Source organism: Copadichromis virginalis, linkage group LG23 (genome assembly GCF_057382275.1).
Source record: "Copadichromis virginalis isolate Kocher_CV1m ecotype Utaka linkage group LG23, C_Virginalis_male_GT1.1, whole genome shotgun sequence".
Classification (NCBI taxonomy): domain Eukaryota; kingdom Metazoa; phylum Chordata; class Actinopteri; order Cichliformes; family Cichlidae; genus Copadichromis; species Copadichromis virginalis.
In genome coordinates, this window is record NC_140639.1 from 427,715 (window position 1) to 490,113 (window position 62,399).

A 62,399-nucleotide genomic window follows, 5' to 3' on the forward strand; every position below is an offset into this window, starting at 1 on the left:
CTCGTGCAGGGAGGAGTTTCATTCCCCTTACCTAACCGGCCAGTGCCTGCCATGTACCCGCTGGTTTACCAGATTGACCGAGGCCTACTGCCGAAACCACCTACGGGCCCTGCCTGGTTGCCCCCCACCCCCTATTACCTCTGACCCCAAATCTGGACCCCAAATTTATCCCCTATGCCAATTTGGACCTAACAACACTATCCCCATCCCAAATTCTGATCCTAACCCTAACCACAGCCACAATCCTGGCCCTAACCCTAGCCCCATCCATGGCAAACCCCTATCCTTAACCTCAATAAAAAACTCTAAGGGCCACACAAAAGGAAAAATATATATAAACAAAACGGACAAACAAAAATGAAGGCCGTATATGTAATTAGGAAAGGAGGGTGTATAAGCCAAAGGAAAGGACGCAGGAATTAGGAGAAAAAAGGAAACACAAGGCAAAGGAAGGGTAGGAGAGGAGAAATGGAAAGGAAAAAGATAGTGTTAAGCAAAAGAAAGCAGTGGAAAAAAGGAAAAAGAAAGTCACGTATATCCGGCACTTTGGCTGCTATGCAGTGGGGAGGAGCCAAAAGCTATAAAAGGAGGGGGCAGAGAGGAGTCTCCTTTATTTTGATCTGGCCACCGATGCATGAGCACAGCCTGAAGAAGGCACAACACCGCCGAAAGCTAGCGCAGGCCATGCATCACTAAAAATGTTTTGTTTGTTGTTTTAGTTTGTTATTTTAGTTTGTTATTTTTGGGGGAAGTTTATTTAAATTTTATTCATTTTCATGTTTATTGAGGGCCTAAATAACTAATTTAAAAACCTAAGATTGGGAATTCATAAAAACAACACGGAGACAAGAATAATTGGGAAAATAGAAAATTTATTACAAACACAGTAAAAACAGTTAAAAACAATTGAAAACCTGAAAGAAAAATGTAAATTAGAACAATTTGGTTAAAAAACAATTAAAAATATGGTACTTACCTGGGAAGCCTAATTAAGGAAGGTACTTACCTGAATTTGGACCTGGAGAGTGACGGACACGGAAGACGGGGTGGCGATAACGTGGTGGGCCGCGGGAAGGGTCACGGTATGGCCCGTGCACCACTCCTGCCCTCCTCGTGCAGGGAGGAGTTTCATTCCCCTTACCTAACCGGCCAGTGCCTGCCATGTACCCGCTGGTTTACCAGATTGACCGAGGCCTACTGCCGAAACCACCTACGGGCCCTGCCTGGTTGCCCCCCACCCCCTATTACCTCTGACCCCAAATCTGGACCCCAAATTTATCCCCTATGCCAATTTGGACCTAACAACACTATCCCCATCCCAAATTCTGATCCTAACCCTAACCACAGCCACAATCCTGGCCCTAACCCTAGCCCCATCCATGGCAAACCCCTATCCTTAACCTCAATAAAAAACTCTAAGGGCCACACAAAAGGAAAAATATATATAAACAAAACGGACAAACAAAAATGAAGGCCGTATATGTAATTAGGAAAGGAGGGTGTATAAGCCAAAGGAAAGGACGCAGGAATTAGGAGAAAAAAGGAAACACAAGGCAAAGGAAGGGTAGGAGAGGAGAAATGGAAAGGAAAAAGATAGTGTTAAGCAAAAGAAAGCAGTGGAAAAAAGGAAAAAGAAAGTCACGTATATCCGGCACTTTGGCTGCTATGCAGTGGGGAGGAGCCAAAAGCTATAAAAGGAGGGGGCAGAGAGGAGTCTCCTTTATTTTGATCTGGCCACCGATGCATGAGCACAGCCTGAAGAAGGCACAACACCGCCGAAAGCTAGCGCAGGCCATGCATCACTAAAAATGTTTTGTTTGTTGTTTTAGTTTGTTATTTTAGTTTGTTATTTTTGGGGGAAGTTTATTTAAATTTTATTCATTTTCATGTTTATTGAGGGCCTAAATAACTAATTTAAAAACCTAAGATTGGGAATTCATAAAAACAACACGGAGACAAGAATAATTGGGAAAATAGAAAATTTATTACAAACACAGTAAAAACAGTTAAAAACAATTGAAAACCTGAAAGAAAAATGTAAATTAGAACAATTTGGTTAAAAAACAATTAAAAATATGGTACTTACCTGGGAAGCCTAATTAAGGAAGGTACTTACCTGAATTTGGACCTGGAGAGTGACGGACACGGAAGACGGGGTGGCGATAACGTGGTGGGCCGCGGGAAGGGTCACGGTATGGCCCGTGCACCACTCCTGCCCTCCTCGTGCAGGGAGGAGTTTCATTCCCCTTACCTAACCGGCCAGTGCCTGCCATGTACCCGCTGGTTTACCAGATTGACCGAGGCCTACTGCCGAAACCACCTACGGGCCCTGCCTGGTTGCCCCCCACCCCCTATTACCTCTGACCCCAAATCTGGACCCCAAATTTATCCCCTATGCCAATTTGGACCTAACAACACTATCCCCATCCCAAATTCTGATCCTAACCCTAACCACAGCCACAATCCTGGCCCTAACCCTAGCCCCATCCATGGCAAACCCCTATCCTTAACCTCAATAAAAAACTCTAAGGGCCACACAAAAGGAAAAATATATATAAACAAAACGGACAAACAAAAATGAAGGCCGTATATGTAATTAGGAAAGGAGGGTGTATAAGCCAAAGGAAAGGACGCAGGAATTAGGAGAAAAAAGGAAACACAAGGCAAAGGAAGGGTAGGAGAGGAGAAATGGAAAGGAAAAAGATAGTGTTAAGCAAAAGAAAGCAGTGGAAAAAAGGAAAAAGAAAGTCACGTATATCCGGCACTTTGGCTGCTATGCAGTGGGGAGGAGCCAAAAGCTATAAAAGGAGGGGGCAGAGAGGAGTCTCCTTTATTTTGATCTGGCCACCGATGCATGAGCACAGCCTGAAGAAGGCACAACACCGCCGAAAGCTAGCGCAGGCCATGCATCACTAAAAATGTTTTGTTTGTTGTTTTAGTTTGTTATTTTAGTTTGTTATTTTTGGGGGAAGTTTATTTAAATTTTATTCATTTTCATGTTTATTGAGGGCCTAAATAACTAATTTAAAAACCTAAGATTGGGAATTCATAAAAACAACACGGAGACAAGAATAATTGGGAAAATAGAAAATTTATTACAAACACAGTAAAAACAGTTAAAAACAATTGAAAACCTGAAAGAAAAATGTAAATTAGAACAATTTGGTTAAAAAACAATTAAAAATATGGTACTTACCTGGGAAGCCTAATTAAGGAAGGTACTTACCTGAATTTGGACCTGGAGAGTGACGGACACGGAAGACGGGGTGGCGATAACGTGGTGGGCCGCGGGAAGGGTCACGGTATGGCCCGTGCACCACTCCTGCCCTCCTCGTGCAGGGAGGAGTTTCATTCCCCTTACCTAACCGGCCAGTGCCTGCCATGTACCCGCTGGTTTACCAGATTGACCGAGGCCTACTGCCGAAACCACCTACGGGCCCTGCCTGGTTGCCCCCCACCCCCTATTACCTCTGACCCCAAATCTGGACCCCAAATTTATCCCCTATGCCAATTTGGACCTAACAACACTATCCCCATCCCAAATTCTGATCCTAACCCTAACCACAGCCACAATCCTGGCCCTAACCCTAGCCCCATCCATGGCAAACCCCTATCCTTAACCTCAATAAAAAACTCTAAGGGCCACACAAAAGGAAAAATATATATAAACAAAACGGACAAACAAAAATGAAGGCCGTATATGTAATTAGGAAAGGAGGGTGTATAAGCCAAAGGAAAGGACGCAGGAATTAGGAGAAAAAAGGAAACACAAGGCAAAGGAAGGGTAGGAGAGGAGAAATGGAAAGGAAAAAGATAGTGTTAAGCAAAAGAAAGCAGTGGAAAAAAGGAAAAAGAAAGTCACGTATATCCGGCACTTTGGCTGCTATGCAGTGGGGAGGAGCCAAAAGCTATAAAAGGAGGGGGCAGAGAGGAGTCTCCTTTATTTTGATCTGGCCACCGATGCATGAGCACAGCCTGAAGAAGGCACAACACCGCCGAAAGCTAGCGCAGGCCATGCATCACTAAAAATGTTTTGTTTGTTGTTTTAGTTTGTTATTTTAGTTTGTTATTTTTGGGGGAAGTTTATTTAAATTTTATTCATTTTCATGTTTATTGAGGGCCTAAATAACTAATTTAAAAACCTAAGATTGGGAATTCATAAAAACAACACGGAGACAAGAATAATTGGGAAAATAGAAAATTTATTACAAACACAGTAAAAACAGTTAAAAACAATTGAAAACCTGAAAGAAAAATGTAAATTAGAACAATTTGGTTAAAAAACAATTAAAAATATGGTACTTACCTGGGAAGCCTAATTAAGGAAGGTACTTACCTGAATTTGGACCTGGAGAGTGACGGACACGGAAGACGGGGTGGCGATAACGTGGTGGGCCGCGGGAAGGGTCACGGTATGGCCCGTGCACCACTCCTGCCCTCCTCGTGCAGGGAGGAGTTTCATTCCCCCTAGCCTAAATAGAGTGGTTACTAAAGATGGGGGTGCCAGAAATATAAAGATGAAAGAAAGAGTGGACTAAGGAATAGGGGGTGCCATGAATAAAAACAAGGAAAAATGGAAATAGATGACAAGAGAGTCACAAAGGGTACACAGAGAAGAAAAATAGAGAAAAACTAAGAAAAAAGTACAGAGAAAGCTAAGAAGAAAGCACATGAAAGAAAAGCTCCCCAAGTAGGGTTGAGACAAACAGAAACATAGAACTCCCCAAGCAGGGTTGAGAAAAACAGAAAAAAGCACAGAAAAAGCTAAGAAAATGCAGAAAAAAACCTAAGTAAGAAGAAACAAAGAAATAGAAGACAAGAAAGTCACAAAGAAAACCTAAGTTGAGGGAAACATATAAATAGAGGACAAGACAGTCCCTACATCATTGAGCCCAGCCTGATGAAGGCGAAACAACGCCGAAACGTCGCGACGGGCTCAATCATAAACAGCTAGCAACTATAACCCAAGATGGGTAATTTTTTGATCAGGGGGCATCAATGCCCACTCCAGTCGAGTGAGCGTGCACCAACAGGGGACCAGCAATTGCTGGGACCCTGTTTCCTTTTCCACACCCCACACCCTAACCCTAACCCTAACTAAGGGAGCCCTAAAAACCTAAGCTAAGAGAAAAAAAGACAAGAAAGGTCAGAAAAAAAGACAAAATACAAAAGGAAAGGATTTACAGGAAGGGGGTGCCATATAAAGAAAAATACAGAACAGGACGGGATGTCTAAAAAGAAGGGGGTGCCATTTAAAGAAATATGAGAAGGAATAAAGAAAAGAACACAAGAGAAATAAAGTGAAATGATAAAGAACAACAGAGAGAATAAAGAACAACAGAAATATAAAGAGAAAGATAAAGAAACACAGAAAGAATAAAGAACAAGAATAAAGAAAAACAGAAATACAAAGAGAAAGATAAAGAAAAACAGAAAGAACAAAGAACAACAGAAAAAGATAGAAAAAGGGAGAGCTAAAGCAGAAAAAACTGAGAACAAGAAAAAATAAGAAACAGAAAAAGTTAAGAAAAACAGAAATGAAAAGCAAGAGTATAAAAGGCCCAGAGTGGCGAAATTGAACACAAGAAGCGGGTGGGCCAAGCCTGAAGAAGGCTCAGAGAAGCCGAAACGTCGCGAATGGCCCAACCCCAGTGCACTACACCCGCTTAGGGTAATTTTTTGATCAGGGGGCACCAATACCAGTCCCATGGATGGACCGTGCACCTAGGTTCCGGCATAGCCGGGCCTATTCTTTCCCCACACCCTAACCAGCCTGTGCCTCCTGGGATTGGTGGTGCCCCTGCCCATTGCCTCTCTCCCTCATTGTGGGGAGCCCCCCACCCACTACCCTGTCCTTACCCTAACCCCATTGCCCCCCTCCCCCCTCCCCCTCTAGCCCTAACTAAGGGAGCCCTAAAAACCTAAGCTAAGAGAAAAAAAGACAAGAAAGGTCAGAAAAAAAGACAAAATACAAAAGGAAAGGATTTACAGGAAGGGGGTGCCATATAAAGAAAAATACAGAACAGGACGGGATGTCTAAAAAGAAGGGGGTGCCATTTAAAGAAATATGAGAAGGAATAAAGAAAAGAACACAAGAGAAATAAAGTGAAATGATAAAGAACAACAGAGAGAATAAAGAACAACAGAAATATAAAGAGAAAGATAAAGAAACACAGAAAGAATAAAGAACAAGAATAAAGAAAAACAGAAATACAAAGAGAAAGATAAAGAAAAACAGAAAGAACAAAGAACAACAGAAAAAGATAGAAAAAGGGAGAGCTAAAGCAGAAAAAACTGAGAACAAGAAAAAATAAGAAACAGAAAAAGTTAAGAAAAACAGAAATGAAAAGCAAGAGTATAAAAGGCCCAGAGTGGCGAAATTGAACACAAGAAGCGGGTGGGCCAAGCCTGAAGAAGGCTCAGAGAAGCCGAAACGTCGCGAATGGCCCAACCCCAGTGCACTACACCCGCTTAGGGTAATTTTTTGATCAGGGGGCACCAATACCAGTCCCATGGATGGACCGTGCACCTAGGTTCCGGCATAGCCGGGCCTATTCTTTCCCCACACCCTAACCAGCCTGTGCCTCCTGGGATTGGTGGTGCCCCTGCCCATTGCCTCTCTCCCTCATTGTGGGGAGCCCCCCACCCACTACCCTGTCCTTACCCTAACCCCATTGCCCCCCTCCCCCCTCCCCCTCTAGCCCTAACTAAGGGAGCCCTAAAAACCTAAGCTAAGAGAAAAAAAGACAAGAAAGGTCAGAAAAAAAGACAAAATACAAAAGGAAAGGATTTACAGGAAGGGGGTGCCATATAAAGAAAAATACAGAACAGGACGGGATGTCTAAAAAGAAGGGGGTGCCATTTAAAGAAATATGAGAAGGAATAAAGAAAAGAACACAAGAGAAATAAAGTGAAATGATAAAGAACAACAGAGAGAATAAAGAACAACAGAAATATAAAGAGAAAGATAAAGAAACACAGAAAGAATAAAGAACAAGAATAAAGAAAAACAGAAATACAAAGAGAAAGATAAAGAAAAACAGAAAGAACAAAGAACAACAGAAAAAGATAGAAAAAGGGAGAGCTAAAGCAGAAAAAACTGAGAACAAGAAAAAATAAGAAACAGAAAAAGTTAAGAAAAACAGAAATGAAAAGCAAGAGTATAAAAGGCCCAGAGTGGCGAAATTGAACACAAGAAGCGGGTGGGCCAAGCCTGAAGAAGGCTCAGAGAAGCCGAAACGTCGCGAATGGCCCAACCCCAGTGCACTACACCCGCTTAGGGTAATTTTTTGATCAGGGGGCACCAATACCAGTCCCATGGATGGACCGTGCACCTAGGTTCCGGCATAGCCGGGCCTATTCTTTCCCCACACCCTAACCAGCCTGTGCCTCCTGGGATTGGTGGTGCCCCTGCCCATTGCCTCTCTCCCTCATTGTGGGGAGCCCCCCACCCACTACCCTGTCCTTACCCTAACCCCATTGCCCCCCTCCCCCCTCCCCCTCTAGCCCTAACTAAGGGAGCCCTAAAAACCTAAGCTAAGAGAAAAAAAGACAAGAAAGGTCAGAAAAAAAGACAAAATACAAAAGGAAAGGATTTACAGGAAGGGGGTGCCATATAAAGAAAAATACAGAACAGGACGGGATGTCTAAAAAGAAGGGGGTGCCATTTAAAGAAATATGAGAAGGAATAAAGAAAAGAACACAAGAGAAATAAAGTGAAATGATAAAGAACAACAGAGAGAATAAAGAACAACAGAAATATAAAGAGAAAGATAAAGAAACACAGAAAGAATAAAGAACAAGAATAAAGAAAAACAGAAATACAAAGAGAAAGATAAAGAAAAACAGAAAGAACAAAGAACAACAGAAAAAGATAGAAAAAGGGAGAGCTAAAGCAGAAAAAACTGAGAACAAGAAAAAATAAGAAACAGAAAAAGTTAAGAAAAACAGAAATGAAAAGCAAGAGTATAAAAGGCCCAGAGTGGCGAAATTGAACACAAGAAGCGGGTGGGCCAAGCCTGAAGAAGGCTCAGAGAAGCCGAAACGTCGCGAATGGCCCAACCCCAGTGCACTACACCCGCTTAGGGTAATTTTTTGATCAGGGGGCACCAATACCAGTCCCATGGATGGACCGTGCACCTAGGTTCCGGCATAGCCGGGCCTATTCTTTCCCCACACCCTAACCAGCCTGTGCCTCCTGGGATTGGTGGTGCCCCTGCCCATTGCCTCTCTCCCTCATTGTGGGGAGCCCCCCACCCACTACCCTGTCCTTACCCTAACCCCATTGCCCCCCTCCCCCCTCCCCCTCTAGCCCTAACTAAGGGAGCCCTAAAAACCTAAGCTAAGAGAAAAAAAGACAAGAAAGGTCAGAAAAAAAGACAAAATACAAAAGGAAAGGATTTACAGGAAGGGGGTGCCATATAAAGAAAAATACAGAACAGGACGGGATGTCTAAAAAGAAGGGGGTGCCATTTAAAGAAATATGAGAAGGAATAAAGAAAAGAACACAAGAGAAATAAAGTGAAATGATAAAGAACAACAGAGAGAATAAAGAACAACAGAAATATAAAGAGAAAGATAAAGAAACACAGAAAGAATAAAGAACAAGAATAAAGAAAAACAGAAATACAAAGAGAAAGATAAAGAAAAACAGAAAGAACAAAGAACAACAGAAAAAGATAGAAAAAGGGAGAGCTAAAGCAGAAAAAACTGAGAACAAGAAAAAATAAGAAACAGAAAAAGTTAAGAAAAACAGAAATGAAAAGCAAGAGTATAAAAGGCCCAGAGTGGCGAAATTGAACACAAGAAGCGGGTGGGCCAAGCCTGAAGAAGGCTCAGAGAAGCCGAAACGTCGCGAATGGCCCAACCCCAGTGCACTACACCCGCTTAGGGTAATTTTTTGATCAGGGGGCACCAATACCAGTCCCATGGATGGACCGTGCACCTAGGTTCCGGCATAGCCGGGCCTATTCTTTCCCCACACCCTAACCAGCCTGTGCCTCCTGGGATTGGTGGTGCCCCTGCCCATTGCCTCTCTCCCTCATTGTGGGGAGCCCCCCACCCACTACCCTGTCCTTACCCTAACCCCATTGCCCCCCTCCCCCCTCCCCCTCTAGCCCTAACTAAGGGAGCCCTAAAAACCTAAGCTAAGAGAAAAAAAGACAAGAAAGGTCAGAAAAAAAGACAAAATACAAAAGGAAAGGATTTACAGGAAGGGGGTGCCATATAAAGAAAAATACAGAACAGGACGGGATGTCTAAAAAGAAGGGGGTGCCATTTAAAGAAATATGAGAAGGAATAAAGAAAAGAACACAAGAGAAATAAAGTGAAATGATAAAGAACAACAGAGAGAATAAAGAACAACAGAAATATAAAGAGAAAGATAAAGAAACACAGAAAGAATAAAGAACAAGAATAAAGAAAAACAGAAATACAAAGAGAAAGATAAAGAAAAACAGAAAGAACAAAGAACAACAGAAAAAGATAGAAAAAGGGAGAGCTAAAGCAGAAAAAACTGAGAACAAGAAAAAATAAGAAACAGAAAAAGTTAAGAAAAACAGAAATGAAAAGCAAGAGTATAAAAGGCCCAGAGTGGCGAAATTGAACACAAGAAGCGGGTGGGCCAAGCCTGAAGAAGGCTCAGAGAAGCCGAAACGTCGCGAATGGCCCAACCCCAGTGCACTACACCCGCTTAGGGTAATTTTTTGATCAGGGGGCACCAATACCAGTCCCATGGATGGACCGTGCACCTAGGTTCCGGCATAGCCGGGCCTATTCTTTCCCCACACCCTAACCAGCCTGTGCCTCCTGGGATTGGTGGTGCCCCTGCCCATTGCCTCTCTCCCTCATTGTGGGGAGCCCCCCACCCACTACCCTGTCCTTACCCTAACCCCATTGCCCCCCTCCCCCCTCCCCCTCTAGCCCTAACTAAGGGAGCCCTAAAAACCTAAGCTAAGAGAAAAAAAGACAAGAAAGGTCAGAAAAAAAGACAAAATACAAAAGGAAAGGATTTACAGGAAGGGGGTGCCATATAAAGAAAAATACAGAACAGGACGGGATGTCTAAAAAGAAGGGGGTGCCATTTAAAGAAATATGAGAAGGAATAAAGAAAAGAACACAAGAGAAATAAAGTGAAATGATAAAGAACAACAGAGAGAATAAAGAACAACAGAAATATAAAGAGAAAGATAAAGAAACACAGAAAGAATAAAGAACAAGAATAAAGAAAAACAGAAATACAAAGAGAAAGATAAAGAAAAACAGAAAGAACAAAGAACAACAGAAAAAGATAGAAAAAGGGAGAGCTAAAGCAGAAAAAACTGAGAACAAGAAAAAATAAGAAACAGAAAAAGTTAAGAAAAACAGAAATGAAAAGCAAGAGTATAAAAGGCCCAGAGTGGCGAAATTGAACACAAGAAGCGGGTGGGCCAAGCCTGAAGAAGGCTCAGAGAAGCCGAAACGTCGCGAATGGCCCAACCCCAGTGCACTACACCCGCTTAGGGTAATTTTTTGATCAGGGGGCACCAATACCAGTCCCATGGATGGACCGTGCACCTAGGTTCCGGCATAGCCGGGCCTATTCTTTCCCCACACCCTAACCAGCCTGTGCCTCCTGGGATTGGTGGTGCCCCTGCCCATTGCCTCTCTCCCTCATTGTGGGGAGCCCCCCACCCACTACCCTGTCCTTACCCTAACCCCATTGCCCCCCTCCCCCCTCCCCCTCTAGCCCTAACTAAGGGAGCCCTAAAAACCTAAGCTAAGAGAAAAAAAGACAAGAAAGGTCAGAAAAAAAGACAAAATACAAAAGGAAAGGATTTACAGGAAGGGGGTGCCATATAAAGAAAAATACAGAACAGGACGGGATGTCTAAAAAGAAGGGGGTGCCATTTAAAGAAATATGAGAAGGAATAAAGAAAAGAACACAAGAGAAATAAAGTGAAATGATAAAGAACAACAGAGAGAATAAAGAACAACAGAAATATAAAGAGAAAGATAAAGAAACACAGAAAGAATAAAGAACAAGAATAAAGAAAAACAGAAATACAAAGAGAAAGATAAAGAAAAACAGAAAGAACAAAGAACAACAGAAAAAGATAGAAAAAGGGAGAGCTAAAGCAGAAAAAACTGAGAACAAGAAAAAATAAGAAACAGAAAAAGTTAAGAAAAACAGAAATGAAAAGCAAGAGTATAAAAGGCCCAGAGTGGCGAAATTGAACACAAGAAGCGGGTGGGCCAAGCCTGAAGAAGGCTCAGAGAAGCCGAAACGTCGCGAATGGCCCAACCCCAGTGCACTACACCCGCTTAGGGTAATTTTTTGATCAGGGGGCACCAATACCAGTCCCATGGATGGACCGTGCACCTAGGTTCCGGCATAGCCGGGCCTATTCTTTCCCCACACCCTAACCAGCCTGTGCCTCCTGGGATTGGTGGTGCCCCTGCCCATTGCCTCTCTCCCTCATTGTGGGGAGCCCCCCACCCACTACCCTGTCCTTACCCTAACCCCATTGCCCCCCTCCCCCCTCCCCCTCTAGCCCTAACTAAGGGAGCCCTAAAAACCTAAGCTAAGAGAAAAAAAGACAAGAAAGGTCAGAAAAAAAGACAAAATACAAAAGGAAAGGATTTACAGGAAGGGGGTGCCATATAAAGAAAAATACAGAACAGGACGGGATGTCTAAAAAGAAGGGGGTGCCATTTAAAGAAATATGAGAAGGAATAAAGAAAAGAACACAAGAGAAATAAAGTGAAATGATAAAGAACAACAGAGAGAATAAAGAACAACAGAAATATAAAGAGAAAGATAAAGAAACACAGAAAGAATAAAGAACAAGAATAAAGAAAAACAGAAATACAAAGAGAAAGATAAAGAAAAACAGAAAGAACAAAGAACAACAGAAAAAGATAGAAAAAGGGAGAGCTAAAGCAGAAAAAACTGAGAACAAGAAAAAATAAGAAACAGAAAAAGTTAAGAAAAACAGAAATGAAAAGCAAGAGTATAAAAGGCCCAGAGTGGCGAAATTGAACACAAGAAGCGGGTGGGCCAAGCCTGAAGAAGGCTCAGAGAAGCCGAAACGTCGCGAATGGCCCAACCCCAGTGCACTACACCCGCTTAGGGTAATTTTTTGATCAGGGGGCACCAATACCAGTCCCATGGATGGACCGTGCACCTAGGTTCCGGCATAGCCGGGCCTATTCTTTCCCCACACCCTAACCCCCTAACCCCTAACCCTAACCCTAACCACAGTAATTGGAGTGATTATTATAACCCTATCCCCATCCGATCCCTAACCATAACCATACCCCTATCCCCATCCTAATCCTAACCTTAACCCGACCCCCATCTAACCCCCTAACCCTAACCATACCCTGTATCCCCTCCCCTATCTTAATTCTAACCCTAACCATGATTTCTACATTAAAAACCGTGGAATCACGTAAAATGTTAAAAACAGCGAATTAAAAACAACAGCAATTTTTACAATACGATTTCATGGTGTAGAACATTAACATATTTATATCTAAAAAGGCATATAATAGGGCAAAATTTAAAAACCAGTTTATTTAAACAAATAACATTTACACAAAACAAATACGGTTAAAAGCATTAAATATTTAAAACAAGGGATTCCATAATATTCAAATTCATATATACACTCGAATCTTAAAAATGGTTTATATACACAGGATAATATGGGCTTCAATACAACACAACTGGAAAGATTTGGTTAAAAAACTAAAAAAACACACACAGAGGGGAGGGTATAAAGGGAGGTGGAGTCAGCTTGGAGCTCATTTCGACTCTGGACTCTGAGGAGTGAACATCTATAGCCACAGCCTTGTGCATTACAGCCTCATTTCTGTAGCTTTTTGTGTGCCAAGCGCCTGAGGAAGACCCCTACAGGGTCGAAACGTTGCGCGTACGGCACACCAGTTTTTTGATCTAATTAGTTAAATTTTCTTTCAATTTTTTTCATTTTTTTAAAATTGATTTTTTTCTGTTTCAATTTATATATTGCTTTCTCGCCTCATAAAAACTCACATTGGAGTTATAATTATTTAGATACCAAAGGCGAACCCAAAACACAGAAACAACAACAGTATAAAACACAACACGAAAGGACAAGCACACACAGTGACTTAAAACTGAGGACCGGATGGCCTCAGGTGATTGGACCGTTGTCCGATATGGGAAAAGGCGGAGGCTTTCCCGTAATCGGGACACCCAGCGGGGTGGGTTTCCTTCGGGAGGGATGGCCCGTGCGTTTCCTGCCTCACAGAGGTGGCAGGCTCAGTCCCCTTCCCCTAACCCTAACCCCCTAACCCTAACCCCTAATTCGGCCCTAGTTAAACTATCCCCACCCCAGGATCCTATCCTAACCCTAACCAGCCACAATCCTGACCCTGATTCCTAGCCCCATCCATGGTGCACCCCTACCTTAACCTCAATAAACGGAACCCCAAGTAAAATTAAGGCCACAATACAAAGAAATAAACAAAAATGACGGCCATGTATGGAATTAGGAAAGGAGGGTATGTAAACCAAAGGAAGGGAAGCAGGAATTAAGAGTAAAAGGAAATAGAAGGCAAAGCAAGGGTAGGAAAGGAGAAAGGAAAGGAAATGGATAGTGTTAAGCAAAAGAAAGCAGTGGAAAAAAGGAAAAACGGCAAGTCACGTATATCCGGCACTTTGGATGCTCTGCAGTGGGGAGGAGCCAAAAACTATAAAAGGAGGGGGCAGAGAGGAGTCTCCTTCATTTGAAATTGGCCACCGATGCATGAGCACAGCCTGAAGAAGGCACAACACCGCCGAAAGCTAGCGCAGGCCATGCATCACTATAAAAAATGTTTTGTTTATTGTTTTAGTTTGTTATTTTAGTTTGTTGTTTTTGGGGGAGGTTTATTTATATTTTATTCATTTTCATGTTTCTTAATGGCCTAAAAAACTAATTTAAAAACCTAAGATTGGGAATTCATAAAAACAACACGGAGACAAAAATAATTGGGCAAATGGAAAATTTATTACAAACACAGCAAAAACAGTTAATAACAATTGAAAACCTGAAAGAAAAATGAAAATTAGAACAATTTGATTAAAAAACAATTAAAATGTGGTACTTACCTGGAAGCCTAAATAAGGAAGGTACTTACCTGATAATTAGAACAATTTGATTAAAAAACAATTAAAATGTGGTACTTACCTGGAAGCCTAAATAAGGAAGGTACTTACCTGATTCGGAACCGGAGAGTAACGGACACGGAAGACGGAGTGGCAGACGTAGTGGGTCTTGGGAAGGGTCAGTAAAGTATGGCCCGTGCACTGCTCCCGCCCTCCTCGTGCAGGGGGGAGCTTCATTTTCCCCAACCCTAACCAGCCAGTGCCTGCTGTGAACCCGCTGGTTTACCAGATTGACCAAGGCCTACTGCCAAAGCCACTTACGGGCCCTGTTTGGTTGCCCCCCACCCTCAATTACCTCTGACCCCAAATCTGGACCCAAAATTTAACCCCTATGCCAATTCGGCCCTAGTTAAACTATCCCCACCCCAGGATCCTATCCTAACCCTAACCAGCCACAATCCTGACCCTGATTCCTAGCCCCATCCATGGTGCACCCCTACCTTAACCTCAATAAACGGAACCCCAAGTAAAATTAAGGCCACAATACAAAGAAATAAACAAAAATGACGGCCATGTATGGAATTAGGAAAGGAGGGTATGTAAACCAAAGGAAGGGAAGCAGGAATTAAGAGTAAAAGGAAATAGAAGGCAAAGCAAGGGTAGGAAAGGAGAAAGGAAAGGAAATGGATAGTGTTAAGCAAAAGAAAGCAGTGGAAAAAAGGAAAAACGGCAAGTCACGTATATCCGGCACTTTGGATGCTCTGCAGTGGGGAGGAGCCAAAAACTATAAAAGGAGGGGGCAGAGAGGAGTCTCCTTCATTTGAAATTGGCCACCGATGCATGAGCACAGCCTGAAGAAGGCACAACACCGCCGAAAGCTAGCGCAGGCCATGCATCACTATAAAAAATGTTTTGTTTATTGTTTTAGTTTGTTATTTTAGTTTGTTGTTTTTGGGGGAGGTTTATTTATATTTTATTCATTTTCATGTTTCTTAATGGCCTAAAAAACTAATTTAAAAACCTAAGATTGGGAATTCATAAAAACAACACGGAGACAAAAATAATTGGGCAAATGGAAAATTTATTACAAACACAGCAAAAACAGTTAATAACAATTGAAAACCTGAAAGAAAAATGAAAATTAGAACAATTTGATTAAAAAACAATTAAAATGTGGTACTTACCTGGAAGCCTAAATAAGGAAGGTACTTACCTGATAATTAGAACAATTTGATTAAAAAACAATTAAAATGTGGTACTTACCTGGAAGCCTAAATAAGGAAGGTACTTACCTGATTCGGAACCGGAGAGTAACGGACACGGAAGACGGAGTGGCAGACGTAGTGGGTCTTGGGAAGGGTCAGTAAAGTATGGCCCGTGCACTGCTCCCGCCCTCCTCGTGCAGGGGGGAGCTTCATTTTCCCCAACCCTAACCAGCCAGTGCCTGCTGTGAACCCGCTGGTTTACCAGATTGACCAAGGCCTACTGCCAAAGCCACTTACGGGCCCTGTTTGGTTGCCCCCCACCCTCAATTACCTCTGACCCCAAATCTGGACCCAAAATTTAACCCCTATGCCAATTCGGCCCTAGTTAAACTATCCCCACCCCAGGATCCTATCCTAACCCTAACCAGCCACAATCCTGACCCTGATTCCTAGCCCCATCCATGGTGCACCCCTACCTTAACCTCAATAAACGGAACCCCAAGTAAAATTAAGGCCACAATACAAAGAAATAAACAAAAATGACGGCCATGTATGGAATTAGGAAAGGAGGGTATGTAAACCAAAGGAAGGGAAGCAGGAATTAAGAGTAAAAGGAAATAGAAGGCAAAGCAAGGGTAGGAAAGGAGAAAGGAAAGGAAATGGATAGTGTTAAGCAAAAGAAAGCAGTGGAAAAAAGGAAAAACGGCAAGTCACGTATATCCGGCACTTTGGATGCTCTGCAGTGGGGAGGAGCCAAAAACTATAAAAGGAGGGGGCAGAGAGGAGTCTCCTTCATTTGAAATTGGCCACCGATGCATGAGCACAGCCTGAAGAAGGCACAACACCGCCGAAAGCTAGCGCAGGCCATGCATCACTATAAAAAATGTTTTGTTTATTGTTTTAGTTTGTTATTTTAGTTTGTTGTTTTTGGGGGAGGTTTATTTATATTTTATTCATTTTCATGTTTCTTAATGGCCTAAAAAACTAATTTAAAAACCTAAGATTGGGAATTCATAAAAACAACACGGAGACAAAAATAATTGGGCAAATGGAAAATTTATTACAAACACAGCAAAAACAGTTAATAACAATTGAAAACCTGAAAGAAAAATGAAAATTAGAACAATTTGATTAAAAAACAATTAAAATGTGGTACTTACCTGGAAGCCTAAATAAGGAAGGTACTTACCTGATAATTAGAACAATTTGATTAAAAAACAATTAAAATGTGGTACTTACCTGGAAGCCTAAATAAGGAAGGTACTTACCTGATTCGGAACCGGAGAGTAACGGACACGGAAGACGGAGTGGCAGACGTAGTGGGTCTTGGGAAGGGTCAGTAAAGTATGGCCCGTGCACTGCTCCCGCCCTCCTCGTGCAGGGGGGAGCTTCATTTTCCCCAACCCTAACCCTAACCCTAACCCCCTAACCCCCTAACCCCTAACCCTAACCCTACTGCCAAAGCCACTTACGGGCCCTGTTTGGTTGCCCCCCACCCTCAATTACCTCTGACCCCAAATCTGGACCCAAAATTTAACCCCTATGCCAATTCGGCCCTAATTAAACTATCCCCACCCCAGGATCCTATCCTAACCCTAACCAGCCACAATCCTGGCCCTAATCCTAGCCCCATCCATGGTGCAGCCCTAACCTTAACCTCAATGGACAGAACCCCAAGTAAAATTAAGGCCAAGACACAAAGAAATAAACACAAATGACGGCCAGGTAGGAAATTAGGAAAGGAGGGTATGTAAACCAAAGGAAAGGAAGCAGGAATTAGGAGCAAAAGGAAACAGAAGGCAAAGCAAGGGTAGGAAAGGAGAAAGGAAAGGAAAAGGATAGGGTTAAGCCAAAGAAAGTAGAGTAAAAAAACTAAAAAGAAAACCCAAAAAGGAAAAACACAAAGCACCGTAGGGAGGAGTCAAAAAAGCCTATAAAAGGAGGGGCAGAGAGGAGTCTCCTTTATTTGAATTTGGCCACCGATGCATGAGCATAGCCTGAAGAAGGCACAATCCAGCCGAAAGCTAGCGCAAGCCATGCATCACTAATAACAATGTTTTGTTTGTTATTTTAGTTTGTTATTTTAGTTTGTTATTTTTGGGGGAGGTTTATTTAAATTTTATTCATTTTCATGCTTATTTATGGCCTAAAAAACAAATTTAAAACCTAAAATTCGGATTTCATGAAAAACAATACGGAGACGAAATTCATTGGAAAAATATAAAGTTTATTAAAAGCACAATTAAAAAACAGTTGATTAAAAACTTCAAACGCGATTTAAAAACAATTTCAAAATACCTGTAAGAAAAGCAAAATTAATACAATTTGATTAAAAACAACAATAATAAAAATACGGTACTTACCTGGAAGCCTAAATTAGGAAGGTACTTACCTGATTCGGAACCGGAGAGTAACGGACACGGAAGACGGAGTGGCAGACGTAGTGGGTCTTGGGAAGGGACAGTAAAGTATGGCCCGTGCACTGCTCCCGCCCTCCTCGTGCAGGGGGGAGCTTCATTTTCCCTAACCCTAACCCTTGGGGGATTTTATTTCATGTTTTAATTCATGTTTTATTGATTTTCCTTAACAACTCAAATTAGAGAGTACTAAAAACAAAATTAAAAACCACACAGAAAACAAATTGGGATTGAAAACACTTTATTGGAAACAAGCCAAAGTAACGGAAAAATTGGGAACCTGCAAAAAAAGAATACCTACCTTTGCAAACCTGTAAAAAAAGAAATATTGGAAACAAGCCAAAGTAACGGAAAAATTGGGAACCTGCAAAAAAAGAATACCTACCTTTGCAAACCTGTAAAAAAAGAAATACTTACCTTTCAAATTAAAAATCAATTATGGAGGTAGAGGGATGTGAGGCTGCGGACCATCGGGGTTGATGGCCCGTGCACGCCCTGTTCCTCCTTCGGGAGGGACAGGTTCTTTTCTTCAACCCTAACCAGCCAGTGCCTCGCTCCGGTTGGTCTTTGGGTCTCACTCCTAGTTAAAGCTCAATCTAGCATCTATGCCCTACCCCAGTCATTTGCCCTAACCCTAACCAATTTGTTTATCTCAAATTACCCACCCTAAATTTGGATTTTAGCCCTATTGTATATACCCCCTGATCTAATCTGGCCCTAAACAATTTGAAATTTTGATCCTTAACTCTACTTCTTTCCTGGAAATTAAATCTTAAACCTTACCCAAGTACTGGATCTGAAGCCCAAGTAATCCTAATCCCAGCTGAAACCTAAAGCCTAACCCAAAGTCACATCTCCTTTCTAAATTTACTCCCCAAGTCGGGTTGAGTCCTCCCCAAGCAGGGTTGAGAGTGTAGTATTAAAGCCAAGTCGGCATTGTAGTAGCCCAAAAATTCGGAAGAGAAAGAGGTCAGATGTAGGCCAAAAGGAAGGGTAAAGGGCAGAGGTCAAGAGAAGGGAAGAAAAGGATGATGAAAAAGGAAAAGTCAAAAGGGGAAAGAGGAGAAGACTGGAAAGGAAGAAAGAAAGAAAAAAGGAAAAATGAGAGCCAAAAAGTCTGGCAGAATTGGAAAAAAGCAAACAGCTAAAAAAACATATTACAAGAAAGCCAAAGAAAGCCAAGGAGGCGGGATCAGAGGGGAGAGTATAAATAGGAGCCTCAAACCCAGTGCTCTTCAGTATGCCCTCGCCTGAGGAAGAAGAAACAACTTCGAAACGTCGCGACAAGGGCATACTCATTTAATTTTTTCAATTTTACGTTGGTTTGTTATTTTAGTTTGTTATTTTTGGGGGATTTTATTTCATGTTTTAATTCATGTTTTATTGATTTTCCTTAACAACTCAAATTAGAGAGTACTAAAAACAAAATTAAAAACCACACAGAAAACAAATTGGGATTGAAAACACTTTATTGGAAACAAGCCAAAGTAACGGAAAAATTGGGAACCTGCAAAAAAAGAATACCTACCTTTGCAAACCTGTAAAAAAAGAAATATTGGAAACAAGCCAAAGTAACGGAAAAATTGGGAACCTGCAAAAAAAGAATACCTACCTTTGCAAACCTGTAAAAAAAGAAATACTTACCTTTCAAATTAAAAATCAATTATGGAGGTAGAGGGATGTGAGGCTGCGGACCATCGGGGTTGATGGCCCGTGCACGCCCTGTTCCTCCTTCGGGAGGGACAGGTTCTTTTCTTCAACCCTAACCCTCAATGACCCCTATAATAATTTGGCCTCCTGCCCTAAACCTAACCACTTGCCACCCTGATTGGACACGAGGGTGGTCATCCCCCACCCCTTGAGTGGACCCTAAACCTATCCTCTACACCCCTCCTCCCCCCACCTCTCGAACCGCATCTATGACATTCCATTTGGAGCTCCACCCTGGGGGGGTCCTGGATGCCTGAGATGGGAGCAGGTATGGTCTGTGCATTGGAGCGCGGCCCCCTTCGGGGACCGTGCTCCCAACTTTGATTTCCCCTAACCCCCCCTAACCCCTAACCCCCACCCCCCGTGAAGACTCTCCGGAACCAGAACCCGAGCCAACGTCACCAAAAGCCCAGAGGGGGAGAAGAATCCTGCCCGCGCTTCGCCTGACCTCCACTGAGGTGGAGCCACCTCCGCCCGCTCAACCTCCACAGCCTTCGACAGCCACGGATATCAAGGTACTGGACCTCACGCAGGGGGAATCCACCCCCACCAGATCCCAGAAGGGCGGAGGAACAGCGCCCGAACCTCCAACGGCTTCACACTCCAGCCAGCCACGCACTATTCCGGACAGGCTGAAATCCAGCGTGCAGACCCGCCTACAGACGAGGAGAATTGAGGAATCCTCTTTATCTCCCCCCTCCTCACCAACTTCACCGGGACAACAGGTGCATGCTCCAACGAGACACCACAACACGCAGAGAAAACTGCAAGAGTGGAGTCTTCACATCAGGGAAATGACCCTGATCATGGGAGATTCGAATGTGGCCACATTCCCATCCTTTTCAACAGAACACATACAAATTGACAGTTTTCCTGGGGCAAAATGGTACCATGCACAGGCTATACTGGAAAAAGCAACCTGTGAGGTAGACGTGGAAACCCTGGTGTTATCCTTTGGCTTAAACAATAGGTCACAAAGGGACAAGAACACGCCAATCACAGAACTGAAAAAAGCATTGAAGACAGCCGAGGAGAAATTTCCTGAGGCGGACATTTACATCCCAGTTGTTAACTTTTCCCCAGCTCTGCCCCAGAATGAACAGGAAACACTGCTGTGCTTAAACACTTTCATTGCAGGCCTGGACAATCACATCCCTGCTCTTTCTGCCTCAATGTTTGACACAGAAAGGGACAATATCCATTGGACTGATAAAACAGCAATGTGTATGTTGAACCACTGGAGTGACTATGTAAATGTGGCGTCCCCATAAGCCCAGCGAAAAGGGAGGGGGTGAGTAATGGTGTCGTTAATTTGTCCAAACACTTTCAGCCTTCCACTGCTCAGCGGACCCTGTTAAACAGAGGCCTAAATTTTATTCCCACAAAAGGTTACAATAAAAACTTCTTGTTGCAATGTAAATATGACATACAACAATACCACAGAAGGGTAAAATTGGCCATATATTATGGGGAGAAGTCTGATACAGAACCCCAGCCTTTCACTCCCAAATCTGACTGGTCTCCTTCCATGGGCCAGCTTCCACCTGAGGTATCCACCTTGGTGAAGGCTGACTATGAATACTTTCAAAATCATTTTCGTATTGATCGTATAAAACCCAATTTAATGGGGGAAGAAACCAAAGCCCTAAAAGAACTGAGAGAAAACAAACAAATAATTATAAAGCCAGCGGATAAAGGGAGTGCTGTAGTCATCCTGGACAGAGATCAGTATTTACAGGAGGGCTACAGACAACTAAATGACACAACATACTATTCAAAATTTTAAAAACCCATCTATTTGGAAACATTGCCCATTGTGGAGAAGATAATTCATAGTCTATATCAAAAGAAATTTATTAACATGAAACAAAAAAACTATTTATTGGGCTCCTCTGAACCAAGAGGAAGGCTGTTTTATCTGTTGCCCAAAATCCATAAAGACCCAGAAAAGTGGTCCGTACCATTTGAGGTACCCCCCGGTCGTCCCATCGTGTCTGACTGTGAAAGTGAAACCTACCGTACAGCAGAATATTTGGATTTCTTCTTAAACCCCTTATCCACAAAACATGACAGCTACATTAAAGATACTTATGACTTTGTGGAAAAAGTGAAGCAGATTGAGGTACCCGCTGAATCATTTCTCTTCTCCCTTGATATTGACAGCCTTTACACCAACATAGATATTAAGGAAGGAATTAACTCAATTAGGAATATTTTCCATAAATATCCGGATAAGAAAAGACCTGAAAAAGAACTATTACAATTATTGGACATTAATCTCACGAGAAATGATTTTGAATTCAACGGGGACTTCTTTTTGCAGATAAAAGGGACAGCCATGGGCAAGAAATTTGCCCCAGCATATGCCAATATATTTATGGCTGAATGGGAAACTGTAGCCCTGGCAAAATGTGTTAAAAGACCACTTTATTACTATCGGTTTCTTGATGACATCTGGGGAGTATGGCAGCACTCTGAACAAGATTTTGAAACATTTCTAACCACCCTGAACGATCATAATGACTCAATTAAACTAAAATCCACAATTAGTAAAACCACAATTGATTTCTTGGACACAACCACTTTCAAAGGCCCAAATTTTTCACAGACCCACAAGTTGGACATTAAAGTATTTTTCAAACCTACGGACACACATGCTTTGTTGTTTAAGACAAGCTTCCATCCAAAACATACGTTTGCTGGTTTAATTAAATCCCAATTATTAAGATTTCATAGAATCTGCACCCAGCAGACTGACTTCAAAGCAGCGACCAAAATCCTATTCTCAGCTCTAACCACTAGAGGGTATTCTCGCTCTTTCCTCAGAAAATGCTTGAAATCATTCCTAGAAATCAAACCCATTGATCTAACCCCTATTCTGCCGGTGGTTGTGACATATGCCCCGTCAACATGCAAATTGATCAGAGTGGTTAAGAACAATTTTCAAAATCTTGTCCAGAAAACCCAATTACTGGGAGATTACAAGGTGATTGCTGCCTTTCGGAGGAATAGAAACTTAAGAGATTTCCTCATTAGGGCAAAAGTTTCACCTCTCTCTGACCCCAAACTCAGAGACCAAGGACAATTTTTTAAGCACCTAAAATGGTTGCGTGGTTTTTCCAATGGAAATGTATTTCACTCACAGTGTAAGGGTACTCCACGTTCCAAGAACTGTGTGTATTTGATTACCTGTAGCAAATGTGGAATTCAATATGTTGGTGAGACAGGTAACACACTCCTGACCAGATTCACCCAGCACAGATACAATGTGTTAAGGAAAAAGAACACACACACGTATTTGGTACAACATTTCTTGTCACATGGCTGGGAATCTGTCAGGGCCACAGTGACAGAGGCAAATCCCAGATGGACAGCTCAGCAGAGGAGGAAGGCTGAGAGACTCTGGATTGCCAAATTAGACACTGTACACCCTAAAGGGTTAAATGAAAAACGTTTTTAATGGACATAAAGTCCATATAATGTACATAGTTGTCTCTTCTCACTATTTCATTGTTACTGTGGAGGTCATTATTGTTATCATCATCGTTGTCACCGTGATTCTGCCTGTCTGTATATATTTGAAGTAGCATCCTGTCCCTGAGATTCATCCTTAACCTAACCACTTTTAACCCTGGGCTGGGCTTAGCCTCATTCATGAAGCCCAACCCTGAATTAAATCCTAAGCCTAACCGCCTGTAACCCTATGCTGGGGTGACCCTAGGCCCCAAACTCAACACCCTCTCTTTCTTCCCCTCTCTCTCTCTCTCTCTCTCTCGCTCTCTCTCTCTCTCTCTTCTTTGCTCTCTCGCTCTCCCTCTCGCTCCCTCTCTCTTTTGCTGGTCCTCTTTCCATCCCCCCTCCTCTCCTTCCCCCTCCCTCTCTTCCCCATCTCCCCCTCCCTCCCTCATCTGGAGGCCTCACACTCAGGATGCTATAATATCCCCCCTTTCCGGGGCTTCACGTGAAGGACATGGTTCCTTGAGCCAGGAGCAAGGATGGCCAGTGCATTGGTGCCCGATTGCCAAAGGCAATCGGGCCCCCATTTTGCTTTTTCCCCACCTCTCTAACCGCATCTATGACATTCCGTTTGGAACTCCACTGGGGGGGTCCTGGACGCCTGAGATGGGAGCAGGTATGGTCTGTGCATTGGAGCACCCTTCGGGGACCGTGCTCCCAACTTTGATTTCCCCTAACCTTTTTGGGGGGGTTCATTAATCTAAATCCATAAATAAATAAATAAATAAATAAATAAATAAATAACCTGATAATGATAAATAACACGGTATTATTACACACTACAAATTGGGTACAATGAACAACCAGTGGGGAAACGGGACATATTGGGCGTTAGAACTTTATTAAAACCGTTAACACAACAAATTTTTATTCATACCCCTTTTAATCACTTTACAATTCACACTAAAACAGTTGTTAAAATCACAAATTTTATTAAAACCCCTAAAAATACATGTTGATTTAATACACAACTCCAAGAAGCATAAAAACACAATTTGGCTAAAAACACAAATGCAATTTTCAAATCATAAACTCATTTCTCTATAAACTCACAAGAATTCATAAAAACATGATTGGATTTAAAACATAAACATGCAAATTTAAAATCTCATATACATCACTTAAAAATACAGTTTTTTGAAAATTCACATAATATACAAAATAAAAATACATTTCATGCAATTTTATTACAAAGGTTAAAAAACACACATTCATTTTAGTCTAAAACCATCGCAGACATTTCAAAATACATTGCCTAACCTAAATTTCAAAAAACTCATGTAGGAAACCAAGCCTATAAAAGGCTGCACAGCAGAGAGGAGCTCATTTGGGAGCTGACCGTTGAAGAGGCAACATCTCTCTCTCTCTGTGCATTCCCAGCTTTACATTCATTGTGCCCCAGCCTGAGGAAGACCTATCTTGGGTCGAAACGTCGCGGCAGTGGGCACATTAATTCGTTGATTTTCACTTATTAAAAATTAAACAATTTCATTAATTTAATTTTTTTTGTTTAAAAACAAATTTCATTTACATTTTTTTTCTTCTCAATTTTTTCCTTGCCTTTGTGATTGTAATTTCATATACACTTATTTTACATATCTACTTGAAATAAATAGCACATTAAAACAATTATTAAATAAAGATAACAAAGGCGACATCAAGAGATACAAAAAAATAAAGAATTTGACCATGAGGTCCCGGATGGACTCAGAAGGCTGGACGGTGGTGCGTCGCGGGAGAGGGCGGCGGCCTTCCCGTGGACGTGTCCAGCAGGGGACAAGTGGTAGGGGCAGAGGGATAGGCCGAGCACCGTCTGGACCCTTTGGGGACCGGACTCAATCCCGCACCCTTAACCCTAACCCTTCCCGTGGACTTGTCCAGCAGGGGACAAGTGGCAGGGGCAGAGGGATGGACCGAGCACCGTCTGGACCCTTTAGGGGCCGGACTCAATCCCATATCCCTTCCCGTGGACGTGTCCAGCAGGGGACAAGTGGCAGGGGCGGAGGGATGGACCGAGCACCGTCTGGACCCTTTAGGGGCCGGACTCAATCCCACATCCCTAACCCTCATTTACACAAACCTAACCCCCCTAACCCTAACCCACACACACTTTTAAATATACTAAATTCTTTGCATTTGTCAGCATTCACATCACAGTCTTCAGCGTGCTCAGCAGAGCTCTTTCAGACATCAGGAATCGTCTCACACACACCGCCTTTTTCTCTCACACTTCCACTTCTGCACTCACTCTACTATCAACTTTCATAGTGTTATTATTATTTATTATTTTGTAGAAATCACACCCAATCACTCAAAACCTACTACTCACAGCATTCACACACTTAAACTGTGACAAGAGTTGAGGAATATACTCAAAACACGCTTTCCTAAGAGTATTTTAGACATGCCTTTCATAATCAGAAAGAGCAAGTCAAAAAGAAAAACAATTGAAACCTCTATTATTCTCACCGCACACACAAGAAATTGAAAAAATAAAACACACCAGCAATTATTGCTGGAGAGAGGTTGTTAGATTTGTATTGTTGATTGTCATTTATGCTTAGAAATATTTACTCATATATGCTTAGAAGTGTATAATCGATTGTAGATTGAAAGAATGTCTCATCCTAGGAGGTCTGTAACGGCTCTGTGTAGCATGAAGGGGGAGTGCGTTCACTCCCTCTACAGAGTGTTCTGGCGTAGATCACACCTCCTAGGAGAGGTCGTATCTTCTCTTGCTGATATATGGTATAGCAAACACACGTATATCTGTTTAAGTATAAGAGCCCTTTGTTCAGATAGATCTGCTAGACGCCTGGCACCAGCTAGCACCAGAGTCTTCACAGGGTCACACCTTGACCTCACACACACACACACACACACACACACACACACACACACACACAGTATTCTTTGTTCACATGTATACCTATGTAGACGTCATATGTTAATGAACCTATGCATATTCATGTAACCTCAATAAAAGAACAGTGGTACGGGAGAACGGACGAGAGCAACTGGGGTCAAGCGAAGGAACGGCGCCTGTCCGGTTCTCTCCCGTGCACGAGAAACATGAAGACCTTTGCCTACTTGTGTCTTGCTTTGCAGTGTAATTATATTGTCCTCAACGTTCCAGCGGATAGGTTCAAGCTACAAACCTATCATTAATTGGTCCTTCGAGGCGGAGCCCTGGAATCGCATTCACCGAGGGGAGGAGAGGCACGCTGAAAGACTGACGTCAGCCAGGAAGTTCCTGTGGATTCGCTGTCTGTCTTTTCTCCTCGATGAATGGCGATCGGCGGGATTCGAGGCTGATATTACACGCTAAGCAACGCCAAGTAAGTTTAAGTCTTTGCCACTGTGTGCGGCAGAGCACGCGGTCACTGTGTGAGACTGCGTTGTAAGTCTTTGCCACTGTGTGCGGCGGAGCATGCGGTCACTGTGTGAGACTGCGTTGTAAGTCTTTGCCACTGTGTGCGGCAGAGCACGCGGTCAATGTGTGAGACTGCGTTGAGACAATAGGCCTAATTTTTGTTGGTTGTGAGTGAGGATATTTGTTGTTGTTGTTGTTGTGTGAGTGTGTGCGGAGTAGAACACGTGGTCTGTGACACCGACTGCTGTTGTTATCATGGTTTCCGAAGCAGCCAGGAGTGTGTAGAGAGGGCCAGCCCACATCAGCAGCACTTGAGATATGCTCTGGTGGATGGCTTTCCCCCCACCCCTTGCTGACACAAAATGTTAACTCTTTAGCTTGCCCTGATCGACAGCAGCCTGTGTGCCAGACCATAGACGTAATTGAGGTGGATAGTTGCTAAAAGTAATCTACATTAAGCTTGTGGTTGCTCAAATTTTGTAAAATGACATATGAGGTGAAGTGATATAGATAAATATTTAAACTAATGAAGTGCATAGAGGCACTTGACCTGTGTGAAAGACTGTCGTCTTATTATGAGCCATTGTTGAGATATACAGCACACCTGTGAAAACAACTAATATGCTGAACCCTGTATGGCACATCTAAAAGTACATGATGGAGAAGCTGTATTGAATATGAAAGTGTAAGACTTTGCCGCTGTGGGCAGAGCATGCAACTACTGTGTGATGTTGCGTTGCGTTTTTTTTTCTTTTTTCTTCTGAGCTGATGAGCAAGCTACACATTATCAGATCAAGAGCTGTCTGAGAACTACTCAAAGAGAGGGAAACAGAGCTCTGATAACTGTGATGACTGGAGTGTGCAGCGTTCCCGTGAGCAGTTTTCCTGCACCTTGACTCGTGTGTGTGTGTGTAGCATCAGCATCATGTTTTTGTTTATTTGTTTTGTTGGGTTAAAAATAATTAAATAAACTGGTGATCATATTTATGGATCACCATGGTATCATCAGCCATGTGATTTACTTATGCAGATGAAAAAGAGAAAGAATTTATATTGTAGATGAAAAATAAATCATAGGGAAAAGGTTTTGTGTTGATCAGCCAAAAAACAACTACAATTTCATTTTATGCTTTTAAGAAAGGATTGTTCACAAAAACACACACAGAGAGAGAGAGAGAGAGAGAGAGATGTGTGTTGATTAAGCAGCAATGATAATAATGAAAATGTCTTAGTTAGTCACTTTCAGGTGAAAAGCAGACCTGAATCAATTTTCCACATGCAGCAGTTGGAAGAAAGTTATAGTTTAACATCATTGGAAACATGCAGGCCAAGTTTCTGGCTCACTTATTTACAGCGCCATGTGTCTCTCAACCTCACAAGCAAGTGCTCACTCCTCCCTGAAGAATGCAGCTCCAAAGAGCAATAACATGGCAGATAAAGAGACAGCAGCAAGTCCTGAGCAAAGAGTCCCAGCAAAGCAGCAGCAATGTGGACAAACAGCATCAGAGAAGAAGAGCAAACCCATCATCCTGACTGATCGGATGAATGGCACTGTGTCTACAACAAGCTGAAACTTCACTGTGCATGTGAAGAAAACGTTTGAGGAGAACTGAACAGTTGGAGTTTGACATTTGCCACCTGTGGAGTAAAATGGCAAGAAGAGACAGTGGAACACAGGACAAAGCTGAAGGAGAACTGCCAGGACTGTTGAAGTGGGAGAGGAGGACAAAAGAGTGAGAGGACAACAGAGTGAGAAGACTAGGTGAGAACACATAGGAATTATTTAATGTGGGAAATCAAAATTTGGGTTAGCAAACCTGGGGAAAAGAAAACTGACTGCTTAAGTTGGAAAATTGTGAAGGAGTCTGAAACACTGCGAAAATAGAAACATACAAAATCACACAAACAAGCAGAACATGAATTAACCCTACTAACAATTCCAAACACAAAATGACTCATGAAGACTCATAGCACATTAGTTAAGAAATGATTAAATAATAGCAGAGAAGTGTGTAGAAAAGGCAGCTTTTAAGAACATGCTCTGCTGGATATGCAGCTCCACAGACATGCATTAGACCTGCCTAATAACACAAACACCCATGCAATGAAAATTAGCTTGTTATCTTTCATCAGTGTTAAAATAGTGTCAATTTAGCAGACACTTGTTATTAAATACTGAATTTATCCAACGCAAAAAATTGACTCTCTAGGTTGCAAGACAACAATTTAAACTTTTGTGAAAAAAGATTCTGGTTTGACCAACCAGTGATCAGACAATAAATTTAGTTGTTGATATGGTAAATTGGGAGAAGCTTCCTGCTTGATTGAGGCAGCACATGTAATTTACTGTATGAGGGAAATTGTCTTTTGTGATACTATTTTGAACATGCTTTTCTGTCGTCCTGTCAACTTAGTGGGTTAATAGCTGATATGCAAATTAGTTGATCGGTTTTAGATTAATGAAAGGTGATTGAATACTAGCACGAGTGAATGGGATGTGTTGGAGTTTGTTGTGTGTTGAGTGGAGACTCTAAAACACTGAGTTTCCTGCTTTGATGTGCGAGTGAATCCTGTATTTAGATACACAACTCTGAATACGTCAGAACAAACTTCTTTTGTGAAGTGCATGACAGCATGTCACATGTTTTATGATGAAGGGAAAAAAGGAAAATTGAATAAAATAGATCTGTGGCCTAAATGAGTGAAGAGCACAGACCTGGTGATTAAACTCATAAGTTAAAGAAGACATTAGGCTTATGTTGTGTGTTGTGCAGCTGATGGTTGGTTTGGAGTGAATCTAGCTGATGATTCTTCTCCTGTTGTGAAGTTGATGAGGAGTTTGTGTCATGACTTAACAAGGCCTTTTTATTTTGATACTTTCACAGTGCACTGAGAGTTTGGTTTGATAATCTCTGTTATTTTTTGAAAATGGGTTCAGGAGAAAGCTACTTATTTGGGACAATATTAAATGAAAGTCCCGGCCTAAAAAGAATTCAGCAATGTAATCCAAACTAAAGTTCTTTTTCTTTTTGAAATGACGTCATTTTGCTGGAAGTGGAAACTAAATGCGACAATGGGTTCCACTATCAGCAAAGAATGAATGAATTAATGAATGAATGGAAATAAAAAACAAACTGACTGACTGGTAAAAGCTGACAGGACTTGACCACGACTCAAGGCTAACCCCCACCTAGACAGGACACAAGGGTGGATGAATTTATGTGTTTTTTGTTACAGGAGCAGAAAGATGACAGCAACATTCGAGGTTGCATGACGATTTAATCTTTTAAATGCCATTTTCTCTGTCTGTGAATTTACTATGTGTGTGTCATTCACTAACTAGTGTTGCTCACAGACATTACTGTGAGAAAGTGTACACACCAGCGCAGCGCTAACATTTACATTTCTTTTTACAGCAGATGATTAATCATGTGTTTGATCATGTGGTTTATAAGAGGATTAGTTAATGTTTTCCTACTACAGGATTTCTGGGTTTATATGTGAAGACATTCTTTCCACGGCTGGGGATGGCTAACTTTATGGTGTTTTTATGGCACCTCTGGAATGTGCATGGCCGACGCCTGCCCACCAGGATAATCAATGTGTGTTGCTAATGTTTGTTTTTCTGAGACTGCATGTAGAGGAGTCAGCGGAAGCAGACAAGTGACATGTGAAAAATATATAAGGGATTGTTTATGGAATAGTTGAAGATGGGCTATTGAGCTCATAGTGATTGATGAGTTGAGTGACTTTACTTAAGAGAAGTCACTGATTACATTAATGTTAGCTGAGCACATGGGATGATCCATGTCTGAGGCAAATTAGGGAAATAATTGTAGTTTACTGATTTGAGAAAACCTGCACATGACACTTGTCTTGCCCGTGCTGAATGCTTATTACTCTTATGATATAATTGTTTATAAGTGTGAAGTTTGATTTTATTTCCAGATCTTGTTTTCCAGGCCATGATGGTGTGTATGCAGGCTCCTGGTGGAGCCAGTTTTTAAGACAGGGATCCAGGTTTGGTGAGTTGACGCATGAGAGTGTCCATGCGTCAAGAGGTGGGGTCCAGAATTAACATTAAACAATGTTTTCTATTATTGTTGCAGTGATTTGTGTGATTAGCCGTTTATTTACAGGTATTAAACCTATGCAAGTGGTGCATCCATGTTCAGATGAGGCTTTGATGGCCTATAAGTGAAGTTCACTGAACTAAAGAATGTTGTTTGATGATTGTTGACATGCTCTCCAAATAGAAGTTTTCCCTCCTAGCAAGGAAATACAGGTGCAGCAGTAATCTCCTGAGAAATCTTAAGAGGCCCAGTGAGAAGCAAGAACCATTCCAGGCATAGCTGACAGCCCAGGCAGTGGTTGGGGTCAAAGGTCAAGCTGGTTGGGGCCCATCATGAGATCAGACTTTGGAGCCACAGCAAGGACCATGAAACTGCGTTGGAATGAGAGCTGTGCCACGGGGGGTTTCCAGAGGCCAACAGAGGAGATTGTGGACAACGGACGGGCACCTGAAGGATGAGGGGAGCGTGCCAAGCTCCATCGACAACGCAGAGGGAGTCTAAGGATGACATCATGATTCTGTGAAAAGCACAGGAACAAGAAGCTATGGTGGTGATAACAGCAGTTTCCTATGAGGTCTGCAGCTTTGGAAATAGCTGAGACCCATGTTGACAAACAACAAAACTAACTGGTATGTTTGAATGTTTATTCTATATACATTTGGACTCTGGTCCTATGGACAGTGATGGAAACAACTGGAAGAGGCATTAATGGCGCCCTGCAGAGCTTAAACCACTCTGCAGAGAGACATGTGATGTGCACACCCGGAGGAAGCACCACCAAGCTGAGATGTTTTTGAAAATGTTACTTTCTTATTTCAACTATTACATTAACAATTTCTTTGTTTGCTCGTAGGATGCAGTTTGCCATTGGATGAGATCAATGAGGAATGGGATAACTGCTGATACATTTGTTAAACTGTGTACTTTTTCAGTAATTTAGGGTGATTTGACATATGCTGAGTATAAAAATGTTTGCATTGAAACTGTCAGACATGAAGTATTCATAACTGGGAACTTTCCAAGCATAAAGGTCAAAAAGGGGGGAAATGTTAGATTTGTATTGTTGATTGTCATTTATGCTTAGAAATATTTACTCACATATGCTTAGAAGTGTATAATCGATTGTAGATTGAAAGAATGTCTCATCCTAGGAGGTCTGTAACGGCTCTGTGTAGCATGAAGGGGGAGTGCGTTCACTCCCTCTACAGAGTGTTCTGGCGTAGATCACACCTCCTAGGAGAGGTCGTATCTTCTCTTGCTGATATATGGTATAGCAAACACACGTATATCTGTTTAAGTATAAGAGCCCTTTGTTCAGATAGATCTGCTAGACGCCTGGCACCAGCTAGCACCAGAGTCTTCACAGGGTCACACCTTGACCTCACACACACACACACATACACACACACACACACACACACACATACACACGCATACACACACACACACACACACACACAGTATTCTTTGTTCACATGTATACCTATGTAGACGTCATATGTTAATGAACCTATGCATATTCATGTAACCTCAATAAAAGAACAGTGGTACAGGAGAACGGACGAGAGCAACTGGGGTCAAGCGAAGGAACGGCGCCTGTCCGGTTCTCTCCCGTGCACGAGAAACATGAAGAACTTTGCCTACTTGTGTCTTGCTTTGCAGTGTAATTATATTGTCCTCAACGTTCCAGCAGATAGGTTCAAGCTACAAACCTATCAGAGGTTACTACTAAAAGTAATATGTTAGTCTTAAATATATACAGTGCACTCACTATATATTTATATATATATATATATATATATATATATATATATATAAAAACACCCAGCACGCCCCTGCGGGCGGGTTTATCCTTCAAGTTCGGGTCCTCTACCAGATGCCTGGGAGCTTGAGGGTCCTGCGCAGTATCTTAGCTGCTCCCAGGACTGCGCTCTTCTGGACAGAGATCTCCGATGTTGTTCCCGGGATCTGCTGGCGCCACTCGCCTAGCTTGGGAGTCACCGCACCTAGTGCTCCGATTACCACGGGGACCACTGTTACCATCACCCTCCACATCCTCTCGAGCTCTTCTCTGAGTCCTTGGTATTTCTCCAGCTTCTCGTGTTCTTTCTTCCTGATATTGCTGTCATTCGGAACCGCTAGATCGATCACTACGGCCGTCTTCTTCTGTTTGTCTGCCACTACTATGTCCGGTTGGTTAGCCACCACCATTTTGTCCGTCTGTATCCGGAAGTCCCACAGGATCTTAGCTCGGTCATTCTCCACCACCCTTGGGGGCATCTCCCATTTTGACCTCGGGACTTCCAGGTTATACTCGGCACTAGGGATGGGTATCGTTTAGGTTTTATCCGATACCGGTGCCAAATCGGTACTTTTGAAACGGTGCCGGTGCTCAAACGGTGCTCAAACCGGTGCTTAAAGAATGGAGAACACAAAATTGGTCCAAAAACCTCTCATGCTCAGCTGTTTTTTGTAAAAAGATAACAATGTTAGCCTTTTCTGCAGCTATGGGGCATATATGGTATCACTCTTGGCTGGAAGCAGTGCTTAAACAATGGAAAAAACACAAACTTTGTCCAAAAACCTCTCATGTTTAACTGTTTTCCACTTTTTCTTTGGTCATTTTAGCCTTTTTGGCCAGGGTGAAGGGAGTATCTGCCATCAAACAAGAAGACAGCCGCATGTAGCTATGATGATGTTTGCTAGTTCACCTTACATGCATTCATGTAATAACGTGGTTAGCCTACTCAATGTAAATTACACACGAACAACATTTAGCTACTCACGCAGAGAAGAACGGCTGCTGCTGCCATCATCATCCGTCATCATTTCTGCTACACTGGCAGGGCTAGGGGCCAGGACTCTCCTCTTCGTGTTTTTGGGGGATGTTGCATAACAGGCAACCCACCCGCAGTAGATGCGCTCGGTGTGAGGTCTCGCAGCAAGCTATCAAATACGGCGCATTTCTGGGCTTTTAAAAAAAATGCCTGGTGTGATAGACCCCAGCCTCTATGGATCTTCTACAGCTTGATGTCATCCATGTACAGGAAGTGGCTGACAACTGCTCCGTTCCGTAGTCGGTATCCGTAGCCAGTCTTGTTAATGATCTCACTGAGGGGGTTCAGGCCTATGCAGAACAGCAGTGGGGACAGAGCATCTCCTTGGTAGATCCCGCACTTGATGGTGACTTGTGCTATGGGCTTGGAGTTGGCCTCTAGTGTTGTACGCCACATCCCCATTGAGTTCCTGATGAAGGCTCTTAGGGTCCTGTTGATCTTGTACAATTCTAAGCATTCCAGTATCCAGCTGTGGGGCATTGAGTCATAGGCCTTCTTGTAATCAATCCAGGCAGTGCACAGGTTGGTCAGTCTGGTCTTGCAGTCTTCAGCCAGTAGGCGTGATGGTGCTGTCCAACTCTTCATACTGGAGACCCTTTCTTGGATATCTGCCACTGTGATGGTTACTGGACCCTGTTCAGGGAGGTCGCTATGGTCTGCCCTCAGATCCACTAGCCACTGAGCATTGCCGTTATGGGTTGCGTCCTTCTCCCATATGCTCTTCCAGTATTGCTCCGTCTCCAGCCTTGGTGGTGCTGTTCTCTTATTGTTCCCTTGCCACTGAGAGTACACCTTTGCTGGTTCTGTGGAGAACAGCTGGTTTATTCTCCTGCCTTCTATCTCTTTGGTGTACCTCCTCAAGCGTCCTGACTCCTCCTTGCCATAGCATTTAGGTTGTACCTTGTCAATCTCTAGCTGTGATAGCAGTCCCTTCTTTCGAATGTTGGAACACTGAGCTACTAGTTGTTTCGCCGTCATTGTGGATGTTGGGTATCGAAGAATCCACAGGTCCCCTCATCCTATTCATGTAGCCCCTTCCGCCAGGGTTACTTGCGTAGTAGCATTCCAACAACGCCTTGTTTTCGTCTCTTGCCCACCGATGCCTTCTTGTTCAAAATCAAATCAAATCAAATCACTTTTATTGTCACATCACATGTGCAGGTACATTGGTACAGCACATGTGAGTGAAATTCTTGTGTGCGAGCTTCACAAGCAGCAGAGTTGTGCAAAATACAATAATGTAAACAAGCAAAATACAAGAATGGCTACATCTTCCAGTAGCCCAGTTGTCGTCAGGGTGCCCTGGTTCCTCAACACCTGACGCGGACCTTGTTGATCCGGGCGACGTCCGAGCCGGCATGTCTGCGGTAGGCTCGCTTAGCATAGGGGGTCTAGCCTTAGGACCCTTACTGGATACAGACGCCCCAGGCAGGAATCGAACTTGCGTGTAGTCTAACCACTACGCTATCCAGCTCGCTCGCTCTCTCTCTCTCTCTCTCTCTCTCTCTATATATATATATATATATATATATATATATATATATATATATATATATATATATAAGGAAGGACAGGCCCCTGCACGGTATGTACCACCGGCAGATAGAGGAGGTGGCTGATATCCAGAAATCCTACCAGTGGCTGGACAAAGCTGGACTGAAAGACAGCACAGAGGCACTAATCATGGCAGCACAAGAACAAGCTCTGAGTACAAGATCCATAGAGGCTGGGGTCTATCACACCAGGCAAGACCCCAGGTGCAGGCTGTGGAAAGATGCCCCGGAGACAATCCAGCACATAACAGCAGGGTGCAAGTTGCTAGCAGGCAAGGCATACATGGAACGCCATAACCAAGTGGCCGGCATAGTGTACAGGAACATTGTGCGGAGTATAACCTGGAAGTCCCGAGGTCAAAATGGGAGATGCCCCCAAGGGTGGTGGAGAATGACCGAGCTAAGATCCTGTGGGACTTCCGGATACAGACGGACAAAATGGTGGTGGCTAACCAACCGGACATAGTGGTGGTAGACAAACAGAAGAAGACGGCCGTAGTGATCGATCTAGCGGTTCCGAATGACAGCAACATCAGGAAGAAGGAACACGAGAAGCTGGAGAAATACCAAGGGCTCAGAGAAGAGCTCGAGAGGATGTGGAGGGTGAAGGTAACGGTGGTCCCCGTGGTAATCGGAGCACTAGGTGCGGTGACTCCCAAGCTAGGCGAGTGGCTCCAGCAGATCCCGGGAATAACATCGGAGATCTCTGTCCAGAAGAGCGCAGTCCTGGGAACAGCTAAGATACTGCGCAGGACCCTCAAGCTCCCAGGCCTCTGGTAGAGGACCCGAGCTTGAAGGATAAACCGCCCGCAGGGGCGTGCTGGGTGTATAAAAACTCAGTCAATTACTATACATTCACTACGGCAGCTCAAGACTTTATTTATAGCCCTCTAATAAACATAAATGGCGTCTTAAACACACATTCAACGATGTTTGCAGCAGTACTTGTAAAACCAACTGTGGTTTAAACAGTTCACTGCTTACTAATTTGCATTTTCACACACCATCTAAAAATAGCAGCAGACAGTCAGTGCATTACTGACTCGACAACTCTTATTTTATATTACAAAGACGTCTTATATTTACAACCACTGTCAGATCTGTCAGCTTTAGCGCCTAAACAATTTCGACAAATTTAAGTTAACAGTCCATCCGATAAAGTCCAACTTTCTAGTGATCAATTAACCAGTATCTGTCCAACAGTTTCTGGCCTCATCTCTAAAAGCCCTAACTCAATTTAAAAGCGTCAACCAACCCAAACTTTGCCTGAAGCTCTATTTTTGGCATTTCACAGCCAAGGCTTACCCCAAAGTTTTAAGTTAAAGTTACACGCCCGAAGTCCAACTTCTGCTGGCCAAAAAAGCGCAGACTACCATTCCAAACGGTAAGGAGACTCTAACTCCTAGTTATTCTGGAGTGCCCCAAGCTCCACAGTGACCAACTGACTATCCCTCTTCGAGGACAATGCCTAAGTGTCCTTGGCATTGGCAAGCGTTACCTCTGAGCACTACGCTTCCTATCAGTCCAACTGACGTTCTTGAATAATTTATAATACTTTGGAACAACAGTAAAACACCCAAAAAAGTGAAAGACTGAAGCAGGTCCAACCTTATAACCAATAGAGGCTCCAACCCCAAACAATAACCAAATTCCCTAATATACTAAAAGCAGTCCAACTGCTTTCCACGGTCCAACCGTATTAAATCCTTTAGCGGTCCAACCGCATTCAATCATTTAAATCCTCAGTACTCTCATGAGATTTTCATCAAAATCAAACCAGACATTCACCAGTAATTTCAGTGAGTAGACTTTAATTTGTAATGTCCAATTTGGCACACTTTGGAAATAATTCAACAGGTAGTGCCTTACCTTTGGATAAGCCGGCTTATGCCCACTCACTTCGAGCACTGGCACTCATGTCTGCCCGTCCGACCACCTCAGACCACCGAATTTCTCCATCTACACCTTCTAATTCTCTCCCTCCTCAACCACCGGACGAAGCCCCCAAATGTTAAGGTTCAAATATTGAGGAAGGAGAGTACAAACAACCAGGTCCAGAAGAGCTTGGTCAGACAATTGATTTTAATGAAATACACGCGTGGGAAGACCAGCTCCGTTTGCAGACAGGGCTGATCTCCAACTTAATCAAAGCATAAACAGATATTTTATACCATCAGGGCTTGAATTTAATGACGCCCCCTCAACGTCAGATTCATTTCATACATAGGTCAGATCAAAACCACAATGACTTTTAACACAGTTTAAAAAGAACATTGTCTTCATCTTCATGGCAGGTACTTCCTGTCACTGCCGGATGCTCGCTTATCATCTTGACACATCAGCAGCAGTTCTGCAACAAACTGCTCTTTTGCAACCCCGAGCAAAACATGATTAAACTTTCACCTATAAATGATTCTCTCTGAGTGTGTGTGTGCTAACCACAATTGTACCCTATTTCACCTCGCCGACTAGCTCCTGACCTCTCACCAGACAGAGACAGAAGCCACTCTCATATATGTAATAACCGAATTGAAACTATGTATATGTTGAATAAATGTTTTAATCAGGAACCTCTACTAAAAGCTTAATCAAAGAATATAAAAGTATAGAAGACAATTTGAATAACCTAGTTATTCACATAGCCTCGTCCAAACAGCTCCTCAGAATAACCTGCACTTAGACTCTGCTTTCGGTTTCACTTCTGTAAAAGGCACACTCTGCAAACCTGCAATTACCTGTCAGCCTGCAACTTAAGTCTTTCTGAAAGACACACACACTGTTTAAACATCTGAATGCAATATCAATACTGTAGATTATATTATTAATGCAATGGTAATGATGATGATTATTAACAATAGCAGCAAAATAATTTCCCTGATCTCCACAGCTACAAAAATATCCGTTCGGAAAGACTGAGTGCGCACGACCATACCCAGCTGATGGCACTCCCGCCCCGCCGCATCATCGGGTTAAACCAGCACCGCCGACAGAACGAGTGAGAGCGCAGCTGGCACAAAACACGGATCGCTGGATGGCCAGTTATTCATCAATAATATTTAGCAAAACCAAAATGTGTGGTAGCATTTCTTCAAAAGAATAAACATAAAAATATCGTAAAGCCCAGTGACAAACAACATTAGTAATAGTGTATTTATTTCCACATATTCAGAACTTTTTATTCCTTAAAAGTCCCCAACAGTTCCAAAAATGTGGCCTCAGTCAGGCTCTAGTTAAAAATTCAAAACATCTTTTTTAATTTGCAGCACCGACTTATTATACAGCTCGTCAAATATAGTTCCAATTTTAACAACGATTTGAAAGACACCAAAAAGCACACAGGAACACCAAACTGAGTAAACAACACTGTTCCAGCCTGGTGCTGCATGATTTCCCAAACGTTTTGCCAGCGGGAAATCAGAATTCACCAGGAAAACACAATTATCCCGAGCAGTTGTTCCTCATGGATAGCCACATACGGGTGACCGCACAGCAGCAAACAACCACACTGCGTGGTGGTAATCCCGTCATCCTGTTAATTCACTTTAACACCATCTGTAAATCTGTCAGTCAGATGTATTCATTATTTCCACCAGTCTCCTGGACGGGAGCTTTAAAATTTACAGAGCGTCGCAGTGAGGAGTCTTCAAGTGAGGCTTCTGGGCGCTGCAGAGAAACAGAACAGAAATGCATTACAAATTAATTACATATTAAAAAGTACCTTTTAGCAGCAAATAATACACTCATAAACCAAAGTTTAAAATTTAGCCATTAAGAGATTTTCAACTACATAAAGATAATAATAATCACAAAACGTTAAACACATTTGGAGTTCAAAGTTATCATTTTAGTTACCACAGCGGGTAGCTCCATGCTTAATTTGATACAGCTGTTTACCCATCAGCATCAAATGTGTCTCCTCCTTGGATCAAACCAGGGAACTTGCAAATGTGTAAACTATACTATGAAGCCACTAATTATTTGCTGCAAAACGTCCTCAAATGAAAATAACAAAACAATGTAATGAAGATACAGTCGCTGACATGCACTTTATTGCTGCGTATACTGAGAGAGCTCCATCAAGCTCACCAGGATTGAAATCCACTGTTGTTGAACAAATGTCAGTGGTGTGGTAGCAACAGAAATCTAACATATACAAGGCAGAAAAAAAGCAGTAATGATAACGCATTACTGGCTCTACATTAACAAAACTAAGACAAACTCAGCAGGTATAAAAAATAAAAAAAAAAGAAAAGAACAAAAGACAAAAATGCAGGAAAAATGAAATGTTAATGTCATTAAATACTTTGTTACCAATTTATGTTGCATGTGAATATTCACCTTCCCGTCCATGAGTGCATTAAAAAAATAAGAACAACATTAGTCTCTGTTAAAAACCACTGCTGTGTGTCTAATTTGGTTGGATGAATATTAGGGCTGCCACGATTAGTCGACTAGTCACGATTACGTCGACTATCAAAATCGTTGACGACTAATTTAATAGTCGATGCGTTGTTTGAAGCTTTGTAAGATCACAAAAGACGCAGGAATAAGTAGTAGGATTTAAGAGTGTAATAACGGACTGAAACAGAAGATGGCAGCACTGCAAGTACAAGGATGCCAGCTGCCGTTAAACCCCGAAGAAGAAGAAACTGTGTCCCAGAATTCATAGCGCGGCCCAGCTCAGTTTCCAACAATGGTGGCAGCTGGTTAGTTTTAATATTACTCTTATTATTCTTTCTGGGTCACAAAATAAACGTTTACCATATTTTCAGGCGAGAATGTAGCTGTGTAAACCTCAAATATCTGCTCAGTTTATCAGGACACCGCATATTTTCAAAAGCGCTCCGACGTTTTCTGAGACGTCTGTTACCCACTAGCTCGATAGCTAGCCGGGGGCAAGGCTAACTAGAGCCGTGAGAACACCAGACTCCCGGCAAATCGTTTTCAAACCCACCGCCGTCTTTTGCTACTCAGGTTAAACATGATATATGAGTCACTTTGATAACTTAAAAATGTTATTGTTTGGCTTTTTTCAGTATTTTATTTGTTCCTGAGTAAATCGGTTTGGCTGAGATTAAAGTTATAGTTTTTACACAGCTGAGTAAAGTCAAGCAGACAGCTGATTATCAGAAGTGTGAGATGCTGGAGAATTTACTCCGGTGAGTTTATTAAACTCCACCGAAACAATCTACAAATTTCATTAAAATTTAATAAACTATCATCTTCTCTTTCTTTTTAGTTAGCACATACCTGAAACACTTAAAGCTGTAAGCTAATGATATATAAGAGCAGATGCTGCTGGTGCAATAAGCTGCAGTTTTTACGTCCAATGATGATCTGATTAGTTGACTAATCGCAAAAATAATCGGTGACTAGTCGACTATCAAAATAATCGTTTGTGGCAGCCCTAATGAATATAAACAAAAATCTAAAAAAAAAAAAAAAAAAAAAAAAAGGGGGGGGGGGGAGGGGGCTCACCTCATCGACAGGCTGCACGTCTGGGAGCTCAGGTCTGAGCAGTGCAACATCTCTGTCTGGTTGATCTTGAGAAAGGTTCTCATTCCCTTTTGAAGTTTTATTCTTCGACTCAGACGAATCTGACCGAGCAGCTTTTGGCTCCGATTTGGCTTTGTTTTCACCAACGCTGTTATCCTTTGCTGCTGGTGGCCGTTCTTCTGCTCCCCGCTGGTTTTCTGAATCTGGCTCAACAGACGGATTCTGGTCTGCCTCAGGAACTTCCTTGGCCCGCTCAGCGTCCGGCTCATCCTCAGCAGTTCCTAGAGTCTCGACCCACTGCCTGTTGGGTCTCCTCTGATGCAAGTCATTCCTGTTTAATCTGGCTTCATCAGCTCTGTACCTTAGGGCATGTTGCTGTTGAGGTGCATCCCCTCCTGCAAAATGATTGCGGTCCTCAATCCTGAGGCGAGGTTGAGCTTGCGGTTGTTCCAGCTCTGGTGGTGGTGGATCCCTTCGAGGGCGGCGTAAAGGTGCCATGATGCCATGCTGGAAGGCTGCTTGCACACTTCCATACATGAACACCTGTAGAAGAGTCAAACATATATTTATTTATACAAAGCAAAGACATACAATGTATTGCTTTATTAATGCAAATAATGCTGTGTATACAACGCAAGCTCCATAATGTGAATTAATGTGAAAAAGGGGACAATTTGTACCACAACGGCGATCACGATAGTGAGCAGGACTGGGATCTGCAGGGTAACTGGTAGATCTTTGAGGAGCGCTCGAAGAAATTCACTGATTCCCTGTCCGAAGTGCTTCAGTGGCTCTGTGATAAAGGTCGTAATGGTAACAGAGATTGCCTAAAAAGGGAAGGATGTCTAGGTCATAACAAAGTCCAAGCGCATACCAAGGAACACAGTTTGGCATGGTAAAAATATATAGCAGTTAGAACAAGGTAGACTGGTTGCTGGGTAAAATCGGTGTAAAGAAGGTGCTGTACCAAAATCCTCCTGGTGACAACTTTGGTTTTTGCCACAGTGGCTGTTTTTTTTCACGTTTTGTCTGCAACAACTTGCCAACTAATAGCCGAGCAGTTGCACAACTTGAAAAAGTGTGACACAAACTGGACATGGAAGCAAAAGTTGTGCTTCAGTGCTGCAGCCAAGATGTTTCGAAATGCAATTTCAAAATTTGTACTTTTTACTTCACAACTGGAGGTTGTCGTATGGTCGTGGGCAGTGTGTGACTGGCAACTTGCTCGCTCACTTCTACGCTGTCAACATATTTGTCACATGTCCAAAATGGCAGCCAAATTAAAACCATGTGTTTAGTGGTGATGTGTCCGCAAAACCTCAATAACCCTTAACAGATATTCCAAAGAGTGGCCTACCTTGGTTGGAGGTACCAACAGGATGGGATTAACCATGAGAACTTCATAGTATCTCTTACAAGGGTCATCTTGAAGAGTCCAGGTGCTTCTAAACCACTCTGCAGGATACCAAATACAGGTCCAAGCTTAGGCAGACGTTATGAGCCAAATACGCTTAATATATGCAAAACAGCAATGCTGGAGTCTAAAACTGTTAAAGCAGCTGAGACTTCAGAGTTTGCACAATGACTCCACAAGGACTTAAATTCCTCTCCATCTCATGGCTGTGCAGTGAAACATATTTCAAAATGATATTTAATACGCTCTAAAAAGGAATGTTTTTCTCAGCCAGTTAATATTTTAGATGCACGAGGTTTTCACAGAATGCCGTGACTGTTCGTGCTTGGTGATCGCATACCTTTCAAACTGTCACTCCAGTCAATTTTCTTCACCCCAGTGCATTTTGCATTAAAGCCTTCCATCTTCACTATATTATTTTGATGCTCAGCAAAGGCAATCTGAACAAAATATACATATTTATTAAAAACATTGTATTTTACAATCAAAGCACTGAAATACAGCTAAACTGAAACCACTGAAAGCTGCAGGAGCTCCTATTTACCTTGTACAGGTAGAACCAGTTCCAGATAATACTAACGAAGAAGCAGACGGCAAACAGTCGTCGGAACTGCACAAACCAGGAGATCGTTGTCCACAGTTCGGTGCTGATAATGGCTACTATAATCAGGACAAATGACCCAATCTGGAGGAGAGAGCAGAGTACAGTTTGAGTGGTTACAGAAAATAGAAACCATTAAAGCACAGTAGAAGCATTAAGAAGAGTCAGAATAGAAGGAAGCCAGAGGTAAAAGCTACTAAAAACTTACTTTTAATACTGTGTCCAGCTCCACCCCAAAGGTGTCTTCAAATCGCCACTTCCAGGCCTCATAATCATGCGGTTTAAGGTCCACGAGTATCTGACTGATGGCGTTGTCCAGAGCGCCTGTTCTCCATCTGTCTTCACCCTCCAGAAGTGTCTGGATCTCTGTCATGGCTTGTTTGGACAGTTTGACTTTGGCATCAAAAAAGACATCTGTGGAGTCACTGGGCTGGGGAGAAATTAGAGCAAGTGTCTTAAAATTGCAATATTTATGACACTTGGCCAATTATTGAACCAGAGAAAAATTATGGCACAATATGTTCAACTAAAATCTCATAATTCACCATAAAACATGAGATGACCACCTACCACACCCACTCTTTGTATTTCCTTCAACAGTCTGCTCAGAAATCGCTTGAACACTGGACTGCATGTTGGCTGTTGTGAGATGAGCTTGATCGTCTTCTTTTGATCTTCATTCTGAATGAAGGAAGGTGGTGTAACGATATGAAGGATATCTTCTTGGCACACTTCGCCATAATTTAAACATCTCAGCCTACCCGAGTCTTGTTGCTGACCCACTGATGGCTGTTCTAGAAGTAGTAACAAAACTCAAATCATGTATAATTGGTTTCTTGTACATTCAGTGATGATCTCAAGCCAATAGAGCACCTTTGGGATGTGGTGGAACTGAAATGTTTGCAGAACCTTGTTGAACATAAGACCGCTCTGAATGCAAAAGAGGCTCCAACACAGGACTAACAAGGTGTACCTAAGAAAACATGCACAGCGAGTGCACATGTATACATAAAATGTGATTGAATGTGATAGGCTAACTTTGTGATGACACCATAGTAACAGCCTGACTTTTACTATGGTAATTTCCTGATACTCTTGATGGTCCAGTATCTGTAAGTCTGACTCTAGTTAATAGAAAGTGAGAGGCTTAGAGTGCGGCTAGTCCTATCCCTGATCCTCAGATCATACTTTACTTTCTTTTTAGAGGCTACATTTCAAAAGTCCCTTAGAAAAAACTTTCCAGACTCCTTAAACCTTCCACACAATTCTGTTTAAAAAGGTACATGAAATTGTTTTCTAAGCTTGAACGCAGAGCTTGACTCAGGAGTGTAAAACGTGTCAACAATTGTGCTAACAATGAGAAGAAAGTAATAAGCCTGGAGCCTAAATACTGTTAGACAAATTGGAAATTGTTTTTCAGTTCTACACCTTCAATTAACTCATTCAATTTGAATGGGGGAAAACTTATATTTTGAAAATATGAATATGCATTGTGCCTGATTTATTATTCAAAACACCAACCTGTTTCTGTAAATCCTCCACTTGCTCTTTGCAGGACGTCAGCTCGGTCTGGCTAGAGTCCTGATTGTACTCTCTTCTTTTAGTGCCCACGTTGTCATAGCTTGCTGGCTGCGATGCAAATACACACTCTTAATGAAAGAGCTGGACAACACAACGTCTTCACAGTGATCAGAACCGTGTCAAATGTAGCTGGGTCAGAGTAAACAATCTCCCAACCTCAGTAGGCTTCCTCATTGTTTTGGTGCTAGCATCGTAGTTGAGCATATCGTAAGGGTCGAGCCACTCGTTGTCCTCCTGCTGGCCCACGGCAGTGAGCGACAGGCTCCACAACAAAGCAATAAAGAACATCCTGGCCGGGAGAAGACAGGCTCCTAACCAGAGTTAGATCCTTGACAGTGAAAGCAAGCACAGGTGTGCACAACTTTAGCTAGCAACGTTAGCTAAGTTTAAAGCTAATTTTTAAAGCAACTTTAGACTCACTGAATAAAACGTGACGTTTAAGGTAATATGACAGGTTGAGGCGTGGGTCACATATTAAAACTAAACCGTCTATACTGAACAAAACAACATAACAGACCTTTCCGCAAAAGGAACCGCTTTACTGTACAACCGCGTGACGCAATTTAAGTTTGAAGGCTCATGGGTAATGTAGTTTTGGGAAGAAAAAAAAAAAGTCCATTTTGGTAAAGCCGTAGTATTGATATTAAAAATCAGCTCAACCACACATGCAACTTCATAAGTAAACATACAGGAGCATTTTTTACAATTACACAAACTGAAATACAGATAAAGTATCAGATACTAGAAATCCTAATAAGTGCTTGAGCAGATTTGCTTTCTTACACTTGCATTGATGCACACAATTTGGTAATAGAAATTTTAAAAATGTAGTTTATTTATTTAGGTCACAGCAGCGTTAGTGTTTCTCCAGCATGACCGAGGACACTGAGCAGATGTTTCTGTGCAGGTCAGACTTCAGGAAGTACTCGCGCCTTTTTGAAATAGAAAAGACGTCATTCATCAGGTTGAGTTCGCTTCCTGCTTGGCCTGTGCAGTCTAAGACAGATGTTTTTGCACTTTTATAGCTGTGGCTGCATTAGACAAAGGATGAAATGTTTTTTTTGTAAAATGCTTGAACAACCAATCTGAACAAAAACTTTATTGCAAAGATTGGTATTTACACGAGACAAACATTTATCAATAAACTTTTACTGCATTTTACAGTTAAGCTGTTCAGTGAATCCTCTTCCTTCCAGGGGGTTCAAGGCAAATCAGCTACATCTTCACAGAGACGTATACATAAAACCTGGATGTCATATCTCCCAGACATGTCTGAGGTCTCCAGGGCTTTAAGAAATCCAGCAAAGGTTCCAAAACAGAGACTCATGTTTATTTTGTCTGTGATACAGGAGCCAAAACTGAACCATCGTAGTTCACCAAGCTCCACAAATGCTCAGTTATAACACGAGTCCAGGGAGTTGAATAATAATAATAATAACGACAAGCAGAAACTCAAATGCATTTTCATTTTCGCCCTTTACCACTCTTCACCCCTCCTTTGCCACCCTTAGCCTGTCGTCCCTTTCCGCGCTTTCCTTTGCCTCCTTTAGCACGTTGTTCTTTTCTCTGCATTCCCCGCAAATCTTTCTTCATGCGCCCGTCCACCACCTTGAAGACTCCTTTGACACCAGGAGGCCGTCTCACCTTCTTCCCAGCGCCCTTTTTGCTCACAACGTATGTTACTTCTCTCTTTTCTTTCCCCAAGCCGGCTTTCTTGTATATACTGAAAGAAACACAAACAGTATTGAAATTTTCTCCTGGGTAAAACAGCCAGTTAGTTTTGTCTTCACAGCCCCACAGATGTGACAACATACCTCTTCAGCTGAGCCATCTTCTCCCTCTCAGAGATGTCCACTGTGTTGACAACCGCTTCTGCTTTCTTCTTGGCCTGCTCCATTTTTTTCAACGTCTTGAAAAGAAACAGCGGAATTAATACATTCAGAAATACACCGATTACTTCGAAAAGCTCCTCGGGCTACAAGTGTTTTACCCTTCTCTTCTTCCTGGCCTTGGCCTCAGCAACTCGTTTGATTGGCCGAGCATTGATCTCCTTCCATTTTTGTTTGTATTCCTCCACCATCTCCTTGGTGACCGGCACCGGCCTCTTCCGGTGTTTCCGTTCATCATCGAGGAACCACTCCGGTACTTCCCACGGCTCGTCAGAGGTGGCGAACCTGAAACGGCATACACAAGGTGTTATTCGCGATCTTCACTTATTCCAGCAGGTTTAAGCCTTATTTGTCGAAAACAAATGTTAACCCGAGTATACGCATCGTTAGATGCAATCAGCAATCTGAAAGGCAGATTCTTTTCCATTAGTACCTATTGGGATTGACTCAGCAAAGTTTTAGGTCATAGTACCTGGTACCACTGCTCGACTGGGGTTCCAAGCAATCCGAGCAGATACTAAAATGTGACGCCGTCAGAGTGCGTGCCACCGATTAGCTGGTCAGTGGCGTCACTCGATGAGTCGCAAGAGCGTCTCCTTCCAAAAAATCAAAACTGCCCTTTTTGAAACCCGAAATGGCTACAACCCCCCCCCCCCCAAAAAAAAAAAAAACAAAACAACGCCATGGTCCCAGAGTCTGCCAAAAAGCCACAGATGGAGCACCAGGTATTAGGGCTGTGCCATTTGACCAAAATCTCCATATAACAATTTCTCATCCCGACAACAATATAAATCACAAAACGGTGCATTTTCTGTAAATTCTGTGAAACTCGGGCAACTCGACCTGCGTGAAGTGTGGGCATCGTGCACCTGGAGTCGAGTGTTTTAACCGATACATAAAACTGCATTTTTTTAGACATAAGTTGTAACGGCCGCCATTTTCTTCTTGAGTATTTATTACATGGCGTGCTGCAGGGAAAAGCCATGTTCTAACGTTTGAGCCTAAGGTTTATTTTGACCACCTGACGGCTCTTTTCTTCTCATCCATAAACCCTCTCCACACTCCTTCACGTGATTCTTGCGTAGGTGGTAGAAGAGAAAAACAAGATACTGCCGTATACGGGTTTTTTGTGACACCACGAAACAAACGATAGCGCGTAACATGAAGCGACAGATATTTTCCTGTCAACATCCGACATATTTCATCATATAGAACAGCCCTCCCAGGTGCATCAACACTTTGACATCCACCTTTGTTATAGCGTTCGTGTTGTATACTAATAAGGTCACAGAACGCTCAGCAGCATTATTAATAATAATAATAATAATACATTTTATTTGAAAGCGCCTTTCAAAACACTCAAGGTCACTGTACATAGTAGAATAAAAGCAACAAAAGCAAGAAGTTTACAGAATCATAAAAGCACAAGACATAAACAAATAAAATAGCAGAGTGGAGAGGTTATGTGGGATAAGCTACTTTGTGCAAGTGGGTTTTGAGTTTGGACTTAAAGAGAGAGAAGGAAGAGATGTTTCTTAAATCAGGAGGTCGGGAATTCCAGAGTCGTGGAGCAGAGCAGCTGAAAGCCCTGCTCCCCATGGTGGCAAGACGGGGGGGAAGGGACGGAGAGTGAAAGGGAAGAAGAAGATCTGAGACAACGAGATGGGGCGATGATCTTGATCAGGTCAGAGAGATATGGAGGAGAGAGATGATGAATAGCCTTAAATGTGTACAAGAGTATTTTGAAATTGATGCGATATTTGACCGGGAGCCAATGAAGCTGCTGCAGGACAGGAGTGATGTGGTGGACAGAAGAGGTCCTGGAGATGATACGGGCAGCAGAGTTCATCGCTATGATGACAACCACGGACATTTGCTAGTTCTGGATTGTAATGGAAAAAGATCCAAAGCACACACCTGTGGAAGGAGCTGTCCACCAGGTCCCTTGCCCTCTTCTTAGATGTAGCGATCTGAGTGCCGAGTGCCAGGCCTTCTGGACTCAGGATTCTAGCTTTCTTACCTAAAGAAACAGTCAGTCATCCAGAGTTACACACACACAGGCTAAAAACAGAATATAAGCTCTAAAGCATGAGATAGGACATAGACATATCAAATATTGCTGAGATGCAATGGTGCATGTTATTTAACTTAAGAGCACTTTTATTGGAAACCATGCGGGTTATTCAAATGAGTTTTCAACCCAGCTGTGGCAGCAGCAGTGCAATACTTCAAGTTACAAAAGAGTTGAGAGGTGCAACACCAAAATGGATGGGTGCCAGCACGCAGCACCATGCAACAGGGGGCGCTCACCAAGCATGAAAACTGACTGACTCTTCCTGAAGATGGCAGACTAAAGGTTCACCACTGAGTGCAAAGATGCACTGAGGAAGAGTTTCAGCACTCGAAAACTGACAAGCAAACAATTTAGAAGATCGGAGAATTATGTGCTGCCTGGCAAAAGCATAGTTTCTTTGTAGGGCTTCAAACGTAGGGCTTAAGATGAGCTCTGTCAATTGTTCTGGAGCCCAAATGTGCATAAATAAAGAAATGTCTATATGCGACATTTAGATGATGACGAGAAGTGTTTGGGGATGCTGACGACCTCACTGTCATACTCACTGGTACTTTCGACAGGAACAACCTGGAAGTCGTCGTCATCATCGACCTCTCCTGATACTCCACCAGCCCCCCGGGCCTGCTTCATTCTGGTAATCTCCCTAAAAGGAAACCGGTGAACATGTTACCTGTATATTAGCATTAATGTTAAGAACAGTTTTAAGAAATTGGAAATATTGCAGATTTCTTTTCAGTTACGCAATCAAACTAAGCTTATTAATTATGTAACACACTGGACTAAAGAGAGCCACACTTAATGTGCTTTTACGTTTCATCATCGCTGCTGTCATCCGAGTCACTGTCACTCTCCTCTGCAGCTTCCAGTGATGGTCCTGCCTTTTCCTCCTCTGGCAGAGCAGCTTCTTGCTGCTCCTCCTCCTCCTTTATGTCTTCCTCAGCTTTCCTCTTTTTGCCTTTTCCTAGAAGTAAGAATACATACAAGGATAGCTACTAGTCCCTCACAAACACAATTTCATTTAAAGCTGTGAAAAATAACATGTATGTGAACGTGTGAGTGTGAAGACATGAACACGAGGAGGAGAAACACTTCACACCTGACTGTTTAGTCCGGAGCCACTCGGTCTGTTTGAGCTCGCTCTCTGCGTCTCCTTCGAGGCCAATCTCAGAGAAGATGCCCTACGGGTACACAAAGCACGGTGAAAGATCAGAAATCAAGTAGGAAGCAGGTGCCACATCACACAGCGAACAGGTGCAGCAGAAGAATACCTGAGCTTTAGATGTTGTGTTACGAGTCAAACACATACCTTGCTGAACCACAGGTCGGCCTGACGCTCCATCTTCTCATCTTTTCCCTCTAGCTCCACCACCAAGCCACCATCCTGCTCTTCATCCTCCTCCTCCTCTTGGTTGGTAAACTTTACTCTGAAAACCACAGAAATGAATCGTGAACTTTGAGGTCTTCTAGAAAGGTTGGGCTTTCTTTCTGGTAAAATAAATAAATAAACAGACTTGAGCTTCCAGGGAAAAACAGTAAGCATCAAACTTGTGGAATGACAATAACAATTCTAGTAAATCAGTCTAGTTTGAGACCAACTCTGCTAAAAATAAATTTGTACTCACTGAACATGTATACTAGGGGTGGGTTTTAATAATCGATTCATCGATTAAAAGTGATTCTGGCTTGGATAACGTGATATCGATTCATTAAAATCCTGAATCGATTTTTTATATAAATGTATTTTGCCCAAAATTCCAGAATCTCAGGTGAAACGTCACAAATTTTGACAACCACCAAACATTTAAAACAGTAAATGAGAGCAGGAACACGGCTTCTGCACAAAGACGTAAACACAAAGCGTGGAGCCGCCAAAACATCAGAATCAGTGAGATGTCGTCTTTCTCACCGACGACACGGTCGGGGCTGAAAGCCGACAGCTCGCTGATTCTGATGTTTCGGCGGATCTGCGCTTTGTGTTTACGTCCTTTTTGCGCTGATTCTAAAGCTGTTAGTTTTATCTCTCTCCAAACAATATTGACTGAACCAGCAGCAAAAGAAGATCCAAACTAAGCTTCACATAAAGATCGTCATGAATTCACTGACTTTTGCTGTTTTGCTTCCACCAGGATAAAATCACACTTCATGCACAGCTCTCTCTCTCTCTCTTTTTCTCAGTGTACTTCAAGAACAGTTTCCCGTCTATCCCCGAAATCTGTTTTCTGCATTATTCGCTTGCTTGTTACGCACAAGTCTACCATTGTTCGCAGGCTGTCGGCCGATGTTTTTTTTCCTTTTACTTACTTCCGAAAAGAAAACCTAATTTCTGCCGTTCAACAGGCGTCTGAACAAATTTAAACTTTTTAAAATTATACAAAATGCAAAACGCTGTGTCTGTAATAAAACCGCTGTAACTTCAGAGGTAATGTTCATGTGTTGATTAATGGTTTTCTTTCGTTTCTGATGTACTGCAGAATATTTTTATAAAATCCAGGCCAGGAAAATCACCTTCATGTTTTTCTGTTTTATCTTCAGCTACTTTGACACAAAGGCCTCTGCTGTGATGCTCACACCTGTGATAAAGTCTGGAAAGTGTCAGCTTCCTTTAGATACAAAAATATGTAAATGTACTGATCTGAATTATAATATTTCTGACTGTCAAAATTTCCCAGATTTAAATCGAATTGAATCGAATCGATTCAGGACCTTGTGAATCGGAATAGAATCGATTCTAGAAATCAATGACGATACCCAGCCCTAATGTATACATGCTATTCAGTGCTTAACACCTTTCTAAAGAGAACTCCTACAGAGCCAGGCACCACATCACCAGTACCTCAGAGTGCTTTTGCTCTGAATGGCCTCTTACTTCTTTTTTGGTGCTTTCTTTTCCAGCTCCTTTTGTCGCCGTTCCACCTCTTCCAGATCCTCGTCATCCAAATCAGATGCCAGTGACATTTTATCTGCATCATCGCCATCTTCATCGGAGAGGTGAAAATCATCGTCTTCATCTACCAGAGTGTCCGCTGCCTTCATGTCCCCCTTTGATATGTCAACAAGCACCTGAGGGAGCGAGAAATTAACATGAAGCCGCTTCTCAGTGATAAAGCTCGTGGGACTTGAACTCTGTGGGAATCAGCGGTATTCTGATCTTGAGTTTGGTGCTTTTGGGAAGCAGCGTGTGACGTTTACCTTTTTCTTCTTGATGGAGACGAGAGAGAACAAGGACGAGTCCTCAGTGGAGGCGATGGACACACCCGGTAGATCCATCTTCAGCTCCACTCTCTCTCTCTGCTTCCGCTGCTCCTTCAGCAGTTTCCTCTTCTTCCTGCCAAATCAGCAAGAGACAGTTTCTTGGTTTGCCCCTACAACTGCATCCGTGGCAAAAGCTAAGAGGTGAAACTAAAAGTAAAGTGTTGCTTCTCTTTAAGGCAAGATGCACCTATCAAGACAAAGTAGGAAAGATGAGGAATTAATGTCACCGAAAACACAAAAAACTAAAGCGGTTCATACCGTTTGAGCTCAGCCACCTCCTCAGCTTTCAGCTCTGCCAGCTTTTTCACCATTTCTTCCTCCTCGTTGTCCTCACCCTCCTCCTCTTCATCCTCCTTCTTTCCTGCTTCTTCCTCTGAATTGCTCCCTTCTTCATCCGAGCTTAAGCTAAAAACAATGTAGAGATGATTTATGTGTGACACACTTTAACAAAGATTTAATATTTAAATTGCTTTTTCTTTTCTTTTTTTAAACCTGATCTCCTGGTCGAGCTGCTTAGCCTCGTCTTTCAGTTTCTTAGCTAGGTATCTCCTCAGCTTGGACCTCCAGTTCAGCAGCAGGCTGCAAACGTGAGAAAAGACATGCAAACACGGCCCGTGTTAACAACACTTCATGCTACAACACGTTCTCACACCATCTGATGTATGTGATGTGCAAGCACAGTAAAGTAGCAGCAGCTTACTAAAGCACAAACGTGGCGAGTGAGAGATGGAAAAGCTCACCGGAGTTCTTTGCGGCCCAGGACTTTGATGTCACGACAACACTCCTTTATTTCATTGCTGGTTGCTGAGTGAAACTCCAGATCAGGATTGTTGAAGGTGATCTGAATGAGACAGAGCAAGAAAAGCACGAGTTTTCTTCTTAGTTCTTATTCTTAACAGGACTGTCTCAAAGCCCCCCCCCCAAACACACACACACACACAAACAAAAAAAGCTCACCTCACTGGCTTTTCCCAGAAAGTCGACTGGGTTCTCGGCTTTCAGAAAATCGGTCACCGTGAAACTGTGGTAGAGCGTCAGATCTCCATCTGTATATCCCTCCGCCTGCAACAGAAGAAGAGCTGCTTCATCACTGATGGTTCATTTCTGGGCTCAAATGTGCCTTAAAGTAAGTCTTAAACCTTGTGACTGATAAATAAAACAAAGTGTTTAAAAGCTAAAACTTTTCATAACAGGCAATCACAGCCAGCTCTGACATGCTTATCGTGACCAAACACTTGTCAGTATACATGCCTTTGGCTTCTTTACAGGGATCAGCTCCTTCACAGTTTTGGCCTGCACCTCCACCTCTTTGAATGCATACTTGGGGTCAAAGAACTTGCTGTCGATTTTGTCCGGGGCAACAAAACCTGATGATGACGACAATGGGGGAGGTTTAGGTGAGGTTTAGTCAAGAACAAGGTCAAAATTAAGGTCATTATTTATTGTCTTCAAAAAGCGAATGAAATAATAAAGGTTGTGCTAATGACACCGACCCTGACAGATGACAAAGATCTCAGCAGACTCATTCCTGGATGCCTGCGGTTTGGTGGCCTGCACCTTCTTGAAGAACTGCTGGAAGATCCAAAGCAGAGGCTGGTAGTCTTTGGAGCGAAACACCTTGGTGACAAAGGTGCCTCCTTTGGTAAGAAACTCACAGGCCAACTTCAGAGCCATGAGAGTCAGGTGAGCTGTGGGTGAAAAAGGGAGGATTTCAAAATTAGATTTAAATACCAAATACTGTGGAAAATGGACATGAACTAGTTTAGGCACAACAGAGACACAAAATCAAAGAGTGGTAAGGATGTATCAAAAAAGAACCCCTTACAATCCTCTTCAACCAAATTAAATCATTTTGGACATATTGTGCGAATGCTGTTTTACTGCAGTCTGATCTCTAGACGTTTTGTCTCGACTCACCTTGGGAAAAGGCATCGTGCTGCCAGTTAGCGCCCACATTTGGGGCTCCATCGTTTAACACAACATCCACTTTCCAAGTCTGAAGCTCCTTTCTGAGAGACTGTACAACGGAAAGAGTGTCTCATCAGTTAAAACCATGTCACAAACATAGCGTTGGCTGTCCACATCTGTACTGTTGAAATATCATCTCTGATTTTATGTTTTTTCAGTGATGCTGTGAACAGCAGCAGCTTTCTCACCTGTCTGCATTTCTCAGTGGTGATGTCTTCTTGAAGTGTCACCACGTTGGGGATGGGTTTAATGGGGACCAAGTCAACACCTGAGAAGAAGAAACCACTCATATGGGGAAGTATTGTCACACACATTACAGCTGCTTTAGAAGCATAACAGAAACAGAGCCATTTATCATTGGAGAAATTTGCACTCACCGATTATCAGACTTGAAACAGGCATAAACTTAGACGCTACCTGCAACCTGGAAAAGGAGATTTTGAATTCAACTTTGATTATTTTGCATAGTACAAATCACTCATTTATCCGTTTTCGCTTCCGTCATGACGTATTGTACCGTAATGTCATTTCTGTAAAGCTCGTGCATTTTATCTTGTAATCACAGCAAAAGAAAGTCTGTGATTATAGTGAACCAGAGTCGTGCTCACCAGAGAGGAGGTCGAGGTTGGTAACACACGGTCCTAAGTTAATGCAACTTTACACAAACTGCAACTGTACAATCACCAGTCAGCTCCTCTTCCCTGACTTTCACCCCCTACTTTCTCCCCTCTCCCCCATACTGTCATTATATTAATGCTGCTATCCTGTATATATCGTACTTACTATTGTTTGAGTACTTGCGATTATTTTATTGTACTTTTTATATTTTACATTTATATTTATTATTTATCTTGCACCAAGGGAGTGGCACTCCAATTTCGTTGTACTCTGTACAATGACAATAAAGGCTATTCTATTCTATTCTAACACTTCTGTCAACGTGGTCGCTGTTTTCTCTTCTCTCTGTCCCTGACTCAGCTGCCACTTGTTATAACAAAGACCTTTGGTGATCGTTCAAATGTGACAGAAGCGAATGACCAAAGACTGCAAAGTGGTCAACTGGCCAGCTTCCCCCCAGAGGGGTTACTTCTTTTCCTTTTGTTACCACACACGACGGCATGTCTGGTGACGGGATGCTTACCACCCTCCAGGTGCAGCGCACAGATCCACCAGAGCTCGGGCTTTCTGCAGAAACTGGAACTTACGGTTAAGCTGGATCAGTTTGAAGGAGGAACGAGAGCGATAACCTAAAAATTACACAAAAGAGGAGATTTAAAAGATTGCCAGCAGTCTGCAACCCACACTTGATATCGATCGGAGCTTTAGCCTGCTAATGCTAATATCACGACAGTCTCGAGCTCGTGTTGTTTTCCGGTACTCTACCTGTTTCTTTGGCCAGGTGGTAGAATTTATCTTTCCGGGTCTTTCCGACCTTAAGTTTCTTCCCCATATTTGCTGCTTTACTTTTACGCCGGACCTTAACACACAGATATGTCACACACTCAAAACACCCCTCTGCCTATGAAAACAGCACGTGTACACGTGCCGGCGCAGGACTACGACGTCACACTTCTTCTTCTTCTTCGGATTTGTTTGTTAGTTTCGCGCATGTTTCGCCACCTGCTGTTAACAACACATTACTACGATATCTTAAATAAAATGCATTATTATTATTATTATTATTATTATTATTATTATTATTATTAATGCCGTTGCTGCTATAAATATATCCAGTTATATGGACAAGATTAGTACTAGACACACAAAAATAGCTCATGTTTATGAATTGCTATTGAGGGAGAAGGACTGTTCTTGTCATGCATACAGGCGATCGTGGCTCAAGAGTTGGGAGTTCGTCTTGCAATCAGAAGGTTGCCGGTTCGAGCCCCGACTCCGACAGTCTCGGTCGGTGTGTCCTTGGGCAAGACACTTCATCTGTTGCCCACTGGTGGTGGTCAAAGGGCGCCAGTGTCCGGCAGCCTCACCTCTGTCAGTGAGCCCCAGGGCAGCTGTGGCTACAATGTAGCTGCCATCACCTGTGGGTGGATGACTGGATGTAGTGTAAAGCACTTTGGGGTCCTTAGGGACTAAGTAAAGTGCTATACAAATACAGGCCATTTACCATGGCAGTCTGAGCAATGTAAAATAAGACTGTAATTAATTCATTCAACAACTCTCCATTACCCATTAATTGCTTTCATCTAATGGCATCACTCTTTACAGATCAAAAATTAATTAAGTGAAAATAACACACCATGCTTGGTTTGCTGAAATTACAGAAAACAGGGATCCACAGTATTTACTCTGGCCTATACTGGTGTCCGGCGTGCTTATAGTTTTTCAGTTACAAAGGTGATGATACATTTCTGTCCATCCATCTCTTTAGGAGCTAATCCCAGCTGCTATAGGGCAAGGAGCGGGGTACACCCTGGACAGGTCACCCATCTGTCGCAAAGAGACAGACAACTATTCACACCTACAGGCAATTTAGATTCACCAACCTAACCCCATCAAACTATGATTAATGCTCCATGGGTTAAAAAAAAATTTGGTCAAATAATTCACAACTCCTGCCTACAACAAAGACTGGATCAACAAACAACTGCGGCCATATTGTAATAGTATATGGGGTCTGTTAATAAACATAACATCATTTTTTAAATCTTTATCAATGTTTATTTTGTTATTTTTTATCACAGCCAAATGAATTTAGGGAAAACACTTTAGTGAAGACTACAGCTGTCAGAAAGGCCTGTTTCTGGACCGTGTGTTGATCAGTCCCAGGACAGAGAAGGCACTGGCTGCTGCCGTCACCAAACTGATGGCCCCAATGGCTCGTGAAGCCTGTGGAGACAAGAAGGAGGGGCAGGGCGTGGACTGCAAGTTAGAATAGGAGCAGCAGAGGCTGATTGATTTTATTGCATATTTACAATACAGCATGATTCCAAACTTAACAAGACTAACTCATTAGTCTGTAACTCAGATTTGTCTAACTTATAAGAGGAAGCAGGCAACAACACATTCATTTACAGTAAACCTTTTTTTCCCGTAAACTCTTTTGAGCTGATTATTTAATTCAAAGCTGATTTGTTGTGTAAAGATTAAGGCTTTGGCAGGATGTATTTGGCTCTTAAACATAGCTTTAAAGTAGATTTGGATGTCGTTGTTTTCAATACAGAACATGGTCATAATTAAAGCAATTATAAGATTATATGTGGGTGAAAAATAGAATTATAAATTATATTTTGGGACAAAGTATCATGTTTTCATTTTAGTGGTATAGTAGAGCCCTAGGATGGATAAATCCCTGATGTTAAGGTTCACTCTGATTTGCCACTTTGGTCAATGTTTTTAAATGTCTGACAATGTGAGACTATGACAGGGACAATGTTTTGGATTTATTAGTCGCTTTTAGTGACAGAAGCAGAACAAACAGTGAGAGACCTGCTCAGACACCCCCTCCCCGTAACGAAGAAGGGTAACGAAGTGCTCGCAGTTGCTCCCCAGCAAGTCATAAGAGACCTCCTGGCCAATGAGGACTTGTGCCCGCTGGATGATTTCACAGACAGGGAGGGGTGTGTGGTTGTGGTCATACTTGTTGTTGACACGGTAGGAATCACTTCCCACTACCTCCTTCAGTAGCTGCATGCGTACCACTGCCTTCCTGCTGAAGACAGACTTCACACTGGACATGGCGGCTGCCTGGCTCTCATCTGTGGGAAAGGAGGAGATGATTTAAATTGTCAAAGGGAAGAGAAGAAAGACTCTTCTGTAGGCTAAGGCTAATGACGCCAGACTTAAAGACCAGATATAAACACATTAGCACAATGAAGCTGGAGAATGAATGCTAACCTTTTTTCCACTCGATAAAAGTTAACGTGAGGGTTCCCGATGTTTAGAGACAAATGCAATCACAGGATGCTGTAAATGGACCAAACTTCAGTCAAGAGAACAACTGAGCTGTACGTTTTCATTTTTTTTTAAATCTCTCAGTCAGAACATACTCTATCATGTTTAGGTGGAAACTAGCGAGCTAACCTCCTGCTAACTTCAAACTCAGTTAAATTTCATAACTTCTGTTTTCATGGATGCCTGGATGTTAAACTGAATTGTTACACCTGGTAAAGCAGCAACGCTGATCATTTTATTAAGATGAAAGAATTTAGACAGTTTGTAACGCTCAGTTATACCGCAGTGTTCATTTGACTTTGGGACCTGAAGCGGAGTTTGGACCCAGAAACAGCTAATGCCATCAGACTAAAAGACCGGATAGAAATGGGGACGTTTTCAAGTATGAAACAGGGGGAGGGGATGCCAACATCTGCAGATAACAGGGGCCACACGCTTGTCAAAAAAGGGTAAAAACAAGTTTTGGTTAAAAGGGGGTGAAAATTGTGATATGTTATCCCAGCCCGTTTCACAGTGAATGCAGTTCACTATGAAAAAGGACATTTTTACAGGACTCTGGGTGTATTTGTGAAAAAGTAAGAACATCCTCTCTCTTTCCCTGGAAAATGCACATAATCATCAAAAAGTGTGAGCACCTCTATAAAGTTTCTGCAGTTTGCTGGCCTGGAGCATTCAGACGTGTGTAAACACGATCCTACAATATTCCCAGGAGTGCACATCATAGCCCCACGATGACCCAAGAGCTACATCTCAGACTAAAGGCTTCAGTTGGCATGTTGAATGTTAAAATTCATGACAGCTAGAAAAATACTGAACCAGTATGAATAGTTTGCCAAGATAAAGCCTCTTTTCTCTAAAAATGAGCACGACAGGAGAGTTTAGGTTTGCAAAGCTGCATCTGGAACAATGGCCCTCACTTACTAACAGTGCATACACAAAAATGTGTGCATGATTTATGGATACAAACATTTCATGCACAAATCAGTGATTTATCAGTATTTTCATACCTGAATTTGTTTACATGTTACATGTTACTAGTCACTGCACAGTGGCGTCAGAGTGGGTATTTCAGTTTAACAGGTCAACGAAGTTGTATTGTATTAATTTTTAACCTCCTTTCACTCTTCCTTCAATTATTTGATAAACGACGTCTCAGGAGTTATGAAGTGCCCAGACCTTAGTGAAATAAACAAAGCTAAAATTAATTTGAATTCAAATCAATTCAATTCAATAAAACTTTATTGATCCTGAAGGTTGACCCCGAAAGAAATTGGGTTAAGGCTGCCGACCTTTGCCAGCGCCATCTTACCCTCCGACCATACATACATTAGACAAACATCACATGGGGAAGACAGGTCAGAGAGGTATAACAATGGAAAATGCACAACATGAGGAAAGACAAGGAGAAAAAATAACTCCCCCCAGACTGAGCTCCAACAGGAAGATCAGTTTGAGAACAGAAAAAAACACCTCAGCACATGAATCATCACATCTCACAACATAAAGACATGAGCTTCGAAGGCGTTTGGAGGGGGTGGGGGGTGAGTGTAGGTCTGTGTCAGTGTACATGCGTGTGTGTGCGTTTTCCATGTTCAACCGAGAGAAAGTGTCCCTTCACCCGGTTATGCAAAAGTCAACAATCTTCGATCAGCGCGGATGGCCTTGAAGGAAGGTTGTTGTTCCAGTCAGCTTCAACCTTGGCAGGCCTTCAGCTGGTGCCAGTGGGATGGCCGTATGAGTGAAGATGGTGAATGTTTAGGTTTAGTGAGAACAACTGCATCCAATTTTACAATTGGTCTAATGTCCGTCACTGGTCACCAATTCTCTCAATTCCCGTTGTTCTTCTCCAAGATCATATCCATATTGAGTTCAAAACACAGTCTGAGTACTCACAGCCCTGCCCATCGTCTATCATGCCGGCCAGCCTTGTGGGATTTTGAACAGCTGTAGCCGCTTCTTGTACTTCGATAAGCCAGGTCTGAGCCAGCTCCAATCAGCCAGAACTCTGTTATCGTGGTTCCGAATTGGTAGATGTCGTTCATTGTCCTCCATCGAGAGTGTCGCCAGACAAACGATGCAACCGACCATCGAGTATCCGGCAGCAAATGTCTCCGCAGGACAATCGGGCTCTCCCAAGCCCAGGAAGGTGTCAATTCCGCTACGGGACCAGTTGATCAAATCCATAATTCTTTCGGTTTTAGAGAAGAAGACTGAGAAACTCTTTGAGGGTTAGAAAGCGAGACTATACAAAAGACATGAGAAGCCAAGCAGGAAAGATAAGGGAGAGGGAGAAGAATGCGACCGCCTCCGTCAAGAGCCAAGAGAGAACTATTCTCTAATTTAATTAAGCATCAGGATGTAGTTTGTAATGTGAGCCTTTTAACCTCAGTCTAAAACATGACAGGTTTATGTCAGATTTGTGAGGATAGCCGCAAGTTTTACGTTAGAAACTCTTTTACTGACCAACAGGAGTTAAGTTGATGATGTAACCATCTCCCAGGTAGAGAGCCCAATGCTGATAGGCTGGTCTGAAAATCTCAATGAGGTCACCAGGCTGGGGGTCACCGGAGAGGGCAGGAAGGTCCAGCTCATTAGAGGCCATCTACACAGAGAGCCACAGAGAGACATACATGCTTAAAAGGACATTTAAATAACAAAAATAACAGAAATATTTAGTTGATAGAATATTTGTCATTTTAGAAAATGTGAAATCTGTAACACACTTGCAAAATGTGAAGCCTTTCTCACTAGATTTGAGAAATCTTATCGCTGCTACATGCTTACAGATTATATAATTATTATTGATAAGGAAAACTGCTGCTAGAGTGACCGCTCACTCATATGTGTATCCCTCTCTGCTGTCATTCAATCCCCAAAACACACATGGCTAATGCACATTATCCAGCAAACTTACATTAGAGTTTTGTAGTTGTTTATCCATCCCACATCATGCTTCCACAAATTCTAAGAAGAGAGGAAGAACAGAGAGAAAATCCTTTCAATTCAGCTGATAAATACAAACTGCTTTTGCACCAATAGATGGAGAAATTCCACTTTCCTTTCCTAGTCTGATAAGATTCGAAAGGGAAAATAACAAAATTCCCAGAGCAAGAAAATGCTAGATAAAACACAATGTAAAGGTCACCCATACATACACGCACGCACAATACACACCAGCTCGCACAGACAATACGCACATGAGCTCTTGTTTCACCTGTGCTGCCACAATAGCAGCAGCACAAAAGGGAAGCTGACAGAAAATAGTTTGAGCACAGGTTATTTCACACAGGAAAAAAATATTTCACCTGTCATTTCATGTCTTTAATTCCCTCTCTCTCTTATTTTTCTTTCCTGGACGATAATGATTACAGTGTGAATATTTCCCAAGGTCAGAGTTTAATGTTGAATAAAATTTCACTTGGATGGCATGAAATCAATATCTGCCTGGGAGAGCAGCTGCTATATCCATCTCATTATTAATGTATGTATGTATTAAGACACGTTGAAAATAAGTGTCCATACATTATTCACCAAATCAAAACCGCATCAGCATCTGAGAGCTGCCACAAATACAGAAACATACATGTATAAAGTCATGTGACAGAAGTATATTGTAATAACTAAATCGAGGTTACAGACCAAATAGGCAACACTGAGCAAACATTTTAAAGAGAAAAGGCGTCCAAGAGTAGTACTTACTCAAACACCAGCAGCTTTTTCTTCCTCACCATTTTAATTCCCCATCATAAATTCACACAAAACCATAAAGAAATTCAAGAGAAGAGAAAAAAAGAGGTTCGAACACGAGTTCCTGAGAGGATGAGCAGATTTTGAATATCTCAAAACAAAACGAGAGGCTGGAGGTCCTGGTGGAGGTATTTCACTGTCCGCTGTGCTGACTGATAGCAGTTTGTCCCAGCTGTCAAAGTGACACACACATATAAACACGCACACACAGGCATTTCCTACCTGCTTTTGTCCCATTCAGAAGGAGCTGTTTGCAGATATATAGCTGGTTTCAGATTAACTCTGTCTGATCACTGTTCCTGGAAACTGACAGATGCACAAAATATCTTACATCGTGGAGTTTAGGTACAACACCTGGTGGACTGGTGTCAGAATAACAACCTGTCTCTAAATGTTCAGAAGACTTAAGAGATGGTTGTTAACTTCAGGAAGAGCTCAATGGCCCACACCCCACTGCACATCAACGGATCTGCCGTTGAGATGGTCATCAGTGTCAAGTTCCTGGGTGTGCACATATCAGCTGACCTCTCCTGGAACCTGAACACAACCACCATCATGAGGAAAGCCCAACAACGTCTTCACTTTCTTAGAATCAGAATCAGAATACTTTATTAATCCCGAAGGAAATTAGGGTTACAGCAAGCAGCACGCTAATGGCGCATGCGCACTTACAAAGGAACCTTCTGACCAACTTTACACAAACATCACATTGGGGAAACATGTCAGAGAGGTAGGCTGATAGGAAAAAAACAACGAAAATACATAACATGAGGTAAGAGGAGGAGAAAAAAAACTCCACTCAGACTGAGCTCCTAGTGGGAGAACAGTTTGATAACAGAAAAAACACCTCAGCACAAAAAGCACATGACTATCAATACACCATAGAAACACAAGACAAGCAACAGGGGCGGGTAAAGGGTGAGAGAGAGCCGGTGTAGACAGCGCATCCGGTCCTGCAGCATGTCTGCGCTGGTCCAGTCGACTGCCATCTTCCTCGGCACAAGCATCGAAGGCGTTTGGAAAGGGAGGGGGGATCAGTGTGTGCATATCAGTGTATGTGTGTGTGTGTCCAGAGTTCAGCTGAGACAGTGTCCTTCATCCTGCCAGGCTAAGTAAACAGTCTTCCAGCCAACCCAGGTGGCCTTACATGGAATGGGGGGAACAGTCTAAACACAGTCGTTATCATTAAGAAACTGAAGAAGGCCAGTCTCCCTCCTCTTATCCTCACATTATTTTACCGGGGAACCATTGAGAGCGTCCTCTGCTGCTACATCATTATCTGGTACGGGAACTGCACCCTCGCTGAAAAGAAGTCTCCGCAGCGGATCGTGAGGACAGCAAAGAGGATCATTGGAGGCCCTCTCACATCCATCTCCCAACTCTCTGACAGACACATCATTCGACATGCGAACAGCATAGTGAAGGACACTTTCCACCCCTCACATGCACTATTCTCCCTCCTTCCATCTGGCAGACGGTTTCGCAGCATTAAAACTGTAACGACCAGACACTGCAAGAGCTTCTTCCCCCAAGCAGGCAGGGCCCTCAACTCACTACCACAAAAGGACTGATATAAACATACACCTCTACAAACACCTTGCAATAATCATCAAAAGACTCAAAAACAACAAATACTACCACAAATCCACTACAAACTGGTCCTGGGAACAC

At 42.6% G+C, this 62,399-nt stretch overlaps 3 protein-coding genes across 4 annotated transcripts; all 3 read right to left on the minus strand.

Moving 5' to 3' along the window:
- Nucleotides 1-36,873: 36,873 nt before the first annotated feature.
- LOC146679852 (chloride channel CLIC-like protein 1) lies at nucleotides 36,874-44,437 on the minus strand. Of its 2 annotated transcripts, XM_085448831.1 has the most exons (11): nucleotides 44,046-44,437; nucleotides 43,830-43,937; nucleotides 42,879-42,989; nucleotides 42,517-42,738; nucleotides 42,252-42,392; nucleotides 42,048-42,147; nucleotides 41,651-41,748; nucleotides 40,974-41,120; nucleotides 40,276-40,836; nucleotides 39,109-39,135; nucleotides 36,874-38,460 (listed from the first exon to the last, which is right to left on the minus strand). In XM_085448831.1, the coding sequence occupies exons 1-11, from the start codon at nucleotides 44,175-44,177 to the stop codon at nucleotides 38,365-38,367; spliced, it is 1,743 nt and encodes a 580-aa protein (XP_085304957.1). In that variant the 5' UTR covers nucleotides 44,178-44,437; the 3' UTR covers nucleotides 36,874-38,364. The 2 variants fall into 2 exon arrangements, with proteins under 2 accessions (XP_085304957.1, XP_085304958.1); XM_085448832.1 differs by lacking the exon at nucleotides 39,109-39,135.
- A 536-nt stretch (nucleotides 44,438-44,973) lies between these two features.
- On the minus strand, nucleotides 44,974-54,621 carry ftsj3 (FtsJ RNA 2'-O-methyltransferase 3). Its single transcript, XM_085448845.1, has 21 exons — nucleotides 54,456-54,621; nucleotides 54,214-54,319; nucleotides 53,450-53,496; nucleotides 53,261-53,340; nucleotides 53,022-53,121; nucleotides 52,598-52,792; nucleotides 52,356-52,471; nucleotides 52,062-52,166; nucleotides 51,845-51,945; nucleotides 51,597-51,683; nucleotides 51,363-51,509; nucleotides 51,042-51,177; nucleotides 50,719-50,912; nucleotides 49,159-49,276; nucleotides 48,949-49,030; nucleotides 48,663-48,813; nucleotides 48,398-48,495; nucleotides 47,696-47,798; nucleotides 45,880-46,063; nucleotides 45,704-45,798; nucleotides 44,974-45,612 (listed from the first exon to the last, which is right to left on the minus strand). The coding sequence occupies exons 1-21, from the start codon at nucleotides 54,520-54,522 to the stop codon at nucleotides 45,354-45,356; spliced, it is 2,571 nt and encodes an 856-aa protein (XP_085304971.1). The 5' UTR covers nucleotides 54,523-54,621; the 3' UTR covers nucleotides 44,974-45,353.
- A 1,193-nt stretch (nucleotides 54,622-55,814) lies between these two features.
- Nucleotides 55,815-59,949, minus strand: plaat1 (phospholipase A and acyltransferase 1). Its single transcript, XM_085449137.1, has 4 exons — nucleotides 59,896-59,949; nucleotides 59,445-59,583; nucleotides 56,517-56,785; nucleotides 55,815-55,916 (listed from the first exon to the last, which is right to left on the minus strand). Exons 1-4 carry the CDS (start codon nucleotides 59,920-59,922, stop codon nucleotides 55,815-55,817), a joined length of 537 nt encoding a protein of 178 aa, XP_085305263.1. The 5' UTR covers nucleotides 59,923-59,949.
- Between the last annotated feature and the right edge of the window lie 2,450 nt (nucleotides 59,950-62,399).

Excerpts from the sequence above, each read along its gene's own strand:
- ftsj3 (XM_085448845.1), bottom strand. The coding sequence starts at position 54,522 with ATGGGGAAGAAACTTAAGGTCGGAAAGACCCGGAAAGATAAATTCTAC. Across the intron at positions 51,684-51,844 it reads CTGGGCCGCAAAGAACTCCG|CCTGCTGCTGAACTGGAGGT; the intron begins GTGAGCTTTTCC and ends TCACGTTTGCAG. Across the intron at positions 48,814-48,948 it reads GCTCCGGACTAAACAGTCAG|GAAAAGGCAAAAAGAGGAAA; the intron begins GTGTGAAGTGTT and ends TCTTACTTCTAG.
- plaat1 (XM_085449137.1), bottom strand. The coding sequence starts at position 59,922 with ATGGATAAACAACTACAAAACTCTAAT. Across the intron at positions 59,584-59,895 it reads AACAACTACAAAACTCTAAT|ATGGCCTCTAATGAGCTGGA; the intron begins GTAAGTTTGCTG and ends CTCTCTGTGTAG. Across the intron at positions 56,786-59,444 it reads CATCAACTTAACTCCTGTTG|ATGAGAGCCAGGCAGCCGCC; the intron begins GTCAGTAAAAGA and ends CCTTTCCCACAG.
- LOC146679852 (XM_085448831.1), bottom strand. The coding sequence starts at position 44,177 with ATGTTCTTTATTGCTTTGTTGTGGAGCCTGTCGCTCACTGCCGTGGGC. Across the intron at positions 43,938-44,045 it reads CAATGAGGAAGCCTACTGAG|CCAGCAAGCTATGACAACGT; the intron begins GTTGGGAGATTG and ends TTTGCATCGCAG. Across the intron at positions 39,136-40,275 it reads ACGTGCAGCCTGTCGATGAG|GTGAATATTCACATGCAACA; the intron begins GTGAGCCCCCTC and ends ATGGACGGGAAG.